The 72089-nt window shown below is 33.2% G+C and overlaps 2 long non-coding RNA genes and 2 pseudogenes across 2 annotated transcripts; 1 reads left to right on the top strand and 3 right to left on the bottom strand.

Moving 5' to 3' along the window:
• Window positions 1-12832: 12832 nt before the first annotated feature.
• On the bottom strand, window positions 12833-13819 carry LOC129289915 (UDP-glycosyltransferase 72B1-like; annotated as a pseudogene).
• A 10413-nt stretch (window positions 13820-24232) lies between these two features.
• LOC129290866 (uncharacterized) lies at window positions 24233-25046 on the top strand. Its single transcript, XR_008588583.1, has 2 exons — window positions 24233-24623; window positions 24717-25046. It is a non-coding gene; the product is annotated as an uncharacterized LOC129290866 (long non-coding RNA).
• Window positions 25047-35312: 10266 nt separating this feature from the next.
• LOC129290867 (uncharacterized) lies at window positions 35313-38613 on the bottom strand. The gene is made up of 3 exons (XR_008588584.1): window positions 37184-38613; window positions 36120-37101; window positions 35313-36034 (listed from the first exon to the last, which is right to left on the bottom strand). It is a non-coding gene; the product is annotated as an uncharacterized LOC129290867 (long non-coding RNA).
• Window positions 38614-40384: 1771 nt separating this feature from the next.
• On the bottom strand, window positions 40385-45255 carry LOC129290865 (hydroquinone glucosyltransferase-like; annotated as a pseudogene).
• Window positions 45256-72089: the final 26834 nt, after the last annotated feature.

Genomic DNA, 72089 nt, shown 5'->3' with positions numbered 1-72089 from the left:
TGAGAGGGTAAAGGAATCCAAACTTATCACCTTTGCCGATGTAATGCACAAATGATGAAGATACCTAGTATATCATCAGCTCTAGCATAACCTCCACGAGATAAGGTGTGGGGGCATTGATTCTGCCGAGCAATTTCTCGCCCTTTAGCTCGTTTTTCCTATTAATAAATTGAATTTTAGATTTATAATAAAGTAAATCTAAATAAACTTAAATAAATTAAAAGTTAACAAACCATAGCCTTTTCAGAAGTCTGAATCCTGACAAATTCTTCCCAAGTATCTTCATCAAGGAACTGGTATGTATCAAGAGGATTGGGACGAGCCTGATCCTCTGGCCCCTCGATAAAGATATATCTTCTAGCAAGATCAGTCTTAAAATTTCTCCAACGTGTTCCACAGTAAGAAATCAATTTGTGTCGACAATCTTGATTAGATGGAACATCGTATGTGAGCTACAATGAAGACATAAGATAATAATCAATAATTGCCTAATAATATATAACTATAAAAAAATTTAATTTTTAATTACTTACCTGAATACTTTCCTAATCTGTTCCTTCACACGTTCTGGCACATCAGGCCAGTCCTCAAACACAATAGGAGGCTTGGTACGCGATAGAGAGGCCAAGAAAACTAACAAACTTGGCTTTATGTGGCCCTATCGGATTCCATCTCCGGTCAAATTGAATTGGTAACCTACGCCCAGCACTCCTACTTAATGTCAGATCTCTTAATCGTGTGCCACGTCTCCCCTCCTCACAGACTGGCTCTGACTCGGCTCCTCACTAGGGGTGCCCTGACTTAGCTCCCCACTAGGAGCAACATCACCAATTGATTGGCTCTAAGTGTCATCACCTTGATTCTCCATATTCCTATTAATTCAAATAAATGAAATTAATTAAAAAAATAATCAAAGATAAGATAATTAAGAAAACAATCCCACAACATAAATTTAATTGAACTAAATTAACATACTTTAATTTCAAAACTAAACTCATATAGGGATATTCTCCCATATCCCTTCATGGTGATCACTTCTTATGACATGTTCATCATCTATTCATCTACCACATCCAAAATTGGTAGCCCACTTGAGAAGTTAGGAGTTTCAGAAATATCAAAATTTGATTCATGATCGTCATTACTATCAATCATCCTTTTTCCTTTAAGTGCTATTGACCAATTTTTATTTGCTGGATCCGTGACATAGAAAACTTATTTAGCTTGGTCTGCCATAATAAATGGCTCATCTCCAAAAGTTAGTTTTTTAAGATCAACCATTGTAAATCCAAACTTATCATCACGAATACTATTGACATCAACCCACTTGCATTTGAAAACAGAAACTCTAATTTTGTATAATCAACCTCCCAAATCTCTTCAATAACCCCAAAGTAAGTCCTGGATGCTAGTTTAGGTTTCATATCTTTTGAACTAGAAAAGTGTACGGCTTCAGCCATTATCATAACTCCACTATTTTGCACCGTACTCTTCTCATCTAAAGACTTTGTATAAAAGGAATACCCATTAATATCATAGGCACTCCAACATATAACATCAAAGTTAGGACCTCCAGCCAACCATTTAACTGTTTCAGAAACACCACTTTCATTCAAAATTTTCTGCTTGAACCAATTCACAAAAGTCCTATTATGCTCTTTCAACAACTTTTGTTCTGTCATTCTCATTCGATAATTTTTTGCCTTTAAAAGTTCTTTATGAGAGAAATGTAATCTTTAACTTCATCAATATTATTCAAGATATATAAATGTGCTTCTTGTAATTCATCATGATTCATGCTCTTCACTGATACTCCACGTGTGCCTTGACCATATTACCTTTTCTGATGACAAGATTTAGGAAGTCCAATTGATCTGTACTTAACAAGTAATTAGAACAAACTCCATAGCTTCTCAATAGGAGGCTTGGTACGCGAGAGGAGGCCAAGAAAACTAACAAACTTGGCTTTATGTGGCCCTATCGGATTCCATCTCCGGTCAAATTGAATTGGTAACAAATTGAATTGGTAACCTACGCTCAGCACTCCTACTTAATGTCAGATCTCTTAATCGTGTGCCACGTCTCCCCCCTCCTCACAGACTGGCTCTGACTCGGCTCCTCACTAGGGGGCCCTGACTTAGCTCCCCACTAGGAGCAACATCACCAATGATTGGTTCTAAGTGTCATCACCTTGATTCTCCATATTCCTATTAATTCAAATAAATGAAATTAATAAAAAAAAATAATCAAAGATAAGATAATTAAGAAAAAAACAATCCCACAACATAAATTTAATTGAACTAAATTAACATACTTTAATTTCAAAACTAAACTCATATAGGGATATTCTCCCATATCCCTTCATGGTGATCACTTCTTATGGCATGTTCATCATCTACTTCATCTACCACATCCAAAATTGGTAGCCCACTTGAGAAGTTAGGAGTTTCAGAAATATCAAAATTTGATTCATGATCGTCATACTATCAATCATCCTTTTTCCTTTAAGTGCTATTGACCAATTTTATTTGCTGGATCCGTGACATAGAAAACTTGTTTAGCTTGGTCTGCCATAATAAATGGCTCATCTCCAAAGTTAGTTTTTTAAGATCAACCATTGTAAATCCAAACTTATCATCACGAATACTATTGACATCAACCCACTTGCATTTGAAAACAGAAACTCTAAATTTGTATAATCAACCTCCCAAATCTCTTCAATAACCCCAAAGTAAGTCCTGGATGCTAGTTTAGGTTTCATATCTTTTGAACTAGAAAAGTGTACGGCTTCAGCCATTATCATAACTCCACTATTTTGCACCGTACTCTTCTCATCCAAGACTTTGTATAAAGGAATACCCATTAATATCATAGGCACTCCAACATATAACATCAAAGTTAGGACCTCAGCCAACCATTTAACTGTTTCAGAAACACCACTTTCATTCAAAATTTTCTGCTTGAACCAATTCACAAAAGTCCTATTATGCTCTTTCAACAACTTTTGTTCTGTCATTCTCATTCGATAATTTTTTGCCTTTAAAAGTTCTTTATGAGAAGATATGTAATCTTTAACTTCATCAATATTATTCAAGATATATAAATGTGCTTCTTGTAATTCATCATGATTCATGCTCTTCACTGATACTCCACGTGTGCCTTGACCATATTGCCTTTTCTCATGACAAGATTTAGGAAGTCCAATTGATTCTGTACTTGACAAGTAATCAGAACAAAACTCCATAGCTTCTTCAGCAACATATTTCTCAACTATTGATGCTTCAGGTCGAAATGGATTTCTGACATACCCTTTCAGTATTTTCATGTATCTCTCAACTGGGTACATCCATCGCAAATAAACAGGGCCACACAATTTTACCTCCCTTACTAGATGCACTATTAAGTGAACCATAATGTCAAAAAATGTAGGAAGAAAGTGCATCTCAAGTTGGCACAAGATAGTACAAGCTTCTTGTTCTAACTCTTCCAGTTTACGGGGATCAATAACTTTACTGCATATAGCATTGAAAAAAGAAACAAAGTCTGGTTATTGTAAGTCTTAAATCTTCTTTCAATATGCCTCGAATAGCCAAAGGTAATAGTTGTTGCATCAAGACATGGCAATCATGAGATTTTAAGCCTACCAGTTTCAACTCTTTCACAGATACAAGCTTCATAATATTTGAAGAATACCCCGAAGGAACTTTGATTCCATGTAAACACTCACAAAAACTTGTTTTCTCAGATTTGCACAATGTATGAGAGGCTGGGGGACAATAAGTTCGTTTACCTTCTGGTCTTGGGTGTAAGTCTTCCCGTATTCCCATTTCTTTCAAATCCAATCTTGCATTCACACCATCCTTAGTCTTACCTGGTATGTTCAGAAGCGTTCCAATAATACTATCACAAACGTTTTTTTCCACATGCATAACATCAATACAATGCCTTACTTCAAGATTGCGCCAATATGGGAGGTCAAAAAAGATAGACCTTTTTTTCCATATGCTTTTTGCACCAGTATTCTTTTTAGTCTTACCGAAGACAATATTAATGTTTTTCACACGTTCATATACTTGATCCCCAGTCAAAGCATCTGGAGCATCATTGTGTTCTTGGTGACCATGAAAAGCTTTCTTCAATCTACGATATGGGTGATCTCGTCTAAGAAACCTCCGATGGCCAAGGTAGACTGTCTTCCTTCCATGTTGAAGTTGATGGTAGTTTGTGCTTTCTTCACAAATTGGACAAGCTTTATGACCTTTCACGCTATAACCAGACAAATTTTCATATGCAGGAAAATCATTTATAGTACAAAAGATCATAGCACGTAACTTAAAATTCTCCTTCTGATTTGCATCAAACATTTCCACACCTACCTCCCACAACACTTTCAAATCTTCAATCAAAGGTCTTAGGTAAATATCAATATCATTTCCCGGTTGTTTTGGTCCGAAATCAACATGGATAGCATCATGTACTTCCGTTTCATGCACAACTTAGGTGATAGATTGTAAATCACCAAAAGAACAGGCCATGAACTATGTATACTACTAAGACTACCATAAGGATTCATTCCATTAGTAGAAAGTCCAAGCCTCAAGTTCCTTGGCTCATTGCCAAATTCGGGAAACAATTGATCAATTTTCTTCCATTGAGGAGAATCGGCTGGATGTCAAAGTTTTCCATCAGATATCCTCTCATTTGCATGCCACATCAAGTTCTTTGCATCATTAGTATTTGCAAACAAACGCTTGAACCTTGGTATAATTGGAAGATACCATAAGACTTTTGTAGGAGCCCCCTTCTCTTTGTACCGTGGTGCCTCACATTTCAGACACTTCTCCTCCCCTTCAAGCTCTTTTCTGTACAACACACAATCATTAGGACATGCGTGTATTTTTTTATACTTCATACCCATTGGACACAAGATCTTCTTGGCATCATAATAACGATTTGGTAGTACATTGCCCTTTGGAAACATTATTTGAAGTAACTCTAACAACCATGTGAAACTTTGATCACTCCACCCAGCTCTTGCCTTTAAGGTAACTAGTTTTAACACCCCAGATAACAAACTAAAATCAGTGCACCCCGGGTATAGAGGCTTCTCTGCGTCAGTGCACAAGTTATCATACACATGTGCTCATCAAAAGCCTCTTCCCCAACATCACGGATCATGTCCTCTAATCGATCTTCATTCATTTCTACTTCATCATCAAGATTATCAACTCCCACACATTGAGATGTGTTACTATAATTTTTCCAATCGTTCACCATGCCAAATCCATATTGTATAATTTTGCAAATCCCATCACAAACTAAGTGCTCTCTTATTTCGGGAACACCTAGTCTCCTCTCATTCAAACAATTAACACAAGGACAATAGAACCTTTCACTATTGTCAACAGCATTTTTCTTAGCAAATTCCAAAAATTCTTTCACCCCATTATCATACTCGTCACGTTCGTCTAGCATTCATCCAACTACGATCCATATGTCACCTCCTAAAGAATATAACTAATGTTATTATCTTCAAACTATTTTAAAAAACTAAGTTCCTAATTAAATTAAGATTTGAAAAAATTTTGGCAGAATCTCCCCTAAAAATTGGATCTCCCAAGACTTTTAAAAAAAATTTACAAGAGAAAATTGACAATTTTAAATCAAATAAATGATCACATACAACAACCTGAGGCCTTATGAAGCCACTAACAGCACTCCAGCAACAATCAATATCATTAAAAACTAAATTTAAAAAAATTAAAGGAAAGAATAAATTCAAAAAAAAATTTCGACAGAGTCTCCCCTAAAAATTGGACTTCCCAAAAGTTTTAGAAAATTTTACACGGAAAAATTAAAAATTTTAAACCAAATAAATGAATCACATGCAACAACCTGAGGCTTTATGAAGCCACTAACAGCACTCCCAGCAACAATCAATATCATTAAAAACTAAATTTAAACATTATAAATTTAAAAATTTATATTCAACACATACCTGGGGTGGTGGTAGCTGCAGCAACAGCTCAACACTGAGAGGGAGGGAGAAGGAGTGGTGGAGGGGGGCAAGAGGGAGGGAGAGGGGCAGGGGGGCGGGAGAGTGAAGGGGTGGGCAAAGGAGAGGGGGAGGGGAAGGCCGAGGAGGGGGAGTGGGAGGGGGACAGGCAGCGGGACGAGGGGGGAGGGGATAGGCGGCTGAGGAAGGGGGAGGGGGCGGCGGGATGAGGGGGAGAGGGAGGGGGTTGGGCAGACCTAGGGGGAGGGGAAGGGGACGGCCAGACGAATTAAGGGGGAGGGGGCAAGGGGATGAGGGGGAGGGGGGAGCGACAGGATGAGGGGGGGAGGGGGGAGGGGGCTGGGCGGACCGAGGGGAGGGGGAGTGGGCGGCGAGGAGGAGGGGGAGGGGCTTGGCGGCGGGAGGGGTAGGAGGCTGGGCGGACGGGGGGGAGGGCGGCCGGCGAGGGAAAAAGACGAGGGGAGGGGGAGTGGGCGGACGAAGGGGAGACGAGAGGGGGAGGGTGCGAGAAGGAGGAGACGAGGGAACTGATGAATGAAGGGAGAAAATGAATTTAAAAAACATTTTTTACACTGGGTGTCCAGGCACCCGGTGTAAACTTTTTACACCGGGTGCCTGGACACCTGGTGTAAAAAGTGTTACATAATTCAAAATAATTACAAAAATGCCACCGCCTTTATTTTTTACACCGTTTTCCTTTCAATCGATGTAAAAAGTACCCCATAAATATGCTTGTGTAAGCTATTTGGAGCTAGTGTTACATAATTCAAGATATTTTGTATTAGTGTCCACTGGGAGCTATTTGGAGTTTGCTATGCTTGTGTAAGCTTCTCATCATCTTCCTCTCTCTCTCCCTAGTAACTTGTTTTTCTTAGTGATCTTTAAGTATTGGTGGTGGGATCCAAAAGGGATTTGATTTCCACCGGTTAATCTGACTTCAAAGAGGTTAGTAGATGTTTATTTAAGTTTCAAATCATTGGGTTGAAGAGGTTATGGTGATTTAGAATTTTGATTATTGGTTTTGACTAAACCCTAGAGACATATGGATGAGTTAAAGGTAACGTGGGTGTTTAAAATGAGTGTTGAGACTAATAACAGTCTAAAGGGGATTTATGGGTGTTAAAAATTAGTTTAATTGTGAGATATGATCACAATGAAAATCTTGGGCTAGTAGATTAAATAAAGAAAAATCATAGAAATGAGTTATTGATGATAATGATTATGTTAAATTGTAGATTGAGTTATATTGTAGAATTTAAGCAAAGAAAAGGCTTATTTATGCATTGTTACAGGTAAACTTGGTTTAAAAACCAGAGGTTGAGATAACAAGGAACCTAATTCTCTCTTGCACTTGTTGATATATTTGTGTGAATTGTAAAATGAATGAATTGTCATTTTTATATGGAAATAATATGTTTGGTTTTAGAAATTAATATAAAGTGGGATTGAAAATGATACATGATGTTTTTGAGTGGTTTGTTGAATTAAATTGTGAATCTTGAGCATGTATTGATGAATATGAATTATTGTGAAATTAAGCATGAATAATATGATTTTGACATGATCACATATGAATGGATGGAAGTTTACTTTGAGATAATTAGTAAAAGCGACGTGATAAAACCATCATTGCGAGTGGCCCTAATGTTTAGTCTATTGCCTTGTATTGTCACCATTCTACAGGAAGTGGTATGGGATAGGCTTATATGACACTTCTTAGATTTGTGAATGGGGGAATCAATGACTCAAGATAGAGTGTGGGGGCTTTTGGCTAGGTCACCTTTCACTAAGCTTGTTAAGCTTGTAATTTTATGTAAACTTATTAAGATAAGATAAACTTGTAATATGAACTCGTATTGTAAAATCATAAGATTTTACTTTTGTTAGTAAATAATTATTAAGGACTATTTATAAGGGTAATCCAATTATACATACCCTTGAATAATGAGTCAGGAGGTTTTAATTATTTCTTTGGCGGCAACAGAGTAGAGGGATCTAGAGGAAGCATCACAGAGGGGGAGAAAATTTTGGAAAGGCCATATTCAAATATTTTAATAGTAGGTTCAGAGTTTTTAAGATATGATTAGTGTTTTAAAAGTTTTTGTTCAAGCTAAGATTTCAATATTTAGGTTGATTTAAACTTGGAGAGATCCTAAAGACTGGATATAGATGTTGATAATGATTCTAGGACTATTTTGGGAAGATAGAAAATAGTTTTAGAAATTTTAGATAATTGAGTGACTCTAAGAGTTGTAAAAAAAAAATAGAACTCTCTAGAGAAACTTAAAAATTAAAAGTGACTCTAGAAAATAAATTATAACTAATTAGAGTTTATTTTAATTATTTAGGGATGGAAATTTAACTTATTTTATGCTTAAGACTTATAAACATGCTCACAAGTATCCTAGAGTTAAAAAGTAACAATCAACATAGCTTAAAAATATTTTGGAAAGTCCTTAGTATAAATTGAAAAGCCCTAAGTTAGAAAATTCTTAAATAAAATTAATAAGAACTCACTAGAGTAATTTTTTAGTTATAGATAGCTCCTACAATCACTTTGTGATGGTTTTAGAGTAAGAAATAGATTCGAGGATAAAAGGGCAAAAATACTCATAAAGTAGTTGGCGACGGGCACCCAATATCCTAAAGTGATGAAAAGGATAAAAATACCCATAACATTATATTGATGGGTGCAAAAATAATTAGACCATTAACTTTAACTTAATATCATTAACTTTGACCGTTAAATGCTAGCTGTATATGCCACTTGTCAATCTTTGCTGACGTGGACTAAAAAAGGGGAAAAAATACCCACGAAGTCATCGACCAGTAGCAAAAATACTTATAACATTACCAGAATTGGTGCAAAAGTGACTAATACATTCAATTCCTTAAATGTTGATTGTTTAGTTAACAACTAAGCAAAAGTTGACTAATTTTTTGTTGATGTAGATAAAAAATATTCCAAAATAAATTTTTATGGATGTTGATCGATCATTGTATGAGCACCTATAATGTTACTTTAATAGGTGTAATGGTAACCAATCTGTTAAAATCAATGCCATATAGTTTCTTTCTATCACCACGTATTTCGCCCCCTTCCTTTTTCCCTATCCACTCATTTTTCTTGTTTGTAAAACTTAAAATTTAATATAGTAAGATAGGTTGTTCAAAATTAAAGATCAAGATTGAGCATATCTAACTTAAGAACATTGTCACAACTTTAAACAATTGCATTCACAGTAGATTCAAAATTTTCAAATGATTTTTGCCATTGTTGTAAAAAAACAAGCAATTTAAAGTCAAAATGACATTTTCTCACATGATATTTATACAATAACCAATTAACTTCTAAATAATTTCATTTAGGAATATTTTTTGTCTACATCAATAAAAAATAGTCAACTTTTGCTTAGTTGTCAGCTAAACGGTCAACATTTAGGAGATTGAATGTATTGGTCACTTTTGCACCAATTCTAGTAACGTTATAGGTATTTTTGCTCCTGACCAATGATTTTATGGGTATTTTGCCCCTTTTTTAGTCCACATTAGCAAAGACTGACACATGGCATACACATTTAACATTTAATAGTTAAAGTTAACAGTGTTAAGTTAAAGTTAACGGTCTGGTTACTTTTGCACCTATTCTTATAACGTTATGAGTATTTTTACCCTTTTCGTCATTTTAGGATACTGGGTGCCCATCGCTGACTATTTTGTGGATATTTTTGCCCCTTTGCCCTATATTTAATTTAATTTAATTTGAATTTTATTTCTTAATTTTCTACTTGTAGAGGTGTTAAGAATTTCCTAAGGACTCCTTAAGTTTTGCTTTGACACTTGAATTAATTGGAGGACCTCTTACATAGAGACCTCAGTTTTTTTGAGTAAACTCAAGCCAAGTAACTTCTTTTTAAGTTACCTTGTATGTTAGTGTAGGTAAATAATTGAACTTTTTGTACATTAATATCAAATTAAACCTAAATAGCATGCTTATAATAAAGTTGCAAAAATTTGGCCTAGTGGTCAACAAAGTAAATTTTTGGTGATTTTTTTTTACGAAACTTTGATTAGTGGAAAATCCTTAAAAATTTTTATAACTACTTGGAATTTTTATGACTAGATAGACTCACATTAATTGTAATTTGACTAGTTGGAGTTTGGTTGAGTTGTTTGGATTGATATAATATATGAAGTTTGATAGTATTAATATAATAATAAATGTTGTAAATTGTAAGACATACTTGTGAAAATTATAATTTGATCTAGAACATATTAGAATTATACTGTTATGAGGCGGCTACAAGTTATGGGTTTAAGTTGAGGAAATAAGATTGGATTAGGATCATGCACTCACCCTTATGTGTCACGCATTGGGTGGCTTTGATATATACCTGAGCTATATCAATTCCTTTGACCAAAGTTTGGATGAGCTTGGTATCATTTGGGCATCCCATATAGTTGAAAGGGGGATGTTAAGGCTTGATGAGGAGCATAGGGCCTTTGCCCAGGCACCATCCCTTCTCACCTAGTATCTTAGTTTTAAGAAATTAGGAGAAAATAAGGTGGAATAAAGAAAGGATAAATTTTTTTAGATATTATATGGCTTGATATATGAATCAATATAATCATAATTGTTGTCTATATATTGAGTATATTTTAATATTTTCCTGAATTGTATAATTTAAAATTTTAGCATTCTTGAACCTTTTTAATTCAATTATAAATGTGTTTATTTCTTAATTTTTTTTATAAAAATAATTTTATCAGTCATAAATTAATTATATAAATTATTTTAATTTTTAATTATTTTTATAAAAATATTTTTTATTGTGACAGTTCATCGCTACTAAAAAGATACTTTTAATAGTGAAAATAAAAAGATAATTTTAATAGTGACATTTAACCCACTAAAAAAGAACTTTTAACGGCGATATAATGCTACTGTCAAGAGTCTATTTTTAACACCAATTTCTAATTATTATCATTAAAAATATATTTTTAGTGATGATTTTTTTTTTTTTTGCCGTCATTAAAAATTTGTCAAAAGTCTCTCTCTATTTTTTTTTTTTTAATGTATTACCTGATCGTTCTGTGCGCCAGTCAACTTTTAGGCTTTGAATAGTCAGCGGTTGTCCTTTCGATTCATTTACTACGACAACCAAATTTAGTGGTGCTGTCAAACGTCAAGGCCCCCGCAGTTGACAGCTAACAACTTTTTGAATTCGTCGAAATGCAAATTTAGAGCGTTATTAAAAATAAATAATTTTCAGATAGTTTAAACATTTATTTTTTAGAGATTTTGAAAAAACTAGATATTATTTTATATTTGATTACAAATTTACAATAACAAAAATGATTATTAATTAATTAGTTATTTTTTTAATTTTATGATATATTCCTTTATTACTATTTTACACAAATGATTCACTCCCTTTGTTCAAAAAAATAAGGTATTTTTTGAGGATTTGAATGTTTAAAAATATAAAATATTTTTAATTTTTTACGGTATAATCATTATCTTTTTTTAAAAGTGTCCCTATTGATAGTAACTTTATATTTATTATAGGGCATTTAATAGGGATAAATATGAAAATATAAGGTTAGTTTGAAAGTAGGTAATTCCTTTATTAAGGATGAGATTCAATTAAAAATGCCTTATATTTTTGAATGAAGAAAGTATTATTTAGTTCTTTTAAAATTTTATGATATTTTTATATATTTCATATTTTTAAAACATTATCTCTCGTCTACTGCATCTGATTACTTTTAAAAATTATTTAAAGTAATTTCTTAAAATAATTGAATATTTATCTTTTTTAAAGTTTTGATTATTTTCAAAAGTTGAAACACACATCATAACAACTCATAAAATAATTTTTGAAAAAAAATAAATGATTTTTTCATTAAAAAAAGCTTAAAGCAAACAAGCCCTTAATATTCAAGTAAAAAATAATAAACCAGAATGCAAAACTTGGAACAAAAATTGATGCACGCCAAAAAATGCACAGATTGCAGATGTAATGTAGCAAGCCATTAAGGTTATTCCCATGAAAAATCAATTAAAATAGTGATTAGGTATTAGAATTTTAATTTCATGTCTTATTATACAATTCGATTTAAGTGATCAAGTGTAAGGAATTTAATTACAATAGTAAAGTAATTGTAAATTTCTTTACCGAGCAACAACAATATATTAATAGGTACAATTCACTTCATCGAAAGCTGCTTTTATTATGTGGACCTTCTAGGTATAATAATTTATTTTTTTTAATTTTATTTATAAGTTATTTTTAATATGTTTCATCAGTATTAAAAAAAATCTTAAAATTTATTATCTCTATCTTAAAATTCAATAAGTTCTCAATTTTATCTTTATTAAATATAAACACTTCAACAATATAATTTCTCTCTCTAAGATTTAATGGAGGGTAAAATAAATTTATAATAAAAATTTAATAACATGATTTATAAATATGATTAAATTTTTATCAATTCCAAGATCACTTTAAGACTTAGTTTAATTTGTCAAATTCAACACTACAATCTTCCAAATCATGTTTAATGGTGGCCAATCACTAACCAAATTAAATCATAATAAAAGATTAAGAAAAAAAAATTGATAAAGAATAACTAGACGGTGAAAATAGTTCATAAATACAGTAGATCGAGAAGAAAACCAGCCACATTCATAACTATAACAATAATCAAATTCAATGTTATATAAACTAAATGAGAGGAAAGTGGAAGGAAAAGAGAATAAACAGAGAATCTTAACAGAGTAGTGTTTTTGCAAATGAAAAAAATTAAATTTTATTATTCCCAAATCCTACCCAAATTTTTCCATCTGAGCGCCACTTGATAGTGTTTTTGCAGAAGAACCATATTCTCTCATGGCATTAGCAGTAGAATCTTTTAAAACCATCATTCTTTAATGAATCCCTTTACCTCCTTCACGTTCCATCAAACACTTTATCAATTTTGCTTCTTCCCTTTCCACTACGGCATTATTTTCATTAACCTTTGGCCTAAGTGCCACCTTCAAACCATCCGTTAACAAAACAGCATTCATTCTTTGCTTTCTAAAGAAAGAAAATGCTATCAATGGCATTCCTTTCTGCACACTTTCAAGGGTAGAGTTCCAATCACAATAACTCAAGAACGCACCAGTTGATTTATGGCTAAGTATTTGAATCTGAGGTGCCTACGAAGGAATAACTAAACCCAAACCTTTCTCTGTGATTCCCTTCAAGAACCCTTCTGGTAAGAAATCTAAGGGATTCTTGTTTCCTGAAGCAAGATAAGTAGCACTAGCAACTTTACTTGGGGCTCTCACAACCCATAAGAACTTTTCACCCCTTGGTTCCAACCCTTAAGCCAGTTCATTGAGTTGATCTTGAGACAGTGTCCCTCCACTCCCACATGAAACATAGAGAACAAATTTGGGTGGTTGACTGTTCACCCATGTTAAACATCCCAATCCATTTTGTTCACTATGTGATGACCCACTTTGTAAAATGGGTCCAACTGGATAAATGCGGGGCTTGTCCTTAAACTCTTCCTGTAAGGCTTTAATGTCTCAGTTTCCCATCTTGGGAAACTATTAAACAAGAACATCATCAGTATTACTGATTCTTCTGTAACGTTCAAGAAATTGATTGTACATTGTGGGTTCGATCTTGAAAAGATCCCATGAGATCTCTTCCTTGTATTGGCACACAACCTAGAATCTTTATGGGATTCTGTAGGTAAAGGGACTATGTCATCCAGCTTTAATGCATGCAAGTAATGAGAAAAAGCCATGGTAGACAAGGGGAAGTATACATAAGATAGTATATTGAGTTCAACTCCAATATCTAACACTTGCATGGCAAAAATATCAATAACCAATGCTGCAAGGCCATTTCTTGAACTTAAGGACTCCAATTCCTGACGAATATATGGCAGTGAGAGGGTGACTACACGTTAAATTTGGGCTGCAATTTGAACTGGTTGATCTTTTTGATGAGGCATAATGTCTTGCTCATGAACTGGAGGGAGAAAATTGGAGTGTATATTTGAAGGAAGAGATTGAAGGTAGGCTATGGTGGAAGAGGAAGCAAAGCCAAGTGAGGGAATGATGCAAGTGACATAAAAATCTGGACAAAGCTAAACAAGTTGCTTGGAGAACTCAATGATAGGGACGAGATGGGTGAGCCTTGCACTCGGAATGACAGCTATGCGAGTTATTGTTTTCTCCATCGAAGCCAAATTGCTAAGCATTTGGCCTTCTTCTTGCTCTATATGTCATTTTTTTTTAAAAAAAAGACGAGTTACATATGTCATTGATTGCCATGGAGAAAGATAATTATATGTTGCATCAAATGAATATGGATGATATTCGATGAACAGTAGTTGATGGGGACATAGAAGTAGGAACTTGACGGGACTTGGGCTTTGTTTGGATTCTACAATCTGTAAGATCTCTCTGCCATGGATAACCCCTCAACGTAGACTCCAAAATTGTTGCCAAGATAAATGCAGAGCAACAGCTATTTCAAAGTTTGATTTTGATCCCTTACTTCATGTGTGGTTTTACCGTTTCAACTTTAACACAACAAAATATCCCTCATTTTATATAAATGTTAATAATTCAAAGTAAAAAATAAAATAAAATAAAACGGTTGAGGCATTGCCAAAAATATTGTAAAATGTACGTTAGAGACAGCTAACTACAAACATGTGTCATTTGAGTTAGATGACCACATTTTATAATAAAAATAAAGTAAAATATTTTGAACTTCTTTTTATTTTATCTTAATTATAAATATTCCTTCTATTTTTTAAATTTATAGGAATTTTCTCTAGTATGAATAGTTATAAAACAAAAACATCCTCTCTATTTTTAAAATTTTATTTTCATCCATTCAATCATTAATTGATCATTAAGTCATATACGTTGAACTAAAGTACTCTTCTTTAAATATGAGTATTGTCTAAAAATCATTCAACAAAAATAATTCATATTTTTTTATTTATATTTTAACTTTTGTTAACTATGAAAATGTATCTATTTAGTAATTTTGTAAGAAAAATTAAATACGCAAATTGACTAAAATAATATTCAAACATGTAGTAAAAAAAATTTATACAATAATAATTTAATATAATAAATTGAACAATAAATTTTTTTATTTTTCTTTAAATTTCATTAGTTTTAACATAAATTTTAAATTATTTATTTAAATATTGATATAGTAAATTATTTATTTATTTTTTAAATTGGCAGAAAGACTAACCATTACATCATAAGGGTAAAGTAATAATTAAAAATAAAAATTAAGATTTTAGAATCTTTAATTGAACATTTTTAACAAGTTAAATATTGAACTAAAATATAGTCCCTCTATTAAAAAATGTAAAGTATTTTTAATCGAACCTGACCCCTCAATAAAGTAGTTACCTACTTTCAAACTAACCATATCTTTTCATATGCATCTTTATTAAACACCCTATAATAAATAAAAAATCATTATCAATATGAGTACTTTTCAAAAAAAAAAAGCAATGATTACACTTTAAAAGACTAAAAATGTCTTACATTTTTAAATATTCAACTCCTTAAAAAATTCTTTACATTTTTTAACGGAGGGAGTATATTTAAAAAATAAAATAAATATATCTATAATTTTATCAAAATGAAAGAAAGATGACAATATTTTACTCTAAAAAATAAATTTAAAATATAATATTTATGTTTTCATATTATAAAAGGGTTAAACTATCCTGAAACTTTTCTTCTAGGACACCTGGTATCTTAGTTTCTTTTTTGGGAGCAATGGCTAACTTAATGCGCTACTTCCACTGCTACTCAACCCTTGCCTACTCTCTTAATTCGTGATTGACAATAAAACAGACGACCCTGCCAAAACTCGTAGTAGAGGGAATATTAAAATATAAAAGAAGTCTCACATCTAAAATTAGAAGATAAATCATAAATATAAGTTTACGAAGTATCTAATCAAATGGCTTAAATTACTAGAGTGGAGTATACTATTTTTAAACATATTTAATATAAGAATTCTGACTAATTGTACCATTTTGATGGTTTCGAGATGATATTACTATCAAAAAGAATTTAGGATAACAAGCATCTTGGAAAAAAAAATTTAGGACATTTTTTCATTTTTGTCCCACTATAAAATAACATCAAAATAAATATTTATAACACAACAAATTATAAAAATGGATACTTTTCATTTAAGTTAATTAATTCTTTCACATTCATATTCATGAATTTGGGGCAAAGCTAAACAATAGAACAAGTCACTTGGAAAACTCAATGACTGGATAATTTGCTGGCTCTTCTTGCCTTGTTAGTATTGGATAATTCTTTTATATTAATTATATTGAATCATATGTTTTGATGATTACAAAACTAGAAGAAAATGTGTGTATTATGTGTGTAGATACATAAAGATTCATGGATGAGACAAAACCTTCCAAAGCATGAAGAATCAAGAGAAAAAAAAATTTATAAGATAAGTTATTTATTTCTATTAGATTTAATGTGAAAGCTATGAGAGCTAAATCACATGTTATCAATCTTGAAATGAATACATCATCTTAGGCTCATCAGTCTTATTTGGGTGTCTTAGGACTTGTCTTAGTCAATTCAAGCTTGGAAATAATGTCATTTAAGATTGAATTGGGTCATAGAAGTTGAACTTCTCACTTAATAATGTTTCATTCGTGATTCGGAATGGTTCCATGTGTGATTTGTCACTTTAGGCACACTGATTTACATTTCACTCTTGAATTAGAAGTAATCCACTTGTGATTTATCACCTTGGTTTATGTGTTGTCTTGATGAAGCTTCTGTGCTCGAATTCACACAAGATACCCTTGTGTGCGTGTGTTTGAATTGTCACCTTGTGTTCCATTGCATTTTATGTAGTGTCATTTCACACTTAAAAGGGAAAGTCTTCACGCGTGTTTTGTCATTGAATTTCTTGAACACATTTAGCTTAAGTGAGTCTTAAGCCATTTTAAGCCTGTTTTACATTATACACTTATATGATTTGTCACTTATTGATCTGAGTCTTTTCAATCATACGATCCACACTTGAATACACATTGGTTCCACGTGTAATATGTCCAACAAAATGGCTTGGTCTTGTAACTAGCCATTGCACGCATAACAGGTAGAGTGTTCTTCAAGTGATTTGTCTTCTATAATAGTTTGATTTTTTTAACCAACTATTTCATGCATGATAGTTTGGTGGTCACATGTGTGATTTGTCACTTAGATTAACTTTGGCATTCTATTAGCCAATTCATGTGCGAGAGCTTAAAGGTAATATGCCTGTTTTATCACACAAAATAGTTTTCATTTTCTTATCCTTACAAAACATACATGAGTTACTCTGGTGTTCATACTTGAATTCTCACATATGCTTAATTGAAACTTGCCTTGCTCTATTTCACATATGAATCTCATGGTTGCACACAAGAAATGTCACCAATGGCTACATTGCTATTCCAACGATTTGTTTACTGCCAAAACTATATATTAATATAATTCAAGTCTAGAACAAGAGTTTTGATCTTTGAGTGAACTATTTATCATTTAAAATTATAAAGAAAAGGCTTTTAAGGTTGTGCATCAAAGTCTTGCATTCATTCATTTATCGTCTTTGATAAGTTTTGTGAAAAAAATCTCATAAGTTCTTAAACTTTTATTTGTACTCAATCTATTCTTTCTATAGAATTTATCTTTGAGAGATCTTTATTTTATAAACAAGTTGAAATCTTGAATAGAAATTTTTCAAGTGAGTTGTGACAATTTGTTGGTTGTAGCAAGGTTGTATTATTGACACAAGACTAGTCAAGTCTTGTGAGTTGTATTGAGGTTGCAAGCACCCACTTAAACTTGTATTATAGTTGAAAATCTCAAAGGTGATAGTGAGGATTAGACATAGGCCAAGATTTAGGCTGAACCAAGATAAATATTTTGTGTCAAATCTTTTAATTTCTTGCATTTATCTTCCTCTCTTCTAAGTTTTTTAGAAAAATTAAGTGTCATCCAATTCACTCCCTTTTGGGTGCCAGGTTATTCAACAAATTATTGATTGCTTTCTACAAAGTTTAATCTAATTCTAATTTTATTTATAAGTCACTTTCAATATGTTTTATCCACTACTAGAAAAATGCAAATTAATGAGGGAATTTAGTGAGGGATCATTTATTCCTCTCTAAAATATCAAATTAGTGAGAAAATTAGTAAAAGATGTTAATTTCATAGCTCAATTTAAAATTAACGAGAGATTGTCAATCCCTATTTAAAATAAGATAATTAGCGAGGAAAATAGCAAGGGATTGTCAATCCCTCTCTAAAATAAAATGATTAGCAAGGAAAAAAGTAAGAGACTATGTTTCTAACTAACTAATTATTGCAAGAAAAAAATTGACTTTTGATAATGACTTTTAATTATATATTTAATTATTTTTATTTAAAAATAAAAATTACTTAAAATGTTCATAATAAAATTATTTAATATTTAACATTTTCTTTATTTTAAGTTCATTTTCATTAATAAAATAACACTTTAAGAATAATTTAAATAAAATATAAATACTTTTAACATATTATTGATGGAAAATAAAATTTAATATATATGTTTATTTTATATTTGTATAGTTAAATAATATATATATATATATATATTTAATTTTTTATATTATGACTGCAGGTGTCTTTCAGTTTAACTGACAAAGAAGAAAAGTATAAGGCTTAAAAAATAGAAGGTCAAGAGTTCAACTCTTGGCATTGGTATACCTTGGTATAAATATAATGAATATGTGACATGGCAATGAGTGAGTAACATGGCATGAGGTAGACGATAACATGTCATGGGTTGTTGCACACATGGCAGGTGATAAGGCATAAGATAATAAGTGACATGGTGATTGACGAGGCACGAGGTTGTTGACAATATGTCACAAGTTGGTGTACACATGATGAGTGATGTGGCATCACTATTTTTAAATATAGGCATATTTAAAGAGGGATTAGTAAGAGACTAATCTCTCACTAAAGTTATCAATTTTTGAATAGTATTAACAATAAATTAGTGAGGAATATGGCCCTTACTAAAATTTAGCGAGGGATTGAATTGCTTGCTAATTTAGTGAGAGAAATACGATTCTTCACTAAATTTAGCAAGCCATTTTTTGATTATTAATTTAGCAAGAGACAAAATCCCTCATTAAAATGCAATTTAACGAGGACAAATGGCATTTAGCGAGAGATTTTCCATTGTTTTAATAGTGATAGGAACTAAGAAAAACTTTAAAATTCACCAATTATGTTTAAAAGTTTTAAAAAAATCCTAATCTTGTCCCTATTAAATATATATATATACACTTTAACTTATTTTCTCTATCCAACATACAATGGAGAAAAACCTGAATAAAAATTTAATGATCTAACTTATAAATTAGATAAAAAAATATTTTATCTACCCTATAAACAGTAGGACTGGAGGGGAATGGATGTAGATCCTCTCAAAAGTGTCTCTCTTAGCGTCCCAAAATCTCAAACCTTCAATAAATATCCAATATCTCATATTTTGCCACATCATCTCATATAAAAATAATTTTATTTTTATTTTATTTTCTATTTTCGAAACTTATTCTAAAAATTTCTCTTTAGATTTTTTAAATAAATTTTTATTAAATAGATTGAGTTTGAATAAGCCAGACCATAAGTATTTGCTTACAGTCTAACTTTGTAAACTTTTTAAATTTATTTTTATTAAATAGATCATACCAGAGTTTAAATAAGCTAGACTATAAGTACTTGCTTAAAATCTAACTTACTCTGTAGATTTTTTTAAACATATTTTTAAATAAGCCATACTGTAAGTACCTGCTTAGAATCTAACTTACTCTGTAAATTATTTTAAAACATATTTTTAAAAAATTCAAGTTAGAGTTTGAATAAGCCAGGCTATAAATTTTTTTGTAAAAATTTTAAGGGTAATTTTTCAGAATAAGTTTTGAAACTAAAAAATAAAATAAAAATAAAATTATTTTTATATAATATGATGTGGTAAAATATGAAATATTTATGGGGAATGGCATCAAAGGCCTTAAAAATAGAGTTTATTGCACTGAGGGCCTAAATTATTCTAAAATTGCTCTACAGGCCTTAGGGCCCCAATTGCAATATTTTTTCAGAGAAAAAAATACTATTTTTCCCTTTGTTTGATTTGAATTTAGAACTTGTGTGAACCCTCGAAGCAATGGAATAAATCATGCACGACATAACATCTATTATATACAAGTCGATGTCCATGCATGCTTAACAGAAAGTCCATGCATTTTGAGTATTTTACTAGCCTAAGCTTTAACAAAAATGACTAGGCAGACCATGCACAACACAACATTCACTATGCACCAGACTATGTTCACGCATGCTCAACAAAAAATCCATGCATTTTGAATATTTCATTAGCCTAGACTCAACAAAATGACTAGTTAGGTAGACCATGCACAATACAATATCCACTACGCATAAGACGATGTCCACACATGCTCAACAGAAAGTCCATGCATTTTGAGTATTTCACTAGCCTAGGCTTTAACAAAAATAATTAGGCAGACCATGCACAACACAACATCCACTATGCACCAGACTATATTCACACATGCTAAATAAAAAATTCATGCATTTTGAAAATTTCATTAGCCTAAGCTTAACAAAATGACTTATTAGGTAGACCATGCACAACACAATATCCACTATGCACAAGATGATGTCCACACATGCTCAACAGAAATCTATGCATTTTCAGTATTTCACAAGTCAAGACTTAATAGAAATGATAAATTAGGCAGACCATGCACGACACAATATCCATTATATACAAGATGATGTTTACACATGCTCAACAAAAAAATCCATGCATTTCCAATATTAAAAAAGATAATTTCATCAGATATATAGAATTTCATATTGGTATTGGCCTAGGTACTAAAACAAGCACCCACATTAAATTTTAACATAATATTTCAAGTTTGATATGTATAAAAAGCTAGCCACTATATTCAAAACATCTAACAGTTGCTTCTCCATATACAAACAAAAAATATTTGTGATTTCCAATTATCCAAAAATTATTACTTGAAAATGCTTCCATATACATAATTATAGTTGCCTACATACATCAAAAAGGAACAATGTGACTACTTCTCATGCTGGGTTAGGATTCTTGCATGTCTTGCCATTGTGTCTAGCCTCTCCACATCTTGAACAATGATAATCTTCTTTTATTTTAATCTGCAATGAACAAATTAATCTAGGTAAATGTTCACATATAAAAGCCAACTTTTATTTTACACAATTCAAAGTTCATTTTTACACAGTAGATATTCTAACATCTTTGCCAGCATATTTTCTTCATAATGGGAGTTATATTTTATTCAATTTACATATTACCATCACTATTGTACAACAATTAATCCATTTTAAAACTTTCACAGTTAACTTAATGGTTTAGCAACCTTTAGTTTATATCAGTAGGTTAGGCTTAACAAAATACAAGTAGACAAACAATGTATAACAATACCCACTATACACAATATAAGGTTCATATATTCTCAACTGAAAATCCATACGATTCTATTTTACAGTAGGCTAAACTTAACAAAATGCTTAATTTAGGAAAATAGTGCACAACACAACATTTACTATGCACAACATAAAGTTCATATATTTCACTTGAATGTCATGTGAGTTTAATTTATCATTAGGCTATGCTTAATAAAATGCACAACAGCTCAAAGTTCATTTTTACACAACAAATACCCCAACATTTTTTATAGGAGATTTTCTTCATATTAGATCATATTTTATTCAGTTCACATGTAAAAGTCCAATATGAACAAGTCAACTATCATTATTGTATAATAACTAATCCACTCTAAAACTTTCACGACCAAAATGATTCAGCAACTTTTTGCTTAGATCAGTAGTAGAATCACAAAATAAACAAGTAAACTCGTAGGCTAAAAAATCTGTGTTTTACATGAGAGACCTATTACAATTTCAACAACTAAAAGACACACATGCACTGAATTAATGAGGAGAAACAAAATTGAAGATCCTTACCTCTAAACAATAATGATAGAAGCTTCAAAAACAGATGATGTCGCTCGAATAAGGAAGACGAAGAAGATCAGCAATGGCTGGTGATGTGCAAGGAAAGAGAAGAAAAATCATGAATTATACTTCATCTATCAACACCCACGACTTCTACACTTATCTATGCGGCAATGATCAACGACGACAGAGCAATGACTGGTGAAATGAGAAGAGAGAGAGAGAGAGAGAGAAGGAAGAGGAAGGAAGAACAAGGAAGAAGAAAACATTTTCATTCAGCTGATTATGGGAGGGACAAATTAGTCATTTTATCAGAAAACATAATTACAAATGAGGTCTTTAGGATCTCAGAATAATTTCAAAATCTAGTAAGCCTTATCTGTAAAATTTTTGCTTTTTAAGGCCTTTAGTGCCATTCTCCCAATATTTATTGAAGGGTTGAGATTTTGGGATGTTGAGGGAGACGCTACTGAGAGGATCTGAATCCAAGGTGTATATATGGCATCTATTGGCTTATTAGTTGAACGGTGGATGGAGGCCCTGGAATGATGGGACCGGCCAACCCCTTCACATGAACTCCTCCATGCTTCCTTGTCGGTCTTCCATGTGGAACTTGCAATAAATAAATATGATATTGTTAAAATATTAAAAAAAACATGACACGTTAAATAAATAAATAAATATGATATTTTTGTGTTTATTATATTAAAAATAATATCAAAATAATAAATATTTATTGAATAAAATGAATAATTTGTTCTTTTCTGATATCAAATTACATATATAGATTTCAAAATTACCATATCTTCAGCATAATTATTCAAAGGAAAACATGGAAATAACTTTACTCATAACTCAACATTATTGCCTCCAATTACCACACTATAATGCTTCCAAGAGTCACTGCAATTTGCTTTCCACCTTTTTGGCCAGAACAGAACAGATTTGGAGGGTAAGCAAATCAAACGATAAATTATAAAACTAAGTAAGAAGGGGTACTTACCTTATGATTCACAATGCTTTAACACGTTTTCTTCTTCCCTTGTATCCTAGCTTAAAGTGCTGCTATATTGCCACTTCCATATATCATATAACATAGTTATTAGGCACTACATTTCAAATAACATGAGATAAAAATAAGGATAACAAGGAGAAACAAATAAAAAATACAAATTAAAATGACACGAAAATGATAAAAGCCTATGTTAATTAGATACTCATTAGTTGTTGAGGGTAGTTAGGTCGTTAGACCATATTCTGACGTTGTTGCCTAGCATTTCCTGAATCCTATAAATATTTGGATTGCTCTTTCAATTGTAACTTGACTACTGACATAATACACGAGCACTATTCAGATCAACCTATGATTATATCCTTTGATTTCCCTTTGGTTTTCTCTACTTCTGAATTCCTTTCTCTTCTTCTCAATTCTATTATACTTCTATTTCTCACTTGACCCAATATCATTAATTATTAGTATTATTTTCCTCAGCTACGGCTTTTGATAAGTAAGTGGAGGATGACACAATAATTAAACGTGAATAATATAATTTTTGACCCACACGTAAATAATATATTAATTAGGAGCTACTATAATAACATTAATTAATATATGCAACACAAAGTGAACAATGTTTATACATCAAAAAGTGACTGATTGGAATAACATCTTTTCCTCCCTAAAATAACACTGAAATATGACAAACGTACAATTTTCACTAATTTAAGGTGTCTCGCTGTCTAAATCTTAAACACAGAACTGTAGGAGTACTTCAGCAAATATGGTTGAGGATTTTACCCTATTTAGTTCCCTATAATCAATTTTAACAAATAAATCTAATCCAGCCAAGCCATTCCAAAATATGGCTCCTCGCACCTTTTACTGTTCATTAGCACCGACTTCTACATTGGGCTGCCTGAACAGCTTTTAAAAATATTCCTTTATCTTTTTTCTTTTTCGAAAACTCTTCCATCCTTACAAAAAGGTTCCCGCTTGTTTTTTTTTTTTTTTTCCTTTTAAGTTTCAAAACAAAGAAAAAAAAAAACAAGATGATCACTCTCTGCTACTACTGCACATATTCTTTCTTCTTTTCCCTGTTCTCTTTGCCTCTCACCTCCTCTCTTTTTTGGTTCAAGATCTGCCTTAGCATCCCAGACTACCTTCGTTCAACTTTCGCGTCCATGGGTTACCAAGGGAGAGAGCTTGGGAGTGAGAGTTCTCATGGTGGCTGCTTCAGAGCCATGGGTTCATGCTTTGAGTGTCTTCGAATTTACTCGCATTGCTCTTTGTGTCTCTCCTTACTGTTCTTCACTTCCTCCATTTAGATCTAGATGGAGAAGCCGTCGCACCCTTCATTCTTCGTGTTCATCGGCCATCTTTTAGTGAGTAGATGGTGCTTCAAGTGAATGGAAAGTAGCAAAAACATCTAAGCTCAGAAGAGGTGGATTTATTCGTGAACCTTGGTGATTTTCTTTTTCCTTTTTCCCTTTTCTGTTTATTCATCTCTTTCATTGCAATTTTGACTCTTTTTCTTTGAGAAATGGTTGATTCATTAGGTTGGAGAAGTTGTTTGAAGCGGAGCATGATGTTCTCAAGGCTCATGGGGGAAGTGGGATTCAGATCATGATTGGAATCCCCAATGAGATGTTGTCTCTCTTAGGATCTTCCCCTTTTGCTGCTAATTTGTAGGTTCCCTCGAATGTTTCGTCGTTTATATGAAGGTGGTGTGGATATCAAGTTGCTCTTGTCTCAATGATTCTCGCTTCTCATTTTAGTTTTCATTTTGTTTCCTGAGAAAGCAAAAATTCCACTGTCTCTTTGTTCACTGTGTTTTAACTGCTTCATCTAAGATTAACTTCTGAAATAATAGCAGTTTAGCAAAAATTCCATTCTCTCTTTGCTCAATTTGCTTAACTGCTTCACCTAAGATTTACTTTTGAAACGAGGTCAAAGAAATGAAATGAAATGTACATTAAAAAAATAAGGGTAAAAATGAGATAATCAAAAGAAATAGTGAACCATATTCATAAAAAAAAAGGTAATTTAGTTTATGAAGTTGAGAATCATAATTCATGAAAGTTTTGGAGGATATGATGATTATCACATTTTTAGCATATATTAATAAGTTTTATCATGCTTATCATGAGGAAGAAGGATGATTTAGTTTATTTTTATGTTATTTTTTTCAATTCATTTCATTCCAATAACCAATCGTGACCTAATAGTAGTTGCTACTGAGATCATAGAAGTACCAAAGTTAGAAAATGGATAGGCTTAGCTCATATAAGCCAGGTCTTATGGGTTCAGGTCTTGAAACTTGGTTTCCTTAAAATTACTTATTTCCTAAAATCTGGCTTTTGTTCAAAAGGCTCAAGGCCAGCATGTAAATGTATTTTTGAAAAATGAAATAAACTGTTATTTTATTTAATAGAATTAACTTTTATATAACTCAACAATAATAAAATCACAAATTGCCAGCTAACATGTTAATTAGCTAGATTAATCAAATAAAAACATCAACGAAATTAGGAAAAGAGCACAAGACAAAGGGCCAAAAGGGAAATTAAATCCCGGCTATCTTTAACAACTAAACCATCTATGTTAGATGAGAATAATCGACCAAAGGCCATATCCCCCGGGCACCAAAATGAGGATACTCTTGCATCAAGATCTCCCAGAATAGCCTGCGTGTGTGAAGCTAAACGCATCAGGAACTTAATTAAACTAAACTGATAACAGTATTAAATTAAAAACTCTTAAACTGATAAAAATAATACGAGGACTAAGAAGAAACTACTCTACCAACTGACACTGTCAACCAACGAAGTCGGGGGAGGCAAGCCAAATCTCCAAGGAGCTGTCTTCACAGGTGGTAGCAACTCACATTGACGCTAGTGGCTAAAGACCCATTGGCGAAAGCCCCCGATCTACTGAACTAATTTTACAAAGTTTGCTCATTATTCTATAAACAGAAAACGAATTAGAGTGACAAAGATACAAAGATTTCCTAGTTGAAGGGAGCACCTAAAGCGACAAACAAGAGGGACTGGGCGAGAGCAAGATTGAGAGGGAGAAGGAGAGAAGAGCACAGAAAGATTGAGGGCATGACTGCGTTTGCGTTGACTCGAGTGTAAGGGAGAGAGAGCGACTGATTCAAATCCTTTCTATCATGATAGCGTCTATTCTATCATGGTTGGGTCTATTTCATCCACCTTATTTTACATTGTAAAATATAAATTTAATTTTATTAATCATAGTAAGCTTTTAATCTATGTCTTTTCTTTTTTTTAATATGGTTACTTTTATTTTCAATTAGTGATTGGATAAACAATTAGTCGTCACGTCACTTACTCAATCTATCTCGAGGAATTTATAGACAAGGTAACTCAATTCTTAATAAAGTAGGTTAAAATAAAGTAAAATAAAAAATATTATGTTTAATCAGTTAGAAAAAAAATGAACTCATTCATTTAGTGAACGGATTCACTTTTCATTAAAAAAATAATTTATGATTACAAAAATTTTTTTGGTTTGAACAATTTCTTCATAAATATAAACTTATTCCTAGTTTGAATAATTTTTAATATAGTATTTAGATAAATATTTTTCATGAAGCAGCATTTAGGTAATTTTTTTTTATTATTTAAAGCATACAAGTAAAACAGCCCCTTTATCTCTGATAAAATGACAAGTGACTTAATTTACACCAAATTTCAGACGAAGTTGATCAAAGAGGTGATGTAAGTGACCAAGCAAAGATCTATTTTCTTTTAAAAAATATAAAATATTTTTTAATTTAGATGTTTAGAAATAAAAAAATATTTTTAATATTTCAAGATATAATTAATATATTTTATAAAAGTGTCTCTAAAAATAAATTATTTTTTATTTATTTTAAAATAAAATACCTTAATAAATAGAGACAAATATGAAAAAATAATATTAATTTGAATAAGATAAATATTAAAAATATTTTATATTTTTTAATATAATAATAATTCCTCATGAATTCTTTTCTTGCCACAAGAGCATTAAAAAATAGAAAATTGCTTAGAAATCCCTGTTCACCAATTTAGTTCATGTTTGTTTTTTCATTATCAGTTTATTAAAAGTTGATTTAACAAAAGTCAATTCAGTAAAAATTAGTTGTTGTAATGAAATTTGTGTTTAGATATATTTTTTTAAAAAATTAATTTAATAAATTAAAATTTGTTTGAATTGTATATAATGAAATGTACTTTTGAATATACAATTATTAAAAAGGACATTGGTTTTTATGTTTTGTAATTTTTATTATAAAAATGTTTCATATTAAAATTTAATTATAGATTGAAAAATATTAATAAAATATGCTTTTGAATATAAAATTACTGAAAAGTTTCATATATATTATAAAAAATATAATATTTTATATATTTGACAAAATTTATATAAATAGTTTAATGTACATGCATTAATACTAAAGAACATATTTAAATGTTTAATTTAAAAATTAATAATAACACTATGTTGTGATAGAGCTCCTCATCATGGCCTCCTAACACAGAAGAAGTGAGGCAAACTAGAAAAAAGAGTAGAGGTAAAAAGGTGGCAAGGAAAATAAAAAAAATTAGGTATATGTTTGGGCTAAAATATGAAACGTCACTCAGATAGGTCGCAGGGTTAATTGGGCTAAGTAACTGAAGTGTTAGGCCTCATATAAACAAAAGGGCTAGCCCTGAAGCTCAATAAAGGCCACAATGAATAAACATGTTGAAATCCTGTCAGTTGCAAACATTGGATCGTTGGCACAAAAAGACATGATTTCAAGTAATGCCGAAATCTACGAACTTCATGCCCAAGTACCTTGGTAAAATGAGCTGATTATTAAAATGAAGAGCATGAAATAAAGACTGTGCCATAAGTTTTACGAGATTATTGATTTTTCAGTAGAATGTGCTAGGTCTTAAGGGAGAGACTACCACCACTCTGACACTATAAATAGAAGACGAAGACATAGAAGAAAGTAATAAACACTCAACAAAGACTTACATTTTACACTTTTTAGCCTTTAAGTTTATCAGTTAATTTTTAGTTTAGACTTGTAATTTCTCATACTTCAATAAAATCAAACACTTATTCTACCAAAGCCTTGTATCTTTTTACATCTGAGTGAACTGTGATAAGGAAGCTCGGGACCCTTTTTGTTATCAATTGAGACTCAGCATCTCTAGCACACCTAGTATTTGTTATTCATGCATGAATAATTTTTGGCACACATGGTAGGAGCTGTGTAACAAAGATGACAGGGATGAAAAAAGACAAAAGGATTGATGAAACAAGTATTGGTTCTTATGAACCAGAAGGATCTCTACACACGTAGGGTCAGAACACTTAACGCCTGATGCTAAAGTGGCTGAACATTGTGAGCACACAATACCGATGTCGATAAGTAGTAACAGTGCAAGCCCTAGCTCAAAGCTAGGGAGTGGACAAGCTAACCTACTAATCATATCTAACAGACCTGTGGCAGAAGTTCTACTACAAATTCAAGACTGGATGGATAAGCATCTGGAGGAGAACCAAAGGTTCTTTATACTATCCTTGGAAACGTCAAAATGTAGAAGGAACGACAGTAGATCATGATGTAGGCTTTGCATGATAGCATGAAGAACATAGCCACATCATTGAAAAGCACTCCTCTGGAAGCAGGCTCACATTTGGGTTGCTTGGAAGGCAGCAAGCAGGAATCAATATAAGTGCTGGCCCTCGGACTGCCCACTTATAAAGGACATCCCTAACTCCCAAATATTTTCTCACACTAATCCTTTAAATAATCCTTTGTATTATTTATAAGAGCACAACATGAGTGGCCTGGGGTCACGGCAATAATCCCAGAGAGTCAAAATGAGCCTTAGAACCAACTGGTGAACATGGAGGCCTTGATGGATGTCATCTAAGATATATATAGACCAAGGCTGAGGCCAATTGGCCACCCCACCTTCTAAAAGCCATATCTGGAGTACATAGACAGGGACAACCCATACCCTCTAAGATACAAGATCCTTGACTTCACACTTTTCTCAGGGGATGGAATGCAATCGATGCTGGAGCACATTGAGAGGTTCACAATCTAATGTGATGAGATTACCAACTATGAGAACTTCACCAACTTAAAGCTTAGATTATTCCTAAACATTCTTATGGGCTCGACATTCATATCCACAACTTAATCATCAACTAGATAGAAATGGAATAGAAGTTCCATATCCAGTTCTATAAGGCAGAGTCAGAGGTTAGCATAGCAGAACTTTGTAAGCTCACCCAACAGGCTGGGGAGACAACGGACCAATACTTGGTAAGGTTTAAACAACTGAGAAGCAAGTGCCATGTGTTGCTTCTAGAAACTAAATTTGTTAAATTAGCACAAGCAGAACTAGATATAGAGCTCTGAAAGAAATTTTAGGGGAAATTTTTGAGATTTCTACAAACTTACGGTCAAAGTATGGGGATATAAGGAATTTCTCAAGGAAGAGGACCATCGCCAACGAACTACGACAGGAACCTATTTTGGGGACCTTGACATGGCGATGGCAGACCTAAAAAATACTAGCAACTACACATGCCCAACTCTGATAAGGAAAGCCGGAGAGATTCCTAAAAGGCCAAACACAATCCAGTACATTTTTGATACCACCAAAATAGAGAAAATCTTTGATTTCCTCCTCAAGGAAAACTTTATCTCCTTGCCTATTGATCACAAAATACCTTCAAAGGAAGAACAAAGAAGGAAGGAATACTATAAATACCATTACTTAGGGAATCATAACACCAAGGCATGTTGGAGATTCAAGAATGTCATCCAGGACCGGATCAACAAGGGGGTTCTGAAGTTTTCTAAGGAAGAGTCCATGATCATAGACGAGGACCCGTTCCCACAATTTGCCACAGTTTATATAGTGGAGGTAAACTCTGACAAACGATAACCTAGAAGAAATGATGGTAAGCAGAGAGATAGGATACCTTGAAATGTCTAGAAAATGGAGGAAGTGAATCAGGAAAAATTAAGGATAGTGTGAGATCGCCTAGGGAAACTACAAGTCAATCCAGTAAGAACAAGTTTTCCAAATGGGATATTGTCTCGAAAGGGCAAAATGTCAAGAGCCCAAACAATTCCAAGGTAATTTGGGACCGTTTGGGAGAAACCCAGAACATAGACAACAAGTAAAATGTAAAAGAATAGAAAATGACCCTCAGGATGGGATATTAGCCTTGGGGGATTGATAATGACAAAGCCAGATGGATCCAAGGTGATCTGAGACAATCTGACAAATTTGACTTCTTTGTGAAGTACTTAGCGCCCCTAAGAATAAGTGAACCATTCATGGGACACCGATGGGCAGGGATGTGGGCCTTGATAGCCTACTTTTACTACTATTAACACCATCAAAAAGCATCACAGAGCTTCCTTCAAAATTAAAAGTTGCTAAAGGCTTGGGTAAGTTCATTACGCTGTTGCCTTTGAAATGAAAAGTCATGAGACACAAGAAGTTCCCAGCTGCCTTGACCAAGACTCGTAAATAATGTCTTCAACAAAAGCGGGCTGCACAGAGATATCTCGAGCATCAAGAAATTAAGGTGCAGGAAAGCCTCGATGTTCAGTAGGAAGTTAACAAGTTTAAAAGGAAGTCCATTAAGGATTAGGATGAAGGGAGTGAGAAAGAAAATCAACATGATGGGACTATTCATATTAAGGAGATACCTCTTAACCTCTAATGCGTGGTTTCATTAATGCTCCCTTCTTAAATCCAGTCTACCACCAATATGACTCAAAACAAGTGTGAACAGAACTCCTCAGGGCCAACATATACAGGCCCATATTAATATTGCCTAATGAAGCCAAGGGAGGAATAGGAGTACAAACTAATAAGGATGCAGATGTAGAAAGAGAAGGCTGCAGAGTCCGTCTGTTAAGTCACCTTGCAAGTTGTAGAAGGAAAGACAAAGTGGGCCATCCTGGAAAAACCAAGCATTAAGATGGCCCAACACTTGAAGCCTTTGTACATTAATGCACATTTCGATGGGAGGCCAATGACTAGGGTCCTTATGGATAATGGCTCAATAGAAAACATATTGCCACCTCATGTGATGCTTAAGATGGGGTGAGAAGATCATGACCTGATGCCAACTGAGGTGTCTGTTGTAAGATTCACTGGGACCACCTCTAAGGTCTTCAGTGTACTACCATTATAGATTGATGTTAGGACCAAATCCTCACGATGGCCTTTTTCATGATCAGCATCACAGTATAGTATCAGGCCCTCTTAGGTTGGGATTGGATCCATGCCAACAAGTGTGTACCTTCCTTACTATATTAGATACTTCTCATGTGGAAAGGAGAAAAGGTAGAAGTGGTCTGGGCTAAAGATAAGCTATTCACAGTAGTCACTGACTTTATGGATATGAGGTATTATGACGCTGATGTGGGCCTATTTACATTTTAAAAGGCACATGGTATCCTTTCATGCAAAACAACAATGAACACGATAGTACTCTAACATCACAAAAGCATAAGCCCATTATAAAACTGGTTAATAACTGAGTTAGATAAAAGAAAGGCCATAGTAGCCATGGTCATTCAAAGGCTATGGTTGCATAATATATGAGAGAGACTGGAAGACTACGAACCTAAAACTTTTAGGGCTGAGGTTGTATATGAAGATGAAACCCAAAGGGTAACACAACTACATGAACTAGACCCTGCATCTCTAAAATTAGAAGACATAGCCTGAGAGGTTTAGGATCCACTAGAAGTAAACCTCAGATCCCCGAAAGAGCCAAGGATCACTTTCATTAGCTCACTATTAAATAAAGAGCAAAAGAATGCCATCAAGTAAGTACTGTAAGAATTCAAGGATTACTTCGCATGGACTATGATGAAATGTCAGGGCTGGTGAGACAGCAGGTCGAACATAGGCTTCCCATAAAGTTGAATTATAGACCGCACCAACTGCCCACTAGGAGAATGTTAGTTAGGGTAGAGTTACAAGTAAAGTAGAAGATCAAATGCCTCATACAGGCCGGATTCATACAGCTTGCAGGTATAACCAGTGGCTCTTAAATATAGTCCCAGTAATCAAGAAAAACAGAAAGCTATGACTTTGTATAGATTTTCAAAATGTAAGCATGACCATACCTAAAGACATGTATGCAATACCTATTACAGACAGGTTAATAGATGTTAGGGCCGAAACTGCTTTATTATCATTTATAGATTGCTTTTTCTAGATATAATCAAATATTTATCATAAAAGAAGATATTTACAAAACCGCTTTCAGGTACCCGGGCTCTATTGAGATGTTTGAATGGGTAGTCATGCCATTCAGACTGAAAAATGGCCAGGGCCACCTATCAACGAGCTATGAATGCCATCTTTCATGATATGATAGGAAAACATCTAGAAGTGTATATAGATGATATAATGATTAAATCTAAGAAGGCACACAATCATATTGAGCATTTGAGGATGAATTTCCTCTAAATGAGGGAAGTAAGCCTTAAATTAAATCCACTTAAGTGTGCTTTTGGTGTAACTGCAGGTAATTTTCTTAGATTCTTGGTCCACAGAAGGGGGATTATAGTAGAATGGAACAAAGCATGAGTTATCTTAGAAGCAAAGGTACTAAACAACAAGAAAGAACTTTAAAGGTTCTTAGGATAGGTCAATTATCTCAAGCGTTTCATCCCAAATCTAGCAGGGAAGATGAAAGAGTTCTCTAAGCTCCTAAAACTTAAAAATGTCAAAGAATTCACCTAGACCAGACATCATCAGGTGGCCATTGACAAGATTAAAGAACACTTAATGAAGCCTTCGGTCTTAGCAACCCCAAGGGAGAACACCCCATTTTTATTGTATGTAGCTTCCACCACCATATCTATAGGTTATATGTTAGCCCATAATATTGATGGAGGACATGATCAAGTAGTTTATTATTTAAGTAAGTGTTTAATTCCCACAGAGACTAGATACTCAGCTGTGCAAAAAATGTGTTTAGCGTGATATTATGCTTATATTAAATTAAGACATTATATAATAAATATAGTTGTGTATGTGGTTTCTCATTCTGATTTAATTAAATACATGCTTAATTAGCCAATCATGACAGGCCATATAAGAAAATGGAGTTTAGCCTTAGCAAAATTCTTACTAGTATTCTTGTCTCAAAAATCAGTAAAGGACCAAGCATTAGCAAATTTCCTAGCTGATCACCCCTTAGTTAGGCTCCTCGAAGATAAGCGAGAACTACTTGTGTTCACAATAGATCCAGGGCCTTGAGTGCTCAAGTTTGATGGGTCTAATACTGAACAAGCATCTAGGGCCAGGATAGTAATAACCTCTCCTGTTGAGGTAAAAATTATATTATCTCTTCAATTAGATTTTGAATGTACTAACAATCATGTAAAGTATTAGCACTGTTCACAGGGCTCAAAATTCTTTAAGAAATGAGAGCCTGTGATATGGTCATAGAAGGGGATTCTTAGTTAGTCATCAAACAATTAACTAGCGAGTATAAGTGTATAAGCTCGGCTCTACTAATGTATTATGCTGGGACTTCTTAAATCCTAAAAGAGTTCGAGACGGTAACGTTAACTCACATTCCCCGAGCTCAAAATTGGGAGGCCAATGAACTGGTTCAAATAGCATCAGGGCTAAGGCTGTCACTCGAACTCATCAGGAAGATAATTGTGGTGGAATGGAAAGAACATCCCTCAATTGCTCAGCGTGATTTGATACTACAATGTGGTGTGGTCTCACAAGGGTTAGCCCAAGATTAAAGAGATGATTTCAAGAGTTATTTATAAAATTCCAACCAATGATATCCTTACAGAATGAGAATACATGCTCAATAATTCATTCTAATTGGAGATAAATTATACAGAAAAGGCCCCGATAGGTTATTACATAGGTGTTTGGCCTTTACTGACTATATGGAGGTCTTAAGATAGTGCATGAGGGAGTATGTGGGGTCCATTAGTCAAGACTAAAGATATAACGGTTGGTGTGTAGGCATGGATGTTGTTAGCCATCAATAACTAAAGATTGCATCGAATATGCTAGAAGATACAAGAAGTGCCAGACTCACAGGCCAACACAATAGGTGCCGGCATCAGACATGTATCTAATTATTAAACCATGCCCTTTTCAAGGATGGGATATGGATGTAATAGGGAAAATATATTCGGTCTCATCCAAGGCCTACTCATTTATCTCAATGGCTATGGATTATTTCATGAAGTGGGTAGAGGCTATCCCAATGAAGAAAGTGGAACAGGACAACTCATTAACTTTATACGTGAGCAAATAGTGTTTCGGTTTGGGATTCCTCAAATGATTACAATGGACTAAGGAATAATGTTTACTGGAAGCAACTTCAAAGCTTTCACTGAGGAAAGTGGGATCAAATTATTGATATCCTCACCATATTACCCTCAGGCAAATGAACAAGCTAAAGCTTCCAGTAAGATAATCCTCAGAATTCTAAAGAAAACAATCAAAGAAAACCCTAGAGAATGGCATGTATGATTTTTTGAGACACTATGGGCATACCAGATGTCAAAGAGAGAGGCCATAGGCAGGAGCCTATATGTGTTAACATATAGGTACGAAGTTGTTTTGCTTGTGAAAATAGCAGTCCTTTCTTTACGTGTTGCGAACAGTCTAAAAAGACTATCTAAGGACTACAATGAGGCTATGATGAATGAATTGATTCAATTAGATTAAATTCATTTACAAGCACTGGATCATATGATCACCCAAAAGAAAAAATTTTCAAGAATATATAATAAATGAATAAAAAGGAAACACTTTTGGGTAGACGAGCTCGTGTGAAAACTTTTGTTACCACCTAGTTCCAAAGACCGGAGCTTGGCAAATTTTCACCTAACTGGGAAGGATTGTTTAGGATAAATGAAGTATTTAAAGGAAACACATATGTGTTAGCTAGTATTGACGTGACTTTGCACAGAAAAGCTATAAATGAAAAATATTTAACGAAATATTTGCTGTCGTTATTGTAAAGTCTAAAAAAATAAAGGACCTGAGGCCTAGAATGGCCTCAGGGCATACAAAGGGCACACAATAATAAAAAAATAATTTTACTCTTTATTGCATATGAATTATGTTACAAGGGGCATATAGTACAGATTAAAGAATAAAGAATGAAGAGTACAGTACATATGCCCACTATTTAGAAATAGTACAGATGGTCTCCCAAGTCCCTAAAGCCGAGTCTAGCTTTTCAGATAGGGTTTGATAGTGACTAAAGCCATCTTAAATTCAATCGCGGAATGAAGCTTTTCATTTGAAACAGCCCATGTATCATCTAGAGCTTTAGTTAAGATCTCTAGCTTGAACTTAGTTGGATTGTCTTTAGTTTCAGCCCTTGCTAATTCCTTTTCAGCTACTACTAGTTGGCACCTCAAATTCACCACCTTAGCCCGTAACACCTGAAAGTGATCCACGCGAGGGGCAATCTCCTGGAACCAATCAGTAGCATCAATCGTATGAGTCTTGGTGGCAAGATACTCATCCCTCACAGACCAATAGTTTTTCAAATAGTCTGAAAGAAAGGAGAATTCTTTATGGCACCAGTTGATGATACTGTAGCACGTCAGGACTTGAGCTCAAAGGAGCGCCAGCTCAGGCATGGAGATTGCCTTCTCCACAACCTTTAGAGCTCAAATCATCTCCTCGTAATTTTGCTTGGGAATGAGGAGTAGGACTTAGCTAAGTTGAAATTGCATGACCCTCCAAGCATCTAACACCATGTCCATTTCAAGGACATAGATGCGGGCTAGAAGAGCGTCAGTAGGAACCACCTTCGAGGAAGCAAGCTGAAGAAAAAGAAGCAAGGTTAGTAATGAGAGAAAAAGAAATGGACTAGAAAGACTAGAAGGAAAGAGCATAATAAGCTAATACTTGAATAAGGTCCATGAGTGTTTTGTCTTTACTCGTGGAAGGTGGAAGGGTATGTGCAGACCGCACAGCTGATCATAAGGCCTTCTCCACATAGCCCTAAGTATGGAGGAGTCAATTTGACCCCGTATCGAGATGCCTTGAGTGGAAGCCAGGGCGATTATCACATTCCTTATAGTCATCGCCTGAAGTCCTTTCAAGGGCCTCCCAGAGCCCCCAATCTCTAGGGCACTTGTTGAGTTGGTGGGCAGGGCTGAACTAATGGGAGGAACCATCCTTGAGGCCTCAGTAGACACAAGACCTTGAAATTCATTAGCCCTAAGCCCCAACTCACCACTCGAGACTGTAGTGAAACCTTCTCCCTAGCCAATAGCAACTACGAGATCTTCTAGACCATTAGCACTACCTGGGGTCGAGGCAGACATGGTGACCCCTAGATCTTCAGCATAGTCCATTAACTCTCGGGCTATGTCTTAAGAAACTTTAGTTCAATCTATGGAGATTGGCTTAAGGATGGTAGAGGCAAAGGAAGTGACCACTGGGGGGTCTGGGAGTTAGGTCTCTATCTCTCCATATTGAAAGGGACTGATCCTGCCGTCATCAGATTTTGCCAACAAGATTATCGTCCATTAGCGCTTGTGCATACGCTTTCCCTTCTAGGGAGTAGGACTAATTGAAAGAGGAGTGGAGGAAGGTTGATTAAAGGGAGGAGGCATTATCTTCTTCCTCCTCTTAGCATTGGGTGATAGAGATGAAGTTTGCTTCCTCTTGTCAAGACCATCTCCTTTATCTAGGCGACTTGAGGAGGGGATCTTCTCAGCCCCAAGCTTCTTTAAGACTGAGACTTAGGAGGATGCGTTATCCTGATCTATCCCTTGGACCACAGTCCTTAGTGAAGGGGCCGTCTAGGTCTCTTAAGCAGTGGGGGCATTAATGTTTCCCTTCAAGAATGTCATCAGCATGTGAGATTATATCCAATCACAGCCTATAAAAAGTAAAAACAGGATTAGACTTTGGCATAAGGGAAAATGAGGAAAGATAAATTAAACACAGGAAATAATACTTACTAGTATGGCTCTTTATTATATGCCTAAAGTATGGGGGCCACCATTTATTAAAATGGAGGCAAGCATCTCTATCTATAAGCTCCACCTTACACTGCCTCTAGGTGGTATATGGAACGACTATCTAGTCGATGGCCTCCAGATCCAGCAACTCCACACTGATTTGGGGGGATAGCCCTTGAGAGATATACTAGCTTAATCCAAACTGGCCCACCACTAGTTGAGGATGATACGACTCTAAGTAGACCTTCAGGGACTTGAAGGAAGAACCAGTGTGCAACCGCCACATCTTTCTCGGAGTAGTGGCTGAGAGGAAAACCTCATCCCTTAATAATTTGGTGGGCTTATTCTTTTGGTCCACTAGATATTTATACCAGGTAGGAAGACGGCAGTTTGGAATGTTGAAAGCCTTCAAGGTCCTTCCCAAGGACTAGCTCTATTGACTAAAGAACTCGAAGAAGTTCTTCGAGTCAGTCAGTAAATGACCACCCAGAAGCAGGTGAGGGAATGGTTGGCGTGGGAATCGTTAGGAAAGGGTTCCCGTTAGAGAAGGGGGAAGTAGGTTGTCATCCACAGTTTCAAAAACTAGACAGGCCCATAGAAGTTGCCAAAAGGTTTCTTCATCAATGACTCCCTCATGCCGTCACAGAGGTGGCATAGAAACATTGTCCCTAAGGCTAGTTGATTGCCATAGAGAAGAGACTGGGCAATCCTCAGATGTAGCTACACGAGCTTCTCTCCCCCCGAGGCTAGGATCTATTGGCTCGACAAGATTCAGATGAAAACTAGGTGCTTTGTAGGGGTGACGAACTTGTCAACTGGTTTCTCAGAGAACAACTCCATGATCTTTGTATAGGAGCCTGCGCTCTTAATCTTACTCTCTAAATCGACTAGGAGAGTAGTGTAGGAGTCATGCTTATTGAAGATTGCATAAAAGTTCTCCTCCTCGGTAATGGGCAGCCCTAGGTACATGAAGATGTCCCATAACGTGATAGACATGGGGCTAAACTCAAATATGAAGGCATTGCAGCCCGAAGCCTAGAAACTTAAGAAGGCCATCAGAAGCTCGATCGAGATGTCGACATAAGCTAAGGACAACTGAATTAGGTCGTAAAGACCCATTTCCTTCCATTATGATGCATATGACTGCTTTAAGCACCTCACCCAGTTAACCTAAGCATGAGGAGACCGGGGCTAGTTCCTGAGCTTTCAACAAGATGACTCAGGGAAAGGTGAGGTCGTCCAGGCCAAGACCAAATTGCATATAGAGGTTAGTGGCCATAGATTTGGTTAAGTTGGGGCTATCACTTCATGTAAGTCAAGAGATATAGTCAGCTACCCGACCTCACTCTTATTAGAGATTTGAAAACTCCAAGGAAAAGTACTGTGAAAAAAAACAAAGAACAGTTAGCATATATCCCCAATAAAATAGAAGGGCTGAACAGGTGAAGTAAAAAATTTACCAGAAAGTAACAACATCATGAAACGAAGAATCCTCCTATATAGAAAATAAATAACTATTAGAATAAGGAACAAATTAAGGGAAATAAGGGTTTTAACCACTGAATACATATTGTCACAAACCCACCAAGTGAGGTAACAGGATTCTGGATAATTACCAGAGAATTAGGCAGACTTCCAATGGATATGGAAGATGGAGCGGCAGTAGAGGCCGCGACAGAAGTAGAGGAAGCACTTGAGAGCAAAACGGAGATTGGAGCAAGGGAGCAAATACTTGAATGTCAAGAAATGATAGAAAGGGCAAGAGAAGTGACCAGAAAAAGAAATGAGTATATATTAACAAAGGATGCTCAAAAACGAAGCGATGTTTTAGTTTTTTCAAACGTGTCACGTGGCTTATGTTATCAGCCACTGGCACGTAAGGGGCATTGTTTGGACTAAAATATGAAATGTTGCTCAAATAAGTCACAAAGCTAGTTAGACTGAGTAACTGAAGCATTAGGCCCAATATAAACAAAAAGGCCGACCTCAAAGCTCGATAAAGGCCACAATGAATAAACATGCGAAAATCTCATCAGCTACAAACATTAGACTGTTGGCATAAAAAAACACAATCTCAAGTAATGCCGAAATCTATAGACTTCACACCCAAGTATCTCAATGAAACGGGCTGATTACCAACATGGAGAGCATAGAATAAAGACCGTACTATAAGTTTTATAAGATTCCTGATTCTTTGGCAAAACATGCTAGGTCTTAAGGGAAAGGCTACCAGTACTCTAACGCTATAAATAGAAGACGAAGACACAGAAGAAAGTAGTCAACATTCAACTAAAGACTCACATTTTATACTTTTAGCCTTTAAGTTATTAGTTAGTTTTTAGTTTAGACTTGTAATTTTTCGTACTTTAATAAAATCAAACACTTGTTCTACCAAAGCCTTGTATTTTTTTACATCCGAGTGAACTATGGTAAGGAAGTTTAGGACCTTTTTTGTTATCAATTGAGATTCAACATCTCTAATATACCTAATATTTGTTATTTACACATGAACAATATACATTTTAACTACCCCTTCAATTAAACCACACCAAATGTGATTTCCACAAGCTATAAATAGTCACATTCCCAAAATCCACGTTCAATCATATTTCAAATGTACTATAATGTATATTCACCTGAAATTATTAATACCAACAACTTTGAGATTTTTTTGAATTGTCCAAAAATTAAATATAAATTACCTAAATGGAGCCTTCACCGTGCACAAGGACATATTTAATTATTGTCCTTGTGCACAATTAAATTGGTGCATGGGGGACTTCGAGAAATTTTTACAAAGTAACACTCATCGAAAATAATCAATAAAATAAGAAAAAAAGTTGAACTCCATGTAATAATAAATTCCATTATAATAAAATATAAAAACTACATGTATCAGTTTGATGTATTTGAATTAATTACTATTGACTAGAGGTTGATTCATTTTAATTAAAAATTTTAAGTCATGAATATATACTAATGATTAAATTTTAACAAAATTAATCTTTTAATCTCTCAATTTATCATGATTATGTAGTAATGATTAAATTTTAAAAAAAATTAATTCCTCAACTTTTAATTCACTTATAATTCAATCGTTCAACTATAACTATTTACAATTCACAATTTAGTGTATCAATTTTTGACTCGTCTATAATTCAATATTTTTGAAAAAACTATAAATTGGCAGCCTAAAGAAAATAAAGAAATAATATAATATAATATTTAATATTATATTAAGAAATGCTCGCCGTAAGTATCTTTGAACTCAGATTGATTACTAGCATTAACGTACACCCAAAAGTGAAACAGAAGCATATGAATAAACTTGATAACAGGTACAAGAACTAACAGAAGCAACAATATAGGCAAGTTTAAGATTTCCTTATTTCCCATTGAAATGTTTCCATTTGAGTGCCACGTGAGATAGCATCTTAGTGGAAGAACCATCTTCTTTGAGAGCATTAACCGAAGCATCACTTAGATCCTTCATTCTCTTGCGAATCTCCTTACCTTCTTCACCTTCTATTAAACTCTTCACCAATTTAGCAATCTCTTCCCTTTCCACTATGCCATTTTCATTAAGCTTAGGTCTCAATGCCACTTTAAAGCCATCAGTTAACAGAACAGCATTCATTCTCTGCTCAGCAAAAAGTGGCCAAGCTATCAATGGCACTCCCTTTTGTACGCTCTCAAGTGTGGAGTTCCAACCACAATGACTCAAGAATCCACCAGTTGAACTGTGACTAAGAATTGAAATCTGAGGTGCCCAAGAAGGAATAACAAAACCTTGCTCCTTAGTTCTCTCCAAAACCCTTCTGGTAAGAAATCTAAAGGGTTATTCTCATTTGCAGAACCAAGGTAAGCAGCATTAACCGAGTTACTTGGTGTTCTAAGGACCCATAAGAATTTTTGGCCACTTTGTTCCAAGCCGAAAAACTCCGCCTATGTTTATAGCCGGTCCCAAGCCCGGGTAAAGGAGGAGGGTTGTGTTAGGCCATCAACAGCCAATGTAAAAATTTGTTGAATCTATCATGAACATGGACAATAGACGTTATAATGTTAATGCTAGGTCGTTGCCTGTAAGTAACGCGCTGCATGGCTCGAGTACAGTGATAAGTGAGTTAGAGCCGCTGCATCGGCGCCCGGATGTAGTGTTAAATGAGCAAGGGCTACCGCGTCATTCTGGACGCACGCGGCTAAAGAAGTTAGTCCATAAGAGCAAAATTAGATTTGGTACTTGGAATGTTGGGACATTAAATTGTAAATCTGTAGAGGTTGTAGGGGTTATGATTCAAAGGAAAATCAATATCCTTTGCTTGCAAGAAACAAAATGGCGTGGAGAAAGAGCTAAGGATATTCAAGGTTTCAAACTTTGGTATACAGGAAAAGTAAGTGCACGCAATGGAGTAGGCATCATTATAGATAAGGAGTGGAAGAAGAACGTTGTAGAAGTTAGCAGAATTGGAGACAGAATTATTTCTTTAAAAATGATAATTGGACGTGAGACTGTTAATATTGTTAGCGCTTATGCGCCGCAAGTCGGGACAGAAGCCAGTCTTAAGGAATTATTTTGGGAGGATCTGGAGGGGTTGATTCGACACATACCACAGAGTGAAAAGATTTTTATTGGAGGAGACTTTAATGCGCATGTCGGGAGGGAAGCTGGTCAGTATGCGAGGGTGCATGGTGGTTTTGGTTTTGGAGAGCTAAACAATGAAGGGCAAACTCTTCTTGATTTCTCATTGGCATATGATTTTAAATTGCCAACACTTGTTTCAAGAAGAGAGATGAGCATCTCATCACTTACAAAAGTGGAGCCTCAAGGTCGCAGATTGATTTTCTTTTGGTTAGGAACACAGATAGAAAACTTTGTAAAAATTGTAAGGTGATCCCTGGAGATGCTGTAACGACACAACACAGGGTCCTAGTCCTTGATGTGTGTATTATGAGTAAAATCCAAAAACGTCGACAAGTAGTAACACCAAGGATTAGGTGGTGGCAATTAAAAGGTGAGAAGCAAGATATTTTCAAGCAAAATCTTTTGGATAAAGGAATTTGGGATTCTCAGGGAAGTGCTAACATCATATGGGAGGATATGGCTAAAAAGATACGGGAGGTTGCAAAAGTAGTTTTGGGAGAATCGAAAGGTTCTGGTCCGAGAGATAAGGAGTCTTGGTGGTGGAATAATAGTGTACAGGACAAAATCAAGTATAAGAAGAACTGTTTTAAAGCCATACATTTGTGTAACAATGAGGAAAATTGGGAGAGGTACCGTATGGCTAAGAAGGAAACTAAGAGAGCTGTGGGTGAAGCTCGTTCCAAAGCTTTTGAAGAATTTTATAAGAACCTTGAGACGAAGGAAGGAGAGCAAAATATTTATAAGATTGCCAAGAGTAGGGAAAGAAAATCAAGAGATCTAGAACAGGTAAGGTGTATTAAGGATGAAGAGGGAAGAATTTTAGTTACAGATGATGAAATTAAAAATAGATGGGAGACTTATTTTTCTAAACTTTTCAATGATGGAGAGGATTCATCTAGTAACTTGGAGGATTTAGTAACTGGTGAAGGAGAACAAAATTTGTCATTCTATCGAAAAATACGTGATAAGGAGGTAAAGGAAGCTCTTAAGAAAATGGCAAATGGTAGAGCTAACGGACCTGATTGTATATCTATCGAAGCGTGGAAATGTTTAGGTGAAGAAGGGGTGAGATGGTTAACTAAGTTATTTAATGTGATTTTACGGTCCAAGAAAATGCCTGATGAGTGGAGGAGAAGTACATTAATTCCTATTTATAAAAATAAAGGAGATATTCAGAATTGTACTAACTATAGAGGGATTAAACTCATGAGCCACACAATGAAATTGTGGGAGAAAGTAATTGAGCACAGGTTGAGATTGGAGACAAGTATTTCTGAGAATCAATTTGGTTTTATGCCAGGTAGATCAACTACAGAGGCGATTTATCTACTAAGGGGATTAATGGAAAAGTATCGTTGTAAAGATAAAGATCTACACATGGTTTTTATTGATTTGGAAAAAGCTTATGACCGTATACCAAGAGAAGTGCTTTGGAAAGCGTTGGAAAAAAAGGGAGTACGGATTGCTTATATTAAAGCCATACAAGATATGTATGAGGGGGTAAAAACTAGTATAAGAACGCCTAGTGGTCAAACAAAGGATTTTCCTATAAAGATTGGACTACATCAGGGATCATCTCTGAGTCCTTATTTGTTCAACTTGATTTTAAATGTTTTGACGGAACATATTCAAGAGGAAATCCCGAAATGTATGCTCTTTGCGGATGATATAGTTCTTATAGCAGAGACAAGAGAAGAGGTTAATTGCAAACTTGAGTTATGGAGGAGGACATTGGAGTCGAAAGGTTTTCGTCTGAGTAGAAGTAAGACGGAATATTTATATTGTAAATTTGGTAAAGGACTATTCGAAAATAATTTGGAAGTGAAATTGGGAGATCAAATTATACCTCAAGTGGAAAAGTTTAGATATTTGGGAGCCATTATTCAAAATGATGGCGAAATCAGTGGAGATATTTCACATAGAATTCAAGCTGGGTGGTTTAATTGGAGAAAAGCTAAAGGAGTTATTTGTGACCGTAGGGTGCCTAATAAACTTAAAGGAAAGTTTTATCGTACTGCTATCAGACCGGCAATGTTATATAGTAGTGAATGCTGGGCTCTAACGGGACAGCAAGAGCATAAAGTTGGAGTAGCAGAGATGAGAATGTTACGATGGATGTGCGGACATACACGTAAAGATAAAATTCGAAATGAGCACATACGTGAAAAAGTGAGGGTGGCACCTATTGAGGAAAAAATGGTAGAAAATCGGTTGAGATGGTTTGGGCATGTACAAAGAAGACCAAGGGAGGCACCAGTGAGAAGAGTGGAACATATAACTTTGAGTCCGATTAAGAGAGGTAGAGGAAGGCCTAAGAGAACACTCTTGGAAGTTGTTGAACGTGATCTCTTAATTAATAATATTTCTAAAAGCTTAATAAATGATAGAGCACAATGGCGTCTTGCAATCCATGTAGCCGACCCCACCTAGTGGGATAAAGGCTTGTTGTTGTTGTTGTTGTTGTTGTTTTGTTCCAAGCCGAAAGCTAGCTCAATGATTTGGTCTTGGGATAGGGTCCCACCACTTCCAACGAAACAAATAAAACGGACCTAGGTGGTTGATTCTCCAACCATCTAAGACACTCTAACCGTTTTCTTCATTGTTTGACCCAGTTTGAGTTATGGGTCCAATCGGATACACTGGCGGATAACCACTTTCTTTATTCTCTGTCAAGGCTCTTATAGCCTTTTCTTCCATTTCTGTGAAGCTATTAACCAATAACCCATCAACAGAGGACAATCTCTTGCTTCGTTGGAGAAACCTATTGTAAAATTCACTGGACCGGTTTTGAACCGGGTCGGGGAGATCTCTACCATAGAGAGGAACACAGCCCGGAATCTGGATAGGTTCTGGCTCGTCTCTGAACTCACCAGAAATCTCTTGGTCGAGGGTTGGAGATAGAGGCAGAATAAAAGCGTTGAAGCAGCAGAAGGGAAGTAAAAGAAAGACAAAGTACCAAGTTTCTTTGCGAAATCTAGTACCTCCGATGCAAAGGATCGACAACTATAGCAGCCAATGGAGATCTGGAATTCAAGGAGGTCAATTCATGTCGTAAAGATGACAACGATTTGGTTATTGTCAGTTGAATTTGGATTGCTGTGTGGGCACCTTTGGGTAGGTCTTGTTTGGAGATAGGAGGGAGAAAAATGGATTCGATGTTTGAAGGAAGATTTTGAAGGTAAGCTATAGAGGCACTAGGAGGAGATTCCAGTGAAGGGATGATGAAGGTGACATGGAAGTCAGGATGAAGATGAACAAGTCGTTTGGAGAACTCAAGAATAGGAATCAAATGGCTAAATCCAGGACTGGGTACAACGGCTATATGAGTCGTTTTCTCCATGGAAACTTCAGAATAAAGACTTGAGGACGAAGAAGAAAAGTAGAAAACTTGAATCGATCACGTCTCGAAATTTGCAGATTTCTTTCTTTTTGGGTAAACCTTGGAGATTCGATGGGGCTTATGTAGGAGACATTACTTGATTAGAAAGTTTGTAACTTGTTTTACACCAAATTTCAGTCAAAGCGAACGAGTTGATGTAAGTGATGACGTAGAGATCTGCCTTCTAAATAATAATAATAATAATAATAATCCTACCAGAATTCTTTTCTTGGGGATCAAGAGTATTAAAAAAAGGTGAAAATGGCTCAAAAGTCCCCATTGACCAATTTAGTTACGCACATGGTGAATGCGGGAACCTTCGAGCAATTTTCCTAAATAATACTCATAGAAAATAATAAGTAAAATAAGAAAAAAAATCATAAATGTTAATATAATAAAAATATAAAATGTACATGCACAGCTTTGGTGTGCTGGGATTAATTGCTTTGTCAGGAGTTGGTCGAATTTAATTAGAACTCTTAAGTTTGAATCTTCAATATGCAACATGGATTAAAATTTGATAAAAGGTATGTCTAAAAAAAAAAGTGTTTACAAATCTAAGTCAAGGATCTAGATATAGGAATCAAATAAAAAGAAAACATGGAACTGGTCACTTCGAGGAGACAGAAATTAAACATGGAACAGAAATATAAAATGTTGGAAAGTTTTCAACAATTTGAATAAAAGTTGATCACCTATCGTCTTACTTTGACGATTCAGAGCTGCCAAGTGCCAACTCTAACGGGAAGAAAACGATCCATGGTGACAAATTCGTGATAAAACACCATATGCAGGTTTTTTTTTTTAAAAAAATATTTTTTGCCACAACTAGTTCTGCAATAGTTAAGGGTAAAAATAACATTGTAGTCCCTCCTCCAAATCACAATATAAAATATCTTTTAAAAATTTTGCTTACTTTAAAGGATAGGATATTAGATAATTCTTATAATTATCTAAAAATAATTATATTCCTATTTTATTTATTACTCTTTTTTTAAAAAAATAATGCATTAAAAATTGAAAATTCAATTTCATTATCAAGGTATTTATATAAAATATTTAATGAGAATACATTTAGAAAGATGTTTATTAAGAAATTAAGGTTTCAATAATTTTTTAGAACCATAAATTAATTATCAATATTCTATATTATAATTCAGAGAGAATATTGTTTTAAATGTTCACAGAAACATTGCATCATGAAAAAAATTAAGATATCAAATACTTCTTTCACTCTAAGTTTAATATAAAACATAATATGATTTAATGTAGTAGTGATTTAAAAACTGAACCAAATTGATCAGTTGGATTGTCGATTGAAGCCGTTAATGGCTCATTTTGAACCAAAAAATTATTTTTATAATTGAATCAAATTGGACTAAAGTTAAGTTGGAAATCGGAGTTGAATAAGGAATCAGAGTGGTTTTTAAAAAATTGAATGGTTTTAAATATAATAGTAAAAAAAGCTTAAAAATTTTTAAAAACTAAAAAAATTAAAAAATTAGATCTTACTAAAAGTCAATTTATCTTTAAATAATTCACATATAAAAATATCATTGGAAACCATTTCTTATAAAGATATTGACAATTATATATGTAAATATAAATACCTTTAAGTTTACTCATATCTAATTTAATCAAAATTTACTTATATTTAATTATTTATAAAATTATTAATTTACAGTCATGTTATGTTATTTTATCAACAAACTATAAATTTTTTTCTTGTATTTATTTTATATATGCATTTAATATTATTTTTATTTTATTTTTATTTAATTATTATATCACCGGTTGGACCATTAATATCATGAAACCTTAGCCTTTTTAGTTTAATATCCGATCCGGTTATAAAAATATTAGATTCAAATGCAACAAAAAAAAAAAATAGAAGAGGTTAAGGAATATACATCATTGCTCTTTAGATCTAAAACACTCAAATCGAATCATATTTAATATTAATTATTTTATATTTGTAATAATTTTTTTTAATAGATGCATTATAAAAGATGAAGATAATCTATTACCACTCACTTTATTTAAAAATATAAACTAAAATTTTAAATCCAAATCATCTAAATTAAACTTAAACAATCCAGATCTCATCGCTGCTATCAGCATCAAAGTTGGATCCATAATGTTCCACCTTATCTCACACTCCAACTTGCAGCTGCTTAAAATACAAATTTTTTTTTTCGAACAAAATTTTGATAAACTACAAAATCCATTGGCAAAGAGGCAATTTATAGCTTCTTTTCCATAACAATCCATTTTGACTCCTTTTACATTAGAATAACACAAAATCAATTGATTCCTTTTACATTAGAATAACACAAAATCAATCTAAAAAATTAATTCAATTGATAAACATTTGACCCATAATTTGTAAGATTATAAAATTAAATCACATAGTCAATATGGAAACTTTATTGGTAGATAATTTATAAGTATTTCTATAATAATTCTTCAATTTTAGAGGCATGCATTGACTATGGTGAGTCTTAGGGACCCAAATCATCTAAGTGTTTGTTAGTTTCAAGTTATTTTATGAAAAAAAATAACTTTTTTTTAAGAAAAAATTTGTCTTGTGAGTTTTTATGGTGTTTGTTTAAGCTTTTAAAAATAATCAAAATAAAAAATAAATTTTTAATTTTTTTAAGAAGTTACTTTAGGTTAGTTTATGAAAATAATTAGTTTATGAGAATGTTTTAAAAATGTGATGTAGACAAAAATATCATAAAATTTTAATAAAACTAAATAATGAATCATTTTTATAAAATAAAAATTAAGGAATGTATCATAAAATTTAAAAATAATTAATTAATAATCACTTTTATTATTGTAACAAAAAATAAAATAATATCTGTTTTTTTATAAATTTTTTATAAAATAAATCATTTTTGTAAAATTTTTAAAATATCTAAAAATAACTTATTTTATAATTTTAAACAAATGGGTCCCAAGCTTTTATATATATATATATATATATAAAGAAAAACGCAACGTCAAATGGCAGAGGCGCCATTTATAAATATCAATTTATCCTCTGTTTTCCTCTGTTCTTCTCTCACAAACCAACAAATATTACACATACATATGTAACATCTTTACCGCTTATACAATCACAAATAAAACCTGAAACATGCATCTTAATATTGAAATTACATATTATTATAGAAGTCAAGCTTCAATAATTCCCTAGTGCCCTATCTCTCAAATTCACGTTCAAAGAAATTTAATATCGATGTCCACATTTAATGTAAATGCTCACCAATTTGGTCAAATTGTGTTTCGAAATCTAAAAGACAAAGGTTTAACTCGATAAAAATTAAATTAAAAAAAATTAAACTGATAATTGAAATAAATTTAAGTGATTAAAAATTTATCATCCCATTTTATTGTTAATGTTTGCTTTCAAAGACAATGAACTGGAAAACTCTCCGGTCGCCATATTAACCATTGTAGATTTTGTTTGCTGTAATAAATTGAATATTAATTGGATTTCTTATTTATATCATATTTTTGGTCCAGAATTATTGATTTATATCTTAGGCATGATTGTATGAAAATGAAACAGAGCGCGTATATATATATACACCTCATATATCTCGTTGTATGCGAACTTGAAATTCTATTTTAAGTTCATGTTGCCGATTCAAAACTAAATTCCATTCATTAAATGCTCAATTAGCATGACATGTGACATGAAGATGCTTTTTAACACGCAAAGGGCAAAGAGAAGTTGTTTTCCTTTCGAAGTGAGATTCACGTCTTGACCAGTTGAAGTGTTGACTTTTCTAGATAGACCTTCGACATGTTTGCGCGTTATAAAATTCCATCGGGCAAGTGACATCACTTTTAAAAAAAAAAGTGAGGGAGAATTTTAATTAAGAAGCAGAGAAGAAAAATATTTATAAGTGGATACCAAAAAAATTTAAAAATTATCTGCAAGTTTTTTGGATTGAACTGAAATAATATTGGTGACTGAAAAGACAGAAATGCCCTTCTATAAAATTAATAAGTAAAATATTTTTTTTTCGTGAAGTATGTAAATGCTACATGTTAATCATGTTACATTCATTGTTGTTTTCTTTATGTTAATTGTAAAAGCTTTGAAATGGTGTTGCAGCAAAAGATGTGGCAAGTTCATTCTAGAACTCTCTAAAGTCAGCCACATTACTCAATTATTATTTAACTTTACTTGTTAATTAATTGCTTTTTGTACTTATTAAATAGTTACTTAGTTAATTCTGTTACTCCACAATCCTAAAAATATTACTAGTTAATTTCATAACTTTATTTATTAATTTGTTAATATGACTTGTTAATTACTTAACTTGACTTGTGAATCCTTTACAAGACTTGTTCACTCAATATGACTAAAAAGTATCATTATTAGTTGTTAACTTCTTAACTCCCTTGTTAATTTACCAATATTAGTTATAAATTATCTAACTTCACTTGTCAATAATCATACTAGTTCAATATTTTGTCGGACATGACGAATTATTAGTCGTTAATCATCTAACTTTTACTTGTTAACTTATTAATATTAGTTGTAAATTATATGACTTTACTTGTTAATAATCATAATAGTTCCATCATTTTTTTCTAAATGTAAAATCATTAGTTGTTAATTCTCCAACTTTACTTGTTAATTTACCAATATCAATTATTAATCATTTTTTCTTTCTTTTACACAGGGGCATTTTGGTCTTTTTAGCTACTAACTTTGTTTCAGTTTAGTCTAAAAAACCCACAAAGAATTTTCAAATTTTCTTAGGACCTATTGGTAAATATTTCTTTTCCCTGATCCTTAGTTGAAATCCTCCCAAAAAAAATTATTGGTCAAAACAAAATGACTAAAAAGAGTAAGCTATAAATCCACCCCTAAAATTCTCATGCAAGCATGCCTATTATCTTTAGGTTTATTTTTGTGCAATATTGCCTCAACATTTTTCAATTTGGTACAATGTTGTGCTGTCAGGGTTTGATCATGTTGACTATTATAGTTTGACCTTGAATTTCTCTATTAGTAGCCACCTTGCATATATTAAAAATAAAAAATAAAAAAAACATATCCATGTCAAATATGCAATTAATTCCCCTTCCCTTGTCCATGTTTGCTTTAGCTTCTCCTTCCTCTTCTCTTCTCCAATCGAACAAGTCTCCCTATAACACTCCAAAAATTAACCTTAAGATTAATTAGTGAAAATACAATTAAATTAGTAAATTTAGGGCTAATTATAGTGGAGTGTGATTAAAGGATGACTACTAATGGGTCTATTGGACCTTTTAGAGAGGCTTGGATTTGGACCTAAAAGAGAATTGGGTTATATTAGGCCCAACAAAGTGGACCATAATTAGGGCTAGCCTCTCCATCACTCGATGTCACAGCGGATGGCCAAAAATATGAAATAATGTATTCAAGTAAATGATTAGAAAGCAAAAGAGGGAAGAGATGAAATGTGAGAGATTGAAGGAGGCAGCACTGGTAAAGCTTGATAATTTCATTCATTAGGAGTTATTTAGAGCTTGCTATGCTTTTGCAATCTTCTCATCATCTTCCTCTCTCTTTCTAATAACTTGCTTTGTCTTGGTGATCTTTAGGTATTGGTGGTGGGATTCAATAAGGATTCAGTTTCCACCAATTAATCTGACTTCAAAGAGATTAGTAGGTATTTATTTAGGTTTCAAAGCATTGGATTGAAGAGGTGATGGTGATTTAAGATTTTGATTATTGGTTTTGACTAAACCCTAAAGACAAATGGATGAGTTAAAGGTAATGTGGGTGTTTAAAATGACTGTTAAGGTTAATAACAGTCTAAATGGGATTTATGGCTGTTAGAAATTAGTTTAATTGTGAGATATGATCACAATGGAAATCTTGGGCCAAAAGATTAAATGAAGAAAAATCATAGAAATGAGATATTATATTGATGATAATGATATGTTGAATTGTAGATTGAGTTATATTGGAGCATTTGAGCAAAGAAAAGGCTCATTTATGCATTGTTATAGGTAAACTTAGTTTTAAAATCAAAGGTTGAGATAACAGGAGACCTAATTCTCTCTTCCACTTGTTGATATATTTGTGAGAATTGTAAAATAAATGAATTGGTATTTTTATATGGAAATAATATGTTTGGTTTTAGAAATTAATATAAAGCGGGTTTGAAAATGATACATGATGTTTTTAAGTGGTTTATTGAATATAAATTGTGAATCTTGAGCATGTATTGATGAATATGAATTATTGTGATATTAAGCATGAACAATATAGTTTTGACATAATCACATATGAAAGGATGGAAGTTCACCTTAAAAGAATTAGTAAAATCCACGTGATAAAATCATCACCACAAGTGGCCCTGATGTTTGGTCTATTGCCTTATATTATCACTGTTATATAAGAAGTGGCATGGGACGAGCATATATGACACTCCTTAGATTTGAGAATGGGGAATCAATGGCTTAAGATAGAGTGTGGGGGCTTTTGGTGAAGTCACGCTTCACCAAGGTTGTTAAATTTGCAAATTTAAATAAACACATTAGGATAAAGTAAACTCATAATATGAACTTGAATCCTAAAATCGTAAGAGTTTATATTTGTTAATAAATAATTATTAAGGACTATGTATAAGGGTAATCCAAGTACATATACCCTTGAATAAGGTTTTAAGAGGTTTTAATTATTTCTTTAGCAACAACAGAGCTGAGAGATTGAGAGGAAGCATAGTAGGTGACAAAAAAAATTTGGAAGACCTATATTTAGATATTTTAATAGTAGGTTCAAACTTTTTAAATATGGTTAGTGTTTTAAAATTTATTGTTCAAGCAAAGATTTTCTATATTTATGCAGATTTAAAATTGGAGAGATCATAGAGATTGGAGATTGCAACCTCCTCCTATATTTACTTAATACAGGAGAAGATTAATCAAATCACCACAATCATAACAAATGGTAATCAAAAAATTTGTTTGAAAAGCTTGAGCCCAAAACTCATTTTGCAAAATCATTGAAATCACACCATAACATTATAGGATTACACAACAGAAGCAAAGTCACTTGTATTCATATAAACTATTACATGCTTAAAGACTGCTAAATCAGGTTGTAATACGGGCCATATGTTGCAACATGCAATACATGCATCATGGCATGTGGCATAGAGCCACACGCCTGACCTTTTGTGTCATGTGCCGTGGCGCTAGTCTAAATTTTTTGCTATTATTTGATAGTAAATAATAACAGCAAAAAAGATGAATTTCTAGCATGTTCTATTATCACATACGACATCCAATCAGAGTGATTCAAGTGCCCACACAAACTTATTTCGTAAGCTAGCTAATAAGATAGATTTGGACACCATCTAATGGTCCATTTGAAATTTAGATACTCGATTGTAAAAAATCACTTTTTTAAAGAATTTCGCGACACCCAAGTGCTCAAATCAATTTATTTATCTCATTAGACCACATAAGGCCTTGAACTAAGTCTAAAAGGACTTAACATACCTGATTAACGACACTTTATTCACATATATACACACATATATCAAAATATGGCCGTTCAATAGCCCATTTTCACATTTCACAACTTTTCACAATTTGTCATAATTTGGCACAACTTAGCCCTTTTCTCACTACTAATTTACATATATACACATTCATAACATAATCACAACTCAATCTTAACTTCAAATTACTCATTTCATCATAATTTCTACACATGGGCTAAGATTCACTAAAACTCATGACATTTACCACAAATGTCTACATTTTCAACAAAACCCAACTTAAACATGCATGCAGTCTCATATGACAACTTATTTACATATATACAAGCAAGTTTTCAATTTATTACACAATACTTTGAGTTTACACGATTTCAACAACTCTAAGCTAATCCTAACTCTTTTTCCTTGCACTGATCACTGCTTTGTCCTGTAAAAATGTAACCATAAGGGTGAGATAAAAATCTCAGTGATAAAATAACTCATTACTGACAACTATTAAATGAAACTATATGAAAGTATAGCATAATATATCTTTAAAGATAACATATATCACATATTCACTTCAAAAATCACTTATATCAATCATTTCACCACTTTTACACTTGTTACATCGCTTTTCTCCACTTTTCCACAAATATGATCATTACCAACTGAACCTCTAAATCACCCTGACTTAAAATCATAGGCTCGCTTTAGATCAATATACAATGAACTTACCTTTAGTAATAGAATCACCTGGCCAAAGGTATTCTATCTCACTTTAGGACTATGATTTTCCCCAATATACATAATGGGGTATTATTGACTCCAACACCAATATCACATAGACACTAAGAAGTCCAAATCTCTAACATTATACCTCAATAGGCACTAAGGAAATCATTTCCATACCGCACCTCAAAAGGCACTAAGGAGGTATAATTCTCCAGCATCACACCTCGTCAAGCATTAAGGAGAATATGCCATATAGTCTTATCACTACACTCCACACTGGTGAACTTTAACCCTTATGATCATACTTTTTGAACCAATCATAGGTTCTCAACCATCACTTTACTCACATATATACATATATACACATATACACATATCTATTACTTGTTTAACCAAAATTCTTTTTAATGCAATAAACATTCAAAGCTACAAAACATGCCCAGTTTAAAAATTTCATGCTTTACATAGCAAACTCACACATAATTATAATAAAAAGTCAAACAGAAGAAGTTATTCAATTACCTCAAACTTTCTATTACTAAAAGGGTTACTCGTGAATTTTAACTATCACTATAGTTCATCACAAGCTTCCTTTCTCAACTTAAAACGCATGATATGCCAATCTAAACACAATTGACACAATTTAGTCAATTGGTTCAATTTGACCAAAAATACATAATTACTACTTATGGCTATATTTTGCCGTATATTTTTTTTTCCATTTATCCATTCTAAGTCCATTACTACTCAATTACCACTTTACATCATCTCAACTAGTCTCATTTCACTCAAACATAATTTTCACCCTAAAATCTTAATGAATTAAGGCTAATTGAGCCTACGGGTTTAAAGCTCTATCATTCAGCTCTAAATCAGTCATAAAGCTCTAATTTAACTCTTAAGAACCTTTTTATTATTATTGGGCAAGAATCAAACCCCTAAAATTTCACTGATTCAATTTATCTATAACTCATATTTAGAGAAATTTAGGTAGAATAGAAGGTAAGAGTTATACGTAGCTTACCCGATAAGTTACTAATCAGAAGTACCTTCCAATGATCTGAAATGGCCTGCCCTAACACACCAACCCTTCTCCTCTCCTCCTTTCATGTGTTTGCTAATTTCTCTCTCTCAAATTCCCCCAAATTTTATGATTTATTAGGTCACTTTCTAGTTCATGCACCGCAGCACATGTAACACTAGCCTTGGCGTATGGCATAATGAGAAGAATTCTCACCACACGCACTTGCTTCAACCCGAAATGCAACATTTAACATCCCAAAAACATAAATCATCAACTATCATCCAAATTTCTAATCTCACACTAATTACCACTTTACCCCCTGTGAACACTGTATTTTGTCCAGGCATTTTTTTAAAATTTAATAAAATAATAATAAATAACCAAAAAATAATATAAAAATATAAAATAAAATTTAATCCTTTTTAGGATTATATTTTCAAAACAAAAAATTTTAATTTAATTGATAGGGTTTAATTGTATTTAGATAATCTTTTGTTGGTTAGGATTTTATTTCTTTTAGTTCATTAAAAGAATCAAAAAATATAAAAATAAAAAAATAAAATTTAATCCTTTTTTGGGATTATATTTTCAAAAAATAATAATAATAATAATTTAACAAAATCAAAAAATCTTGCTTAAATTTTTAAAATCTCTCCCAAATTATCTCAACCATTCAAGATATTAGAAACTAACTTTTGAGAGTCAACTCTTTTTGAATTTCTTCCTTTAAATTTTGTTGTCCTAAAAAAAAAAGATATGCTTGTTGAATTCAAGGTCAAATTTTTTTCTCTAATTTTTAAAATTAATAAACATGATTAAAAAGAAAAAAAAGAATTATAGTTTTTTTTAAAATAATAATAATATATATCGATGGGTTAAATCTTAATCCATCAGTTCCAAAATCTATTGACTCGATCAGACATGCAGAAACGGCAAGATCGAAGGCAAGACACATAGAAAAGAAAGCTAGAAATGCAAAGAAAAAAGGGAAAAGCTTTTGGAGATAAAACACATAGCCAGACGAGAGAAGCCAGAAAAGGGAGAGCGAAGCCTAGACGCGTGCGAAGGAGAAGAGCAGAGTAGAGCCTGCCAGACATGTGAGCGAAAAAATGAAGAGCAAAGCATATTTTCATCCACAAGCAAGGTAATTTGTTTTCTTTTTCTTTCTTTTGGTTTTAAATATAAGAGCGAGAAAGAGACCGAGAAAGAGAGGAGGCTTTGAACATGAGAAGGATTGAGGAAGAAGAGAAGAGAGTCTGAAAAGGGGTTGGAAGGGAGAATTGAGAGTTGAGAGAGATTGAGCGATCAGAAGAAAAAAGGAAGAGACTGAGAGACAAAGATTTTCTAAGAAAAAGAGAGCTTAGACTGAAGAGAGAGGAGAGGATTTATGGAGGAAGGGAGGAGAGTAAAATCTGGAAATTTTTTGAGGAGAAACAGAGGAGGCAAAGCGATTAGCAGAGGAAGAGAGTCAAACAAGAAATCAAGGAAAGGGCTTATTGATATCATTGATCTGATAGAGACAGCTATAATTCATCTTTTCCCATGGTTGTCAAGGTGGTGGTTTCTTTGCTGATCAGTTTGAGAATTTGGAAAACCTTAAGGCAAACTTAGAGTAAATCCAAGGTGTGCTCAAAGTAGAGATCGAAGTTGTAACACTTGCCCCGAGTGTTATCCAAAAATTACATAATTCAAATAAACTAAGTATGGTTAAGGAGTTGATCCTCTAACCAACTTAAGAAATAAATCATTTAAAACCTTAAAAAAATTATAGGTTCTACCTATAGCGCATGAAAGCAAGCTAGACAAAGTGAAATAAAAAGATGCTATCATGACAGCATTAAATTGCTGTCATGACAGCCCTTTCGGGCCAACTTCTGGGAGGTGCTGTTCCATCATTTGACCTCCGATCGAAATGATTTTAAAGCTCACACGTCACATTCAAAGGTTACTATAATATACTAAATTTTAAAAAGATCCAATAGTCAGATTAAAAATTAAACATGTTAAAAGATTGGTTATTTTTGCTGTCATGACACCTGCACCTCCGGACTAACTTTTGGGGTGCACCATTTCATCATCCGACCTCCGATCGAAGCGATTTCAAAGCCCACATGTCACTTTTAAATAGTACTATTAGCATACCAAATTTTTAAAAGATTCAACGGATGGGTTAAATTTCATACATGTTACAACATTATCAATTATTGCTGTCATGACAGCTCCTCCAGACTAAATTCCAAAGTGCACCATTTCTCTGTCTGATATCTGATCGACATGATTCCAAAGCCCACAAAAAGATTATAAAAGGTTTTACTTGTGACCCAAATTTTAGAGAAATCTAACGGTCGGATTAAGATTTGAATACCCGGATGTAAAAGTACAGGTTTTTGGTAAAAACCATTTTCAAAATTGTCCAAATCTCATCCTAATGGTCACAAACTTGTGGGAACACTTTGGACACGTCAAATAGGACTAAAAACACCTGATAGAACATTTAAATGGTAGAAAAACCCTTTATACCAAAATTTGACCACTCGGGTGCCATTTCCCAAATGGACCTTAAACCCCTAAAATGCACAAATCACACAAGAGTGGCCAAAAAATATTCCAAATATCATATACACATATGAATACAGACGTTAAACATTTTTATTTGGCTCAGAGATTTCTATGGAGCCCACGCACCCACTCTCTCTATCCAAGGTATATGTTTGCCCATAACACACCATTTGCAATGCAACTATTTTGTATTTGCTTGTGGAATCACATATATATCAAAATAAATATTTTCTTGTAGTGAAAGCTTGGTCCACTAAATAAATCCATCAAAACCACACACTATAGCCAAGTTTCCTAGCCACAAATCTACAAGCAAACAAAAATTCACACACAAGCCATACAATCCACATATACTCACACACATATATATAATCATATCCTACTGGCACCCTAATCCTAAATACATTACAATAGATTTGCTCAAAGAAAGGGGTTGCAGTTCTTTACAATTCACAAACAACCCTTAACTTTGCTCCTTTTCCCGTCCTCTACTGGTTCCTTCGCCTGAACCTAGAATATTGAAAAGAAAGGGGTGAGACAACCACAGTCTTAGTAACAGAAAAATCTACAATGATTATTACAAAGTAAGCCATAATTAAATAAATGAATAATAAATTTAATATAGTACATAACTAAGCCATTTAAAATGCATGAATGCATGATGTAGGCCGGTATGGCCTTTCATGACCAACAGAATGCCCCTTGACACTCTTTAACTCGCAGGTAAACCTTATACCTAATTGTACCTCCACAGGCACAAAGGTATGATCTAATCTACCAAACCGCCTATGCCCCTTTCGACATGAATCCTGAGCAGTCAAAGTTAACTCTCTCCCAGAGCTAGCCTAACTTACTCTCCATGTGAGGGCTACCTTGGCCTAGGCACTCAACCTCACACTTCATATGTCGGATTCCCTCTCGCATTGAGAGGTGTCGAACACTTAATACACTAACCACTTTAGTGTATTGAGCCCACAATACGTAAAGCAACACTGAGTACTGGCAGTGTGCCACAGAATATCAAAAGTCTACACCTTCTCATTGGTAAACTCCCACCGAGATCATGCCTTTTATTCGTGTCTACCTTTCCCGAGTATTGACTACTTCAACACTCTAAGGTAGTATAACATTTATAAACCTCCCTTAAACGGTTCCTTAGCCTATCTAAGGTACCTTACTTAGTTACACTTCCTTAAGTGCAACTTCTACTCTTTATGATTACAATACATGTAACAAATCTCGTTTCCATAAAAACATTGTTCTTAAATAATTAGAAAACATATTTGCACTATAATCAAAGTAGTACCCCATAACCTCTTATAAAGCACATTTAGTCTTTTAAAACATGTAATACATGATAGCTAGTAATATTTATTCAAAAATAGCTAAAACAAAGTAATAAGAAATATAAATTTTCCTGTTACCTCAACCCTTTGATACCAAAAGGATTCCTCTTATATAAAATAAGACTCGACTTGTTCCTTAACTTCCAAACAAATTCCACCAATAATTCCTACAACATATAAGTGATCCATATCACTTATCATGACAAATAGCATTAATGAAGACTATAACTCATACCATATAACTTGGGTCAATGAGTCATAATCCATCCTAATGGTCTATATATTAAACCAACCATTCACATAGTATCACCTAACCACCAAAACCATTTATTAGCCATCACTAGGCTAATTTTCAATTTATATAATTTTTAATTAATTAAAATCTTCACTTAGTGTCACTAACTTTCATCATTAGCTCTTATAATAAAAACCAAACCTTAATTTAAATCTTATTGGGCTCAAATAGTAAAATCATAACTAAATCAATGGACGTAAACCATTGAGGAGCAAAACCCAATCTCTAAGGTTTTAATTTGTGTCTAAAACATCTCTTTTCATCCAATTATCTACTCAAAATTTATATCACTATATAGAAACTCAAAACATCTTCCCTAGGATTCAAAGAAACAAAGCTTACAAGAATAAAGTCTTTGAGATCAAAATTCAAAAATTTTCTCTTCTAAAATTGAGAAAAACGAAGAGGGAGGGAAGAGAATTGAAGTAGAAAGTTTACCTATCACGTAGCTGAGCTCGCAACGGCTGCAAAACCTCCTAGATCCAAGCCTAACTCCCTCTCTTCTCCTTTCTTCTTCCTCTCTCTCTCTCACGCGTTCATTTTCTTTCTTTCCTTCTTTCTTTTCCGTTTCTGCATCTGTTTTCCCTTTTAAATTGCTGATATTAGACTTTGGGAAAAATTACAATAAAGGGCCCAATATTTTTTATTATAGCACAAAAGCCCGGGTCAACTTTAGTAATTTTTTCCATAGTTAAAAATCAAATAAAACCAAACTTTTGCTGAGAAAAATTCAAACTCTGGACCGCTATCAAATTATTCTAAATTTTAATTTAATTATAGATATTTTATTTTATTTTTTTAAAATAAATTCGAGTCTTAAAATTTTTGGGATGTTATAGAAGTCTTTGCATATTGCTATTAGTGGCAATCAAAAATAGTAAATGTTTTGTTGATTCATTATCTACACTATTGTGGAGATTCTGGTCATGTAGTGATATTAGGATATGAAAATCCTTTCCCCATGCTTTCCTATCCATTTGCCCAGTTTCTCTAGTTTCTTGAATTATAAGTGTTTGTAGATGGTTTCTTAACTATAAGAATTTGATCTTTGAAACAATTGAGAATAACTTAGGATTTTCATCTACCCTCAATTTCTGAGAGGAAATTCCTATTGCAATGAGCATGAAAGTTGTCTTGATTTTGATGATAGAACTATGCTTGTTTGAATTTGATTATTCGCATATCTAGCTTTGTTTCATTGCCCTGGTACTAATCATATAGTCACATACCTCCTTATTGATTTCAAGATTGGAGTGTAAGGGGTTAATAGAGTGATAATATAATCATGGTTGAGCCGACTTAGCCATTCTGAAAAGTGTCATGCTTTAGGCCATTTGTTGATGGAGTCATCGAAATTAATCATTTATTTAGCTTTTCCATGTTCTTGACACTTCTTTAAAGTAGAAAGGAAAGACTTCATATGGAAATTTGATTTGCTACCATAAATAATTTGATTTGATTTTGGCATGATCTTATAATGTTTTTGGCAAAATAAAATAAAATAAATAAAGTGATTGTTGTTTAAAAATAAAAGTGAAGAAGAAGGATGAGGAGATTATAAATAAAATTTTGCTTGTTGTCCTAACTAGCTTGATATAATTTTAGGCATATTCCCATTATAATTTTACCATAAACAATGAAAAATTTGTGTGATCATTAGGCTAGGTTTTTGAATTAGATTTTAAATATGTTTTTTTTGCACAAAAGGGCATATAGATAGGTGGTGGCATGGCTTTGATCCTTATACCAATAGAGGCCTTTATCTATTTATAATATTTCTATATTATTCTCTATCCTTCTTTATTTATTTGTGTGCTCATTATGTTACTAGAAGGGAGTTCCTTTTTTAGGAATTTTGAACTTTATAATTGAAATCCAATAAAAATAAGAGAGTATATATTTGTTTGTTGCTTATTTGTCATGTGAAATTTTAAGAATTTTTGCAGGCATTTAAAATGATCTCATATCGTGTAAATTAATAAGATTTTACAAGTATAATGATCAATCTTGTAGGTATTTATATGGATTCCAAAGACCCATTATTAAAATTAATATTTTTATAATAAATATTTAAGTCTCACGTAAAATTTCAAGAATCTTCACAGAGAATTAAATTAATTTTCTTACCGTGTAGGATTATAAATCCTTTTAGATATCATGATTCATAATTTATATGGTAAATAAATAAAAAAAATTTTGTAAACAAAATAATAAGAATTTTAATAATTTTAATTAATTAAATTTTTAATTAATTAAATTAAAAAATTGAATTATAATCATATTTTCTAATTAGATCTTTGGTCATGTAAGATTTTTAAAACTCCATAGACCTTTAGGATAAACGTACTATTGCGCGAGTCAATAAGACTTCACAGGTATAATAATTAATATTTCTATATTTAAAAATATTTATTGTATAATTACACATTAAAATGTATTTAAAGTGAATAAATTTAATCCTTTTATTGTGTGAGACTTTGTATCTATGCAGATATTTAGGATAATCTCGTATCATATAAATCAATAAGATTTCATAGATATGGACGTAAAACTTATATGGGTTTCAAAAGCCCATCATTAAAATTAACTCTCCTTTTATAATCCAAATTAATAATTTATTTAGGTCCTACATAAGATTTCTTCATAGAGATTTAAACTAATCACATCATCGTGTGGGATAATATGTCTTCACAGATGTAGTGATTCTCAATTTCTATAATAAATAAATGATTTTTGTAAACAATCATATAATACACAATTTAAAAAAATTAATTAATCAAATTAATGAATTTAAGTTGTAATCACATTTACCAATTATATCTTTTAGTCATGTGAGATTTTAAAATCTCCATAGACTTTTAAAATAATCGTGTTATCATATGAATCAATAAGACTCTACAGATATAACAATTAATTTTGTAAAGAAATATATAAATTATATATTAAATTAATTAAATTAAAAATGTATTAAATAAATTTAATTCTTTTATCATGTGAAATTTCAAAATCTCTACATATATTTAGAATAATCATATTACCGTATAAGTCAATAAGACTTTATAAGTATGACAATTAAGAGTCTTTAAAACATGTATATACACACTTAAAATATATTATTAACACTTAAAAATATACATAAGAATATAAGTAAATAAATTAAATTGTTAAATTCTTTTATCGTGTGAGATTTTAAAATCTCCGTAGATATTTAAAACAACTGCATTATTATATGAACTAATAAGGCTCTGCAGGTATAAGAGTTAAAATTCCCAATCATAAAACATAAAATAAAAAATAATTTTAAACTCTTTTCTTTCTTTATTCCAAAAATTCAAAAATTAAGAAAATAATTAAAATTAAATTACTTTTTATAATTTAAAACACACATATCAAAATTTTAAAAATTATTTTATTTGTAAAATGGTGAATTATTTCTAATTAATTTCTCTTCAAAAAAATATTTTCACCAACAAACTTTCAAGCCCAAATTGTGTAAACTTTGATCCCCATCACAGAATACGTAGGCCTTAGAGTTAGATTCTAAGTCAAGTCCTCCCTCATAAATAAATAAATATTTTTTACTTAATTTTTATCATTTTTATATCAAACACATGAATATAAAACGAATAATTAAAATAATTTTAAAATCATATTAATATCACAACAAATTTCAGGTAACCATTCTGACGAACGGGTGTTGTGGGGTGCCTAACACTTTTTCCACACTCAATTGACTCCTGAACTTATTTTTTATTTTCATAGACCATCCTTATTTTCCTTTAAATGGTTTCCCAAGATTTTTTTCAAAATTTTGGTGGCGACTCCCATTTCTTTAGTCTTCTTTTCAAAAGCTGAAACCTTTGCTTACGTGCCGTCCGCGTCGCATTTTTTGAGTGCGACACCCCTGATTAACAAATAATCACAAGATTAGAAAATTGAGGATGTTACAGTTCTCCCCTCCTTTTAAGAATTTTATCCCTAAAATTCATTAAACACTTAAACACATACCTAAGGAAACAGATGAGGATATTGTTGTCTCATCTTATCCTCTATCTCCTAGGTAGTGTTACTAGGAACCATATGTCGCTAGAAAACCTTAACTAATCATATGATTTTATTCCTTAGTTGCTTTTCTTTCACATCTACGATCCACTTTAGCTTAGCCTTATACGTCAAATTCTCCTAGAGCTCAACGTCTTTTAGTTTTATCACATGTGAGGGATCAGGTTTGTACTTCTTAAGTTGCGACATGTAAAACACATCATGCACACTAGACAACTGCAACGGCAACGCAATCCTATAAGCAACTAGTTTAATTCTTTCTGGAATCTCAAAAGGATTAATGAATTGAGGAGTCAACTTCTTAGCTCTAATAGATCTTCTGATTCCCGTTACTAATGTAATCCTTAGAAACACATGGTCTCCCACCAGGAACCCTAACAGCCTTCTACACCTATCTGTGTAACTTTTTTGTCTGCTCTAAGCCATAAATAACTTTTGCCTGATTAGCTCAATCTTCTGAGTTGTCTGATCCACAACATCTGGTCCCAATATTCTCCTTTCACTCAATTCTGTCTAACAAAAAGGCAATCTACACTTTCTTCCATACAATGCCTCATACGGTGCCATTTGAATACTGAAGTAGTAATTGTTGTTATAAGCAAATTGAGCTAAAGGAAGATGGTTATCTCAGCTACCTTTCAACCCCAATACACAGGCTCTCAACATATCCTCTAAAGTCTGTGTGGTTCGCTCCATCTGCCCATCCATCTGTGGGTGATATGCCGTATTGAATCTTAACTCAGTACTTATACTCGCTACAAAGCTCCCTAAAACTTGGATGTGGACCTCGAATCTCTATTTGACACTATACTTTTTGGCACACCATGCAGCCTCACTACTTCTCAAACATAAATCTCTGCCAACATTTATAGAGACTCACTGATCCGAATAGCCAAGAAATGAGTTGATTTAATGAGTCTATCAACTATAACTCATATGGCATCGTGCCCTGACTGAGTCCTCGGCAACCCAGTTATAAAGTCTATGGATATACCATCCTATTTCCACTTAGTGATATCCATCTGTTGTAACATTTCTACTAGTCTTTGGTGTCTACTTTAACCTTTTAACAAGTCAACACTAAGTCACAAACTTAGTCATATCTTTCTTCATACCAAGCCACCACTAATACCATCTCATGTCCTAGTACATCTTTGTAGCTCCCGAATAGATTATGTACTTAGTATAATGAGCTTCACTCAATATCACTTTCCTTAAGTCTCTATCATCAGGCACACAAATCATGTCCTGGTAGACAACAAAACCATCATCATTGAAACTAAAATCAATGGCTTGATCTGCTTCAATCTCTTCTCTAATATTCAAGAGACATTTATCTTCTAATTGCATCATTCTCAATTCCTTCTAAAAATCATTACTGATCTCTATGAAATATGAACCAACCAATACCTTTAGTGGTGCATCCTGTTGTGACTCAACAAACAATTCCATCAATCTATACTCTTTTACCATAAGACTTACCACATGCAACATCTTTTGCCTCAATAAGTCAGCAACCGCATTCGCTTTACCCGGATGGTATTTCAATTGAAAGTTATAATCCTTAAGAAGCTCCATCCATCTCATCTACCTCTGATCCACCAAGTATTTCAGACTCTTATAGTCGTTAAACACATTGAATACTGTACCATACAAGTAATAGCGCTAGATTTTCAAAGCAAACACCACTGTTGCGAGCTCTAAGTCGTGCATAGGATCGTTCTCTTCATGCGGTCTCAATTGTTGAGAAGTATAAGCTACTACTTGACTATCCTACATCAAGACACAATCAAGGCCTCTCAACGAGTATAGTTCGTAAGGTAACCTCAAATTAAGGATAATTAACACTGGTGCTGTGGTTAACTTCTCTTTCAGCTGCTGAAACGCCACCTCACACACTGGTCATCCTAAATGTAACGATGACCTTTCCATGTCAACTTAGTCAAAGGAGAAGCTATTTAGAAAATCCTTGGATAAATCATCAATAATACCTAACTAATCCCAAAAAACTACATATCTTCATAATTGAACTAGGACGTTCCTACTTCAATACTACATCAATCTTTTGTAAATTCACAGATATTCCATCCATAAACACCACGTGTCCCAAGAATCTAACTTCTCTTAGCTAAAACTCACACTTACTGAGCTTGATATATAACTTCTTATCATTCAAAACTTGGAGCACTATCCTCAAATACTTTGTATGTTGCTCTTCATTCTCCGAGTAGATCAAAATGTCATCTATAAAGACCACCACAAATTGATCCAAGTACGGCCTAAATATGCCGTTCATATAGTCTATGAATACTGCAGGCGCATTTGTCAAACTAAATGGCATAACCAAAAACTCATAATGGCCATAACGAGTTCTTAAAGTAGTTTTAGGTGCATCCACTACACTAACTCTCAATTGATGGTGTCCTAACCTCAAATCTATCTTAGAAAAGACTAAAGTACTAGCTAATTAATATAAAAGATCATTTATCTTTGGTAAATGATACTTATTCTTTATAGTTACCTTATTCAACTATCAATAGTCAATGTAAAGATGCAGACTACCATCTTTCTTTCTCACAAACAACACTAGTAATCCTTAAGGTGATACGTTCGGTCTGATAAATCCTTTATCCAACAAGTCTTTAATTTTCCTCTTTAATTCAGCCAATCTTGATAGCGACATTCTATATGGGGCCTTCGATATTGGTTCAGTTTTAGGAACCAAATCAATCAAGAATTCAACTTCTCTTCCAAGAGGTAATCCCATCACTTCATTTAAAAATACCTCAAGGAACTCACTCACTGCCTCGATCTTCTCAACTCCACTATCATACACAGTACTGGAGGTAAAGAATACCATATAGGCATCATAACCTTATTGGATTAACTTCTTGATTCTAACCACTGATAAGAACTTGAACTACTCAAAAGAATCCATTGTTGTAGATAACACCAATAATGAAACCACCTTTCTGGTACAATCAAGTGTAGCATTATCCACTGCTAGCCAATCCATGCCAATAATTATATATATTCCTTGTATAGGAATATAAATCAAATTGATCTCAAAAATTCTATCCTTAAATCAAATCTCTACATCCTAACACGCTCTACTTGTAATACTAGACAATCCAGAAGACGTTGTCACTCTAATGAGCACAAGTAACTCTTGTAATAATAGTTGTTATCGATTCACACATTCTTCAGACATAAAGGAATGTGTGATACTGGAATCAAACAACGCCTCTACTTGGTGACCACAAATAAAAATCATACCTCTAATCAAGTTTGAAGATGTTCTAGCCTTTTCCTGCATGATTGCAAATACTCAGCCAGGAATAGTGGAATGCTGCTCAATTCCCTCAACTCTACCCTTCGAGCATTGCCTCGCTATATGTCCCAACTTGCCATACGTAAAGCAAGCCTAACATCTTCCCATATGAGATCAGCCGCAAATGTTGCATTGAGGTGTCTTTCCAATACTCAAAGTCAGTACTGGAACATTTAACGCTTGTCTCAAAAACTGTGAAGGCCTAATCCTTATGCCTCCACTTCTTTGCATTGACCCCCTCTATATGAATTGAGATTGTGATCCTTTATTGAAACCTCTCTTTCCCAAAAAAACTAGAATTGCCAGCACTGTACCTAGGCCTTTTTGAAATTCTACCTGTCGGACCCAAAGGAGATGAGAATCTCCCCATACTATCTCATCTCCTCTTAACATCTGCCTTTCCTAACAGCTACTCTCAGCTTGTGGCATATGTTCTCATATGTTGTCACATCAAACAATGCTATCCACTGGTGATACTTGAGTCTCATCTTTTCTAGTAACCTCTCAACTTTCTACTTTATATCACCGTTGTACTGGAGGTATGTGGAATAAGCCAATAGGTCATTAAACTTTTAGATAAACTCTTCCTCATTGAGATCTCCCTGCTTAAACACATGAAATTCTTCCTCCTTTTTAGTCCTGTAGGAAACTAGAAAGTACTGGTTAAAGAAGAATTTCTTGAATTCATCCAAACTTAACTAAATACTATTGGTCGACCTAACAAACTCCCACCACCTTTTGGCAACACCAACCAGATGCATTATAGTCAAGATAACCTTCTGCTCAAGGGTACAAACCACCACCTCAAAGATGGTTTCTAATTGCTCAATCCACAATTTTGCTTCCCCCTCTCTCATGTTTCCATCAAACGTCAACAGGTTGAAATGAATGAAAGTTTTTCAAGTACAATCAATTAATGGATTAGTGCCAGAAATCTCTTGCCTTCTACCCAAACCTTGAGATGGTCCAGGTTTGCTCAGTGCTTTCTCGTGTACCAGAATATCTTGAGCCTCAACTCTTTTCTCTTATTCTCTATCTCTCAGGATCGTGTCATGATCCCTAACTATTTGCCCTATATCTACCACCATATATCTGAGCTCCTCAAGTAGTTCATCCTTTCTATCTCTTTGCAGTTGGATCGGTTAAACTTCTGGCTCCCTTCCTCCTCAACTACTCATCTAGACATAACACTTCTAGGACGAGTGTCTCTCCTCATACTGTACTATTTTCTCCCCTCCTAAGGACGAAAATAAGCAACATAAAAGACATCAAGGAAAGAGTCATGTAATGAAAAATTATAAGTTATCATATCTCTAAATGAATGTATCAAAAAATCTCAATAATTAGGTCTTGAAACTCAAGAAACTGATACCAAAATATAATCTCCTACTATATCTACTCGATATAGGAAACTATTAACCAAATCACCACAATCACAACAAATGGTAATAAAAAACTTTATTTGAAAAGCTTGGGCTTAACATTCATTTTGCAAAATCATCAAAATCACATCATATCATTATAGGATTACACAGCAGAAGCAAGTCATATGTATTCATATAAACCATTACATGCTTAAAGATTGCCAAATCAAGTTGAGATACGGGCCACGCACTGCGGTGTGCAATACATGCGTCGCGATATATAGCATAGAGCCACACACCTGACCTTCTGTGTCATGCACCATGGCGTGAGATGCCATGCACTGCAGTGCACTATTTTGAATTTTTTGCTGTCATTTGACAGCAAAAATGACAAACTTCTGACATGCGCCATTTTCACATACAATGTCCGATTGGAGTGATTCAAGCGCCCACATGAAACTTATCTCATAAGCTAGCTAATAAGACAGGTTTAGACACAATCTAACTGTCCATTTAAAATTTAGACACTCAAGGTGTAAAAAGTCACTTTTTCAAAGAATTTCGCACACTCAAGCGTTCAAATCGATCCATATGTCTCATTAGACCACACAGACCTAACATACCTAATTAACCACATTTCATCATATATATATACACATATATCAAAATACGACCGTTCAACAGTCCATTTTTACATTTCATAACTTTTCACAATTTGCGATAATTTAGCACAACTTGGCCCACTTGGCCCTTTTCTCACCACTAATTTACATATATCCATGTTCATAACATAATCACAACTCAATCTTAACCTTAAATTACTCATTTTATCATACTTTTCACACATGAGTTAAAATTCATCAAAACACATGACATTTACCATAAATCTCTACATTTAATAGCATAGCATAATATATCTTTAAAGATAATATATATCACATATTCACTTCAAAATTTACTTATATCAATCATTTCACCACTTTTACATTTGTTTCATCGCTTTTATCCACTTTTTCATAAATACAGCATATAGCATAATCACTATTGACTGAATCTTCAAATCATCTTAACTTGAAACCATAGACTTGCCTTAGACTAATATACAATTTCTCACCACTAAAGGTGAAAATTAGTGGTAGAATCACCCAGCCAAAGGTGTTTTATGTCACTTTCGAATTATGATTTCCCCCAATACATGTAATGTGGTGTTATTGACTTCAACATCATATCACACAGACACTAAAGAGTTTAAATCTCCAACATCACACCTCAATAGGCACTAAGAAGATCATCTTTTAACACTGCACCTCGAAAGGCACTAAGGAGGTATAATTTTGCAATACTACACCCCATCGAGCACTAAGGAAAATATGCCATATGATCTTATCACTATACTCCACACGAGTGAACTCTCACACCTATGATCATACTTTCCAAACCAATTATAAGTTTTTGATCACCACTTTACTCATATATATATATATATATACACATATATACACATTTCTATTACTGGTTTAACCAAAATAAATTTTTATGCAATAAACATTCAATACTTCAAAACATGCCCAACTTAAAACTATTTCATGCATTACATAACAAACTCACACACAGTTACAATAAAAAGTTAAATAAAGAAAGTTATTCGATTACCTCAACTCTTCTGTCACTAAAAAGGTTACCTGTGAATTTCAACTACCATTATAGCTCGTCACAAGCTTCCTTTCTCTACTCAAATACGCGATATGCCAATCTGAACACAATTGGCATAATTTAGTCAATTGATCCAATTTGACCAAAAGTACATAATTACTACTTATGGCTATATTTAGCCATCTATTCTTTTTCATTTATCAATTTTAAATTCATTACTACTCAATTAACACTTTACATCACCTTAACTAGTCTCATTTCACTCAAACACAATTTTCACCTAAAAATCTCAATGAATTAGGACCAAATTGAGCATACAGGTTCAAAACTCTATCGTTCAGTTCTAACATAGTTGTAAAGCTTTAAATTAACTCCTAAGAACCTTTTTATTACTATTGGGCAAGAATCAAACCTTAAAATTTTATTGATTCAATTTCTCTATAACTCATATTTAGAGAAATTTGGATCGAATGAAAAGCAAGAATTATGCGCAACTTACCCGATAAGTTACTAATCAGAAGTGTCTTCTAATGCTCTAAAATGGCCTACCCTAGCACACCATCCCTTCTCCTCTTCTCCTTTCATGTGTTTTCTTATTTCTCTCTCTGAAATTTACCTAGATTTCATGACTTATAGGGTTATTTTCTGGTCCATGTACCGCAGCGCATGCAATACTAGCTGTGGTACGTGGCACAGTGAGAAGACTTCTCACCATGCGCACTTGCTTCAATCCGAAATACAATCCTCTCACCTATATTTATTCGTTTAACATCCCAAAAATACAAATCATCAACTAATCATCTAAATCGCTAATCCTATACTAATTACCACTTTACCCCTAATTAATAATTAATCAAAAGATTAAAAAATTCAGGTTGTTACAGATATAGATGTTGATAATGATTCTAAGACCATTTTGGGATGATAGAAAACAATTTTGAAAATTTTAGATAATTCTGAGTGACTCTAAGAGTTGTAAAAAAAAATTTAGAACTCTCTAGAGAAACTTATAAGTATAAGTGACTCTAGAGAATAAATTATAATATTTTAATTATTTGGGGATGGAAACTTAACTTATTATATGCTTAAGACTTATAAGCATGCTCACAAGTATTCTAGAGTTAAAAAGTAATAATCAACATAGCTTAAAAATTATTTTTGAAAGTCCTTAGGATAAATTGAAAAGCTCTAAGTTTAGAAAAATCTTAAATAAAAATTAACAAGAATTTTCTAGAGTAATTTTTGAGTTATAGATAGGTCCTACAATTACTTTGTGATGGCTTTAGAGTAAGAAATAAATTTAATTTAATTTAATTTAATTTCTCAATTTTCTATTTGTAAAGGTGTTAGGAGTTTCATAAGGACTCCTTAATTTTTTTTCTTTGGCATTTGAATTAGTTGAAGGGTCTCTAATAGAGAGACCTTAGATTTTTTGAGTGAACTCAAGCCAAGTAACTTCTTTTTAAGCTACCTTGTATGCTAGTATGGGTAAATAACTGAACCTTTTGTATATTAATATCAAATTAAACCTAAATAACATGCTTATAATAACATTTTATGAAAATTTAGCTTAGTGGTTAACAAAGTAAATTTTTGGTGATTTTTTGATAAAACTTTGGTCAATGGAAAACCTGTAGAAATTTTTAAAACTGCTTACTTGGAATTTCTATGATTGGATAGACTCACATTAATCATAATTTGAGTGGTTGGAGTTTGGTTGAGTTGTTTGAATTGATATAATATATGAAGTTTGATAGTGTTTATATAATGATAAATGTTGTAAATTGTGAGACATACTCATTGTAAAAATTATAATTTGATCCAGAACATATTGGACCATGTTGTTATGATGTGGCTACAAGTTGTGGGTTTAAGTTGAGGAAATAAGGTTGGACTATGATCATGCACTCATACCTATGTGGCACACATTGGGTGGCTTTGATATGTACCTGAGCTACTCCAATTTCTTTGACCAAAGTTGGGATGAGCTCGATACCATTTGGGCACCACATACAATTGAAAGGTAGAGGTTAAGGCTTGATGAGGAGCTTGGGGCCTTTGGCCAAGCACCATCCCCTAGTGCTTAGAATCTTGGCTTGAAGAAATAAGAAGAAAATAAGATGGAATAAAGATAGGATAAAAATGTAACTATTAGTGAAAGAAATTTTGAGATATTATATGGTCTGATATGTGAATCAATATGATCATGATTGTTATCTATATACTAAGTCTATTTTAATGTTTCCTTGAGTTATATAGTTTAGAATTCTAGCATGATTGAACCTTTTTAATTCAATTATAAATAAGTGTTTATTTCTTTTCTAGTATGCTAGCTTCCTTAAATTATGATTTATACTTTTCTAGCATGTTCTTTGAAATATAATGTTGTGTGTGTGAATATGTTTCGATGTGTGCCTACTCCTTTCTCAAGCATGCTATCATATATTGCTATAGTATCATTCAAAAATGTTTAAAGATGGATAGTATTATATTGTGAACTACTAATTGTGAAAACCTACTAGATTAAGTTATTTATCAACCTATGATACATTGTAACCTTCAAAAAGGTTACTGAGACATTGTCACATTCTTATTTTAAATGTCCCAAGGATTGCCAATAAAGCTCCTGTAAGGAAACAAGCACAAGGACTACCAACTGCATGAGGAGTATGATTTAGAGAATGACTCAGCTGCCACACCATATGAATAGTTACATTGATTTAATACTTTTGTTTTCATTTTACTTTAAAATGGATATCCTTTTAGTCTTTAGGTCTTGGGTTGAGGGGATTTGATTAGAGTTCATGAGTTGTGATATTTTGTTTATTTTACTCATCCACTATTGATGAATATTATTTTTGTGACATAAATGTGTGTTAGACTATGTGACAGGAAATTTGCATGTGCATGTGTTTGACACACACACATTCCTGTACATGTTTTTTCCTTTCTAGCTATAGTAGGCATGCATAAGGGAGCTCATCCCTTTCCTATCATAGTAGACATAAATTGTATTT

This window comes from Prosopis cineraria, unplaced genomic scaffold, assembly GCF_029017545.1.
Source record: "Prosopis cineraria cultivar Desert tree isolate PC_DT_omini unplaced genomic scaffold, ASM2901754v1 PC13, whole genome shotgun sequence".
NCBI classification, from domain to species: domain Eukaryota; kingdom Viridiplantae; phylum Streptophyta; class Magnoliopsida; order Fabales; family Fabaceae; genus Prosopis; species Prosopis cineraria.
This window is presented reverse-complemented; position numbering and strand designations above follow the sequence as displayed.